Source organism: Rutidosis leptorrhynchoides, chromosome 1 (assembly GCF_046630445.1).
Source record: "Rutidosis leptorrhynchoides isolate AG116_Rl617_1_P2 chromosome 1, CSIRO_AGI_Rlap_v1, whole genome shotgun sequence".
NCBI classification, from domain to species: domain Eukaryota; kingdom Viridiplantae; phylum Streptophyta; class Magnoliopsida; order Asterales; family Asteraceae; genus Rutidosis; species Rutidosis leptorrhynchoides.
The window spans coordinates 112,593,200-112,665,288 of NC_092333.1; the positions used below are offsets into that span (position 1 = coordinate 112,593,200).

General features: G+C 36.2%; 1 protein-coding gene across 1 annotated transcript; it reads left to right on the forward strand.

The window, feature by feature from the left end:
* Positions 1–4,026: 4,026 nt before the first annotated feature.
* Positions 4,027–43,936, forward strand: LOC139888286 (uncharacterized). The gene is made up of 15 exons (XM_071871305.1): positions 4,027–4,044; positions 4,124–4,229; positions 4,837–4,954; positions 23,638–23,719; positions 25,691–25,744; positions 25,841–25,912; positions 26,010–26,102; positions 26,800–26,905; positions 41,331–41,479; positions 41,975–42,156; positions 42,244–42,528; positions 42,628–42,686; positions 42,854–42,890; positions 42,972–43,043; positions 43,240–43,936. Exons 1-15 carry the CDS (start codon positions 4,027–4,029, stop codon positions 43,934–43,936), a joined length of 2,130 nt encoding a protein of 709 aa, XP_071727406.1.
* Positions 43,937–72,089: the final 28,153 nt, after the last annotated feature.

Below are 72,089 nucleotides of genomic sequence, written 5' to 3' on the forward strand. Positions count from 1 at the left end.
CTAAGTATACGAAAAGATATGCACTTAATTGAATAACCTGAAACTCAGTGAATGATTTCTCAATGATAACTTATCATGTGGATAACATTTTGACTTTTCATATCGACCCTATTGATCACTATTACTTGACATGCTTCAACTAGTATGCTCATTATGTTAAATAGATGTGCCTCATGCATGTTTTAAGCTTATTTATAATTTAGATCGTTATGCATGATTACGTATATTAGCTTCAGCATGCTACTCTTACTTGTGTCCTTACATGCTTGTTTGAAACTACTATGATGGTATCTATAGTGTTGTAGAATATGATTACGTGAGCTACTCTTACTTGTTTGCCATGCTATGTTATGCTTTAACATGCTTGTTTGAACCTACTTTCTTTCATACATGCTCTAGCATCTAAGCTTATAAATATGATTTTTATGCATGAATATTTGATTGAAAAATGATCTCATGTGTATTAGCTTTTGCATGCTACTCTCACTTATGTTTCCCCATTGTGCTATGTGCAATATGTATACCATGCTATGCTATATGGCTCTACATGCTTGTTTAAACCTACTTGCTTCTATACATGCCTGAAATTTGTAGAACTAGTAGAGTAATGTTGGTGCTTAATGATAATGTTGTATGATATACCAAGACTTTTGCTCACTACATGTTATATCGCACATTCATGCTATACTATTCATTAACTCTTATATGTGGTGGTTTATACGCACTTTTGATCTTACAGGCTCTCTAACGATCACATATATTGGTCAAAGTGCTCGCTCCACTATGTTAGTTATGTATGACACACAATAATTTTTATGTTTGCTATATATTATTATGTGTGTGCACTAACCCTTGATTGAAGGTTTATCCATCCTGTTGAGTTCATTTCACTCCTTACTTTATATTATGACTTATGTGTAGACTAATCCTCTTTTCTATGAGTCTTATATTGCACATTTCAAGGGGGAGCTATATCATCTACTGTCACGACCCTACTTTTTCCGTTATCTTTTACCGTTTGTATTTAACGTCCGTTAGTTGATATTCATGCCACGTCATTTCTATGACTTATATTATTATTTTAGTAGTAATATATTCCTTATTATGTGTTATATGAATATTTGTATTCGTATTTAAAATTGTACGTTTCTACGTGTAGTGGATTTCTATCCGGCGAATCATTTCGGTTTTCAAACCAACGGTCAGACTTTTGAGATTTTTGAATCCAAATTAATTTTATTATGATATATTTATATCATATGATTATATATAGTATTTCTATATTTTATTTGTCGCGTGTGCGTGTTCTTCCGAATTTTCAATCGCGTAGCCGTGTTTTCACGAATCGGGATCCGTTCGGGCTTTCGGGCCACAAGTAATTTTACTACTCTTCATGATGGAATAAGAGGTACCCATTCTCCTATTTTCGGCCGAAACCCACAAGGGGTGAGGGGAGGGTTGATTTTGTCACTTTTGCAAACTTGTATTCCATTTGATCAAAAAGCTCATTTCACCTCATTTTAACCTAAAATTAAATTTTTCCACTCCTCCTCCTCCTCCTCTTGGACGTTCACCTTCACTCTCATATCATCATCATCATCTCTTTATTTTTACATTGAAGATTTAGGGCTTTTATCGTTTCCGGATTCACCATTTCAAGATCTACGCAACCATACTACTTGTTCTTTGATTAGGGTATATTCATGAACCCTAATTTTTCATTTCTTAATCATATTTACTGATTTTGTATGTTTATTGATGCTATAGTACTTGTGTATGATTGTATTGTTGATATTACGCGTATAATTGCTCGATTTCATGTGTTTTCGTATGATCAAAAAGTGAACAGCCTATATAATGTTAAAATCAGTATACTTAACAGATGTTTTTGGTTAAATAAAGTGTATAGATGATTTTCTCTCATCAAGACAATAATTTTAGGCTTTGAATTCATGTTGTTTCGAATTTCGGATCACAAGTTATGATTGTTTTAAGGTTTTGTTGAAATTGAAATGTAAAAGCATGTATGAACAGATGGGGTCCGACTTTGTGACCATTTTTTGAGCCCTTAGGGTGTACCATTGGGTTAGGATTGATGATTGGATGAACATTCATGTTCAGGTCATCGAAATCCGAGCCACAGATCACCCGGAATGGCTAAAACAAGTTTTAAAACGGATTAATGATTTAGGTTGGTTCATGGCTGTTCTTCACGACTTATGAACTGACCCTAGGGTGTTCTTAAGTGCACTAATGTGTCGGGTTTGTTGGTTAGATGAAGATATATATAAAATTCGTCGAAAACCGACACCCGAGGCTCAAGTTATGACCCTGCGAACTTTTAATTAAACTTATGGTTATAAAATTTGAACTTATGGTTATAAAATTTGAACTTATGTTATAAATAATGATTTTCATTATTATTAAATTACTTATGATATAAAAGTAATTATTTTTAATTCAGACTTATGATATATATATATATTTATTATATCACTTAATAATTACATTATGATTTAATTATTCTTATAATTAAAACTTATGATTAATAATACTTTTATTATTAATGAAAATTACTTATGATAAGTATTAAACTTATGACATGAGATTATTATATCAAGACTTATAATAAAGATTAATTAATTATTTAATTATTATAATGCTTAGTTATTATTTAATTATAATTTAATTTACTTATGGTTTAATAATTATAATTAAAACTTATGATATGATTAATAATTCATTATTAATTAATAATACTTATGATATGATTAAAAATTTATTATTAATTAATTATACTTATGTTATGATTAATATTTAATTAATTAATTAAATCTCTATCTATCTATCTATCTATCTATCTATCTATCTATCTATCTATCTATCTATCTATCTATCTATCTATCTATCTATCTATCTATCTATCTATCTATCTATCTATCTATCTATCTATCTATCTATCTATCTATCTCTATACTATACATTAAAAGAAAATAAAAATTGAGATATACTTTATTAGCAACTTTGAATCTGAACCTTTAAATCAAAAAAATGACCTCAAATGCCCTTCCTTATCAACCATTGGATCTAACCATAACCTTATACGTAGTAATTATTACTGAAACCACAAAACTCCCCATAATACCCTTTAAAGAAAAAAAATACGGGGGTGGAGAGATCTGAATAGGGTTCTGACTCGCAGAACACACACAGACTAGGGAAAATTTTCTCAGCTATCTTCCTTCTACTTGCCATCTTCTTCAAACATCTATCCCAAAAATCAGTATCTAAACAAGGATAGCGGGTAGATTTCGTTGATCAACCCTAGCTATATCATCATCGAGTAGGGCTACCTCTCCAACTCTCTAACGCCGATATCTATTGTATCCCCAAAACAAAATCGAGCCTGCGAACCCTCCATTCCATTCACCTCACTAAAAATGATTCGTTATCGTCGTGGATGGATGAATAGGGATTTTTGTTGTTACAATCAAATTGAAATCTACTGACTGAAGACCAATGTATAAATATTTCAAGCGATTTATGAAGATACCATTTACATGATTCAAAACCCTAAATTTGGTTTTCGTTCGTTACTTTATCAGATTTAGTATCAAAACCCTAATTTTGTTTCTTTAAAGACTTCATTTTTGTAGGGTTGATTCATAGTTGGGTCATCGAATTGATTTCGGATTTTAAAAACGGTGATGTGTTGATTTCATTTCGATTACTGTTTAAGATTTGCATTTGTGATTTCTGTTCGTGAACAGGTATTTTTTCATATTCTTTTGTTAATTTTTTTTGGTAAGTTTCTGAATCGTTGTTGGATGCTTATTTTTTGTCCTAATGTGGTTGTATTAGGTGAATTTGTTGGTGCTAAGATATTTTGTCTCATTAATTTATCTTACGACCACTGTTCATGGGTTATTTTGCTGTTATTATTTATTTGATTGAGATGGTTGATACATTATGTTGTGTATTGTTAGCTTTATATGCCAGTGATTCATCTGATATGTTTTTTGGGTAATGGTTGCAGCATCAAAGGTATACCGATATTTTTTTATGTTCACAAAATACTTTTCTTTACGTAAACAGAGTCGATGTTTATTTTGGTCAATTGCAGGAGTTTATTGCTAATGAAGGTGGTGGGGAGGCCTCTCTTGAAAGGGAGAACTCTTTAACGATAGTGAAATGTGCTGGAGAACTCTTTAAATTGATGTGGACAAAAGGTACTTAAAAGTTGTCTACTTGATAGTAAATATTCATCTAGATAGTGAAATGTGCTCGAGACTCTTTAAAGATCAAGCCTAAAAATATGTCATTGTGAATTATTTTGACAACATCTTTATAATTCATAAAGAACATTACGAGCGTATTAATTTTTTCTTTTAAATTTTAATATAGATATATAGATATAGAAGATCACAGTGTGAATAATCGAGAGTTACATGCAGTAAGGAGCAAATGCTAATTTATGTTTACTTTTCCACTGAGTGATTTGCTGAATGATAGTAATCTAAGCCATTTTTAATAATAAGCCATTTAAATGATTACTTCTCTTGCTGAGTTATTTGCAACATGCATTTATATAATTTTTTGTAAAATTGTTATTAAGATGTCATTTAAGTATGTGTAAGTGCTATTATCCATTGAAGTATGTGTTTGGTGAGTAGATGGGTAGTTCGACTACAATATCTCCAAGTTTTCAATGATTTAAAGATCTAAAAATGTTAGATTAGAGTGCTTGATCATATGAAAATTGAAATTTCTAGATTTCATCATGTCATTCAATTAGTATTGGTTAAGGATCTAATGTTAATAAATGTAGTCGATTAGTCATGCAGTTATCAGAGTGGTTGGAGTCACGAAAGCTGTTAGATTTTGTTGAAAAAGATTATTCTGATCGTGTCGATTTGTTAAGTAAAGTACATTGCCTGCAAACTGCGGAAAAGAGGTAATTAAAAGTCATTAATTCATTTGAGAACACAATGTTATTCTAGCAATCGTTAACGAGAATCCATCAAGATATCGCTTTGTTTTTTTAATGTGGTTTTATTTATTTTTTATCGATAAATATCAATTGATTGTGCCTTTAATGTACACATGTGGTCCTGATTTTGCAGAACATCATTCTTGGAAATGGGCGATATATATGTAACGACCCGGATTTTTCCGATCATTTTATACTTATGAGATTAATATTTACATAAAATAAACCTTACCAACATGATAAGCAATCCAAACTGTTGAGACTTATGTTTTTGAAAAGAGTTTCACACAACGTTTGACCGTCCAATTTGACCGATGATATCACGAACTATATAACACACGATAATTATACGATTATGTATATGTACATATCTATACATATTTAACATGATTTAAGGATGGTTTAACATTTCATTGTGAACTAACAACAATGAGTTATAAGTATACTTTGAGACCACTAACTTAAGTTTTCAAAACGATAATTATATGTAACGTTCTTTGACATATATACTTACAATCTATAATGTGTTGGTGATCTATGTCACCAATATGATTTAAGTGTAATGGGATTAATTTGTAACCAAAATAATCTTGATAAATATCGAACAAGTTTGGGAAAGTGTGGAGTGCACACTTGTTTGAACTTATCTTGATTATGACGGGGGTTCGGGGGCAGCGCCCCCGATAAACGGGGTCCAAGGGGTGGCAATCCCTGGCGGGGTGCAAGGGGCAGAGCCCCTGGCGGGGTCCAAGGGGCAGAGCCCCTGGCTGGGCTAACATTGCTTTATTAAAAATGTCTTAAAATTTTATTTTGGCCCGGTTTGACCCAAAAATAAAAGCCCAGTTTTGAGCCTCTTTTACAGTTATAAACCCGTCCATATTTGAATTCTCGTTCCGATTCCTCAAAATTTCTACAAGTATATCTAGGGTATATGTAACCGTATCATACCCAGCTTCTATACGTATTTACTATTGGTATATACCAACAATAAACTTCAATGATCAGCCACTAGACATGATGTTACATGTGGGAACCAGCCATTTAACCTCATGTGTGACTTTTGTGCAAGAAAACAAACTAAATCTCCTATATATCCATCCCATAATCATGCTATTTTGCACACACACACATACAATTTCATTTCCAATTTTCTTTCAAGTTAATTCACTCCCTAATCTCTCTTCATTTACCTACTCAAGAACGTATCAATATAGTCATCCGATTTCAAGGAGATTACTTCCAATCTTTCAATCCCACTCCACCACTCTTTTGATTCCAAGATTTTTCTTACCTTTTCCAGTAGCTTTGTCCAAGTAACTTGAGGTAGTAACCTTATTCATAACCTTATTCGATTCATATTTATATAGCTATCTTATTTTGTGTTGTAAAATTTTAACAACAAGAACATAGTTTGAGTGATTTCAAACTTGTTCGCAAACTAAATAGATCCTTCTAATTTGATTTTTTAAAAACACTTCAAGACCTGTAATATATCATATTATGACAAAATCGGATTGATCATATCTTGGCTAATTAACATAATATTTAATATATATTTACTTATGATTTGATTTTATATATTTCAGGACCACCCGTAAACAACACGAGAAGATTAATCATAAGACCTCATGATTGTACGCAACACGTCATTTGACAACACGGTACTTTATGTACGCAACACGTCACTTGACAACCTGGTACCATGGGTCGAGATTAATTCTGATCAATACTAATACGATGGGGTCTTTATTTATTTTATTTAAGCAACTAATTGTGGACCACTAACATCGGACTGCTAACTACAGACTAAGAAAATATTAAAAGTATTAAAAGTATATATATATATATATATATATATATATATATATATATATATATATATATATATATATATATATATATATATATATATATATATATATATATAACGATTACTTAAAAAGAAAATATGTTGATATATTATATATATGGTTAGGTTCGTGATATCTATCGGAGACCAAGTCGAGTTAAATACCTTCAAGACAAAAGTGAGTATATAGTCCCACTTTTAAACTCTAAATATTTCGGGATGAGAATACATGCATTTTATGATTTACGTTATGGACACAAGTGATTAAAAATATATATTCTACGTTGAGTTGTACCACTGGCATACTTCCCTGTAACTTGGTAACTACTATTTACATGAGGTATTGTAAACGCGAATCCTGTTGATATATCTATCGGGCCTGACAACCCCAACCAGACTGGACGACCAGTATTCAACGGTTGCACAGTACTTCGTTTCGGTGACTACACTTGGTACGGTGTAGTAAGATTTCATAATAAAGGGAATATGCGACGTTGATTAAATGTTAAGTATGGTTATCAAGTGCTCAACAACTTAGAATATTTTTATTAGAATGTTTATATATGAAATCTTGTGGTCTATATTTATAACGCTGCCGGAATTAAACCTATATCTCACCAACTTTATGTTGACGTTTTAACTAATGCACCAGCTGTGTTCATGCCGTTTGGTTTAACTAATGCACCAGCTGTGTTCATGGACCTTATGAACCGAGTGTGTGGACCATACCTTGACAAGTTTGTCATTGTTTTCATTGATGACATACTTATTTACTCAAAGAATGACCAAGAACACGGTGAACATTTGAGAAAGGTGTTAGAACTATTGAGGAAGGAAGAATTGTACGCTAAGTTTTCAAAGTGTGCATTTTGGTTGGAAGAAGTTCAATTCCTCAGTCACATAGTGAACAAAGAAGGTATTAAGGTGGATCCGGCAAAGATAGAAACTGTTGAAAAGTGGGAAACCCCGAAAACTCCAAAACACATACGCCAGTTTTTAGGACTAGCTGGTTACTACAGAAGGTTCATCCAAGACTTTTCCAAAATAGCAAAACCCTTGACTGCATTAACGCATAAAGGGAAGAAATTTGAATGGAATGATGAACAAGAGAAAGCGTTTCAGTTATTGAAGAAAAAGCTAACTACGGCACCTATATTGTCATTGCCTGAAGGGAATGATGATTTTGTGATTTATTGTGATGCATCAAAGCAAGGTCTCGGTTGTGTATTAATGCAACGAACGAAGGTGATTGCTTATGCGTCTAGACAATTGAAGATTCACGAACAAAATTATACGACGCATGATTTGGAATTAGGCGCGGTTGTTTTTGCATTAAAGACTTGGAGGCACTACTTATATGGGGTCAAAAGTATTATATATACCGACCACAAAAGTCTTCAACACATATTTAATCAGAAACAACTGAATATGAGGCAGCGTAGGTGGATTGAATTATTGAATGATTACGACTTTGAGATTCGTTACCACCCGGGGAAGGCAAATGTGGTAGCCGATGCCTTGAGCAGGAAGGACAGAGAACCCATTCGAGTAAAATCTATGAATATAATGATTCATAATAACATTACTACTCAAATAAAGGAGGCGCAACAAGGAGTTTTAAAAGAGGGAAATTTAAAGGATGAAATACCCAAAGGATCGGAGAAGCATCTTAATATTCGGGAAGACGGAACCCGGTATAGGGCTGAAAGGATTTGGGTACCAAAATTTGGAGATATGAGAGAAATGGTACTTAGAGAAGCTCATAAAACCAGATACTCAATACATCCTGGAACGGGGAAGATGTACAAGGATCTCAAGAAACATTTTTGGTGGCCGGGTATGAAAGCCGATGTTGCTAAATACGTAGGAGAATGTTTGACGTGTTCTAAGGTCAAAGCTGAGCATCAGAAACCATCAGGTCTACTTCAACAACCCGAAATCCCGGAATGGAAATGGGAAAACATTACCATGGATTTCATCACTAAATTGCCAAGGACTGCAAGTGGTTTTGATACTATTTGGGTAATAGTTGATCGTCTCACCAAATCAGCACACTTCCTACCAATAAGAGAAGATGACAAGATGGAGAAGTTAGCACGACTGTATTTGAAGGAAGTCGTCTCCAGACATGGAATACCAATCTCTATTATCTCTGATAGGGATGGCAGATTTATTTCAAGATTCTGGCAGACATTACAGCAAGCATTAGGAACTCGTCTAGACATGAGTACTGCCTATCATCCACAAACTGATGGGCAGAGCGAAAGGATGATACAAACGCTTGAAGATATGCTACGAGCATGTGTTATTGATTTCGGAAACAGTTGGGATCGACATCTACCGTTAGCAGAATTTTCCTACAACAACAGCTACCATTCAAGCATTGAGATGGCGCCATTTGAAGCACTTTATGGTAGAAAGTGCAGGTCTCCGATTTGTTGGAGTGAAGTGGGGGATAGACAGATTACGGGTCCGGAGATTATACAAGAAACTACCGAGAAGATCATCCAAATTCAACAACGGTTGAAAACCGCCCAAAGTCGACAAAAGAGCTACGCTGACATTAAAAGAAAAGATATAGAATTTGAAATTGGAGAGATGGTCATGCTTAAAGTTGCACCTTGGAAAGGCGTTGTTCGATTTGGTAAACGAGGGAAATTAAATCCAAGGTTTATTGGACCATTCAAGATTATTGATCGTGTCGGACCAGTAGCTTACCGACTTGAGTTACCTCAACAACTCGCGGCTGTACATAACACTTTCCACGTCTCGAATTTGAAGAAATGTTTTGTTAAAGAAGATTTCACTATTCCGTTAGATGAAATCCAAATCAACGAAAAACTTCAATTCATCGAAGAATCCGTCGAAATAATGGATCGTGAGGTTAAAAGACTTAAGCAAAACAAGATACCAATTGTTAAGGTTCGATGGAATGCTCGTAGAGGACCCGAGTTCACCTAGGAGAGTGAAGATCAGATGAAGAAGAAATACCCGCATCTATTTCCAGAAGATTCGTCAACACCTTCAACAGCTTAAAATTTCGGGACGAAATTTATTTAACGGGTAGGTACTGTAGTGACCCGAACTTTTCCATGTTTATATATATTAATTGAGATTGATATTTACATGATTAAATGTTTCCAACATGTTAAGCAATCAAACTTGTTAAGACTTGATTAATTGAAATATGTTTCATATAGACAATTGACCACCCAAGTTGACCGGTGATTCACGAACGTTAAAACTTGTAAAAACTATACGATGACATATATATGGTTATATATATAGTTAACATGTTTTTATTATAAGTATGTATCTCATTAGGTATTTTAACAATGAGTTATATATATAAAAATGAGACTATTAATTTAAGAAACTCGAAAACGATATATATAACGATTATCGTTATAACAACGTCTTACTAGGTACATATGAATCATATTAAGATATTGATACACTTGGTTAATTATGTTAAATGATAAGTAAATATATTATTAAGTGTATTAACAATGAAATACATATGTAAAAATAAGACTACTAACTTAATGATTTCGAAACGAGACATATATGTAACGATTATCGTTGTAACGACATTTAACTGTATATACATCATACTAAGATATATTATATATCATAATATCATGATAATATAATAATTTAACATCTCATTTGTTATAATAAACAATGGGTTAACAACATTCAACAAGATCGTTAACCTAAAGGTTTCAAAACAACATTTACATGTAACGACTAACGATGACTTAACGACTCAGTTAAAATGTATATACATGTAGTGTTTTAATATGTATTCATACACTTTTGAAAGACTTCAAGACACTTATCAAAATACTTCTACTTAACAAAAATGCTTACAATTACATCCTCGTTCAGTTTCATCAACAATTCTACTCGTATGCACCCGTATTCGTACTCGTACAATACACAGCTTTTAGATGTATGTACTATTGGTATATACACTCCAATGATCAGCTATTAGCAGCCCATGTGAGTCACCTAACACATGTGGGAACCATCATTTGGCAACTAGCATGAAATATCTCATAAAATTACAAAAATATGAGTAATCATTCATGACTTATTTACATGAAAACAAAATTACATATCCTTTATATCTAATCCATACACCAACGACCAAAAACACCTACAAACACTTTCATTCTTCAATTTTCTTCATCTAATTGATCTCTCTCAAGTTCTATCTTCAAGTTCTAAGTGTTCTTCATATATTTTACAAGTTCTAGTTACAAAAAATCAAGAATACTTTCAAGTTTGCTAGCTCACTTCCAATCTTGTAAGGTGATCATCCAACCTCAAGAAATCTTTGTTTCTTACAGTAGGTTATCATTCTAATACAAGGTAATAATCATATTCAAACTTTGGTTCAATTTCTATAACTATAACAATCTTATTTCAAGTGATGATCTTACTTGAACTTGTTTTCGTGTCATGATTCTGCTTCAAGAACTTCGAGCCATCCAAGGATCCGTTGAAGCTAGATCCATTTTTCTCTTTTCCAGTAGGTTTATCCAAGGAACTTAAGGTATTAATGATGTTCATAACATCATTCGATTCATACATATAAAGCTATCTTATTCGAAGGTTTAAACTTGTAATCACTAGAACATAGTTTAGTTAATTCTAAACTTGTTCGCAAACAAAAGTTAATTCTTCTAACTTGACTTTTAAAATCAACTAAACATATGTTCTATATCTATATGATATGCTAACTTAATGATTTAAAACCTGGAAACACGAAAAACACCGTAAAACCGGATTTACGCCGTCGTAGTAACACCGCGGGCTGTTTTGGGTTAGTTAATTAAAAACTATGATAAACTTTGATTTAAAAGTTGTTATTCTGAGAAAATTATTTTTATTATGAACATGAAACTATATCCAAAAAATTATGGTTAAACTCAAAGTGGAAGTATGTTTTCTAAAATGGTCATCTAGACGTCGTTCTTTCGACTGAAATGACTACCTTTACAAAAATGACTTGTAACTTATTTTTCCGACTATAAACCTATACTTTTTCTGTTTAGATTCATAAAATAGAGTTCAATATGAAACCATAGCAATTTGATTCACTCAAAACGGATTTAAAATGAAGAAGTTATGGGTAAAACAAGATTGGATAATTTTTCTCATTTTAGCTACGTGAAAATTGGTAACAAATCTATTCCAACCATAACTTAATCAACTTGTATTGTATATTATGTAATCTTGAGATGCCATAGACACGTATATAATGTTTCGACCTATCATGTCGACACATCTATATATATTTCGGAACAACCATAGACACTCTATATGTGAATGTTGGAGTTAGCTATACAGGGTTGAGGTTGATTCCAAAATATATATAGTTTGAGTTGTGATCAATACTGAGATACGTATACACTGGGTCGTGGATTGATTCAAGATAATATTTATCGATTTATTTCTGTACATCTAACTGTGGACAACTAGTTGTAGGTTACTAACGAGGACAGCTGACTTAATAAACTTAAAATATCAAAATGTATTAAAAGTGTTGTAAATATATTTTGAACATACTTTGATATATATGTACATATTTGTTATAGGTTCGTGAATCGACCAGTGGCCAAGTCTTACTTCCCGACGAAGTAAAAATCTGTGAAAGTGAGTTATAGTCCCACTTTTAAAATCTAATATTTTTGGGATGAGAATACATGCAGGTTTTATAAATGATTTACAAAATAGACACAAGTACGTGAAACTACATTCTATGGTTGAATTATCGAAATCGAATATGCCCCTTTTTATTAAGTCTGGTAATCTAAGAATTAGGGAACAGACACCCTAATTGACGCGAATCCTAAAGATAGATCTATCGGGCCCAACAGGCCCCATCCAAAGTACCGGATGCTTTAGTACTTCGAAATTTATATCATATCCGAAGGGTGTCCCGGAATGATGGGGATATTCTTATATATGCATCTTGTTAATGTCGGTTACCAGGTGTTCACCATATGAATGACTTTTATCTCTATGTATGGGATGTGTATTGAAATATGAAATCTTGTGGTCTATTATTATGATTTGATATATATAGGTTAAACCTATAACTCACCAACATTTTTGTTGACGTTTTAAGCATGTTTATTCTCAGGTGATTATTAAGAGCTTCCGCTGTCGCATACTTAAATAAGGACGAGATTTGGAGTCCATGCTTGTATGATATTGTGTAAAAACTGCATTCAAGAAACTTATTTTGTTGTAACATATTTGTATTGTAAACCATTATGTAATGGTCGTGTGTAAACAGGATATTTTAGATTATCATTATTTGATAATCTACGTAAAGCTTTTTAAAACCTTTATCTATGAAATAAAGGTTATGGTTTGTTTTAAAAATGAATGCAGTCTTTGAAAAATGTCTCATATAGAGGTCAAAACCTCGCAACGAAATCAATTAATATGGAACATTTTTAATCAATAAGAACGGGACATTTCAGTTGGTATCAGAGCGTTGGTCTTAGAGAACCAGAAAATTTGCATTAGTGTGTCTTATCGAGTTTGTTAGGATGCATTAGTGAGTCTGGACTTCGACCGTGTTTTCTTTAAAAATGATTGCTTAACATTTTTGTTGGAAACTATATATTTTTAACATATGAATATTATGTGATATATTAATCTCTTATCGTGTTTGATATTATGTGATAGATGTCTACCTCTAGAACAAGTCCCATTGACTCACCTAATAATAATGAAGAGTCAAATGTAAATTGGAATGATTCGTGGACTGATTCACAAGTTCCCGAAGAGGAACCGGAAGAAGAGTCGGAACCGGAAGAAGAATCGGAACCGGAAAAGAATCGGAACCGGTTGAAGAAATAGAACCGGTGGGGGAAATAATAAAACGGTTAAGTAAAAGAAAATCCTCAACCAACCGACCAAGGTTAATTATGGTCAATGGTGTTTCCGCCAAGGAAGCTAAATATTGGGAGGATTACCAATTCTCCGATGAATCGGATTCCGACGAGAATTCCGATGATGTTATAGAAATTACCCCAACTGAATTTAAAAAGGCAAAAGAAAATAATAAGGGAAAGGGCATAAAAATAGAGAAATCTAATTCTAACCCCGATGAACTTTATATGTATCATCAACCCCCGAAGTCCTTAAGTTGTAACAATGACCCGGGAACCTCTAAACCACCAGGTTTTTCTAAACCAATGTGAAAAACGACGGCTCGTATTAGGGGAACATCATATATCCCTAGAAACTTGGCAAAACGAACCAAAACTGAAGAAGAAGAAACAAGCGAGTCGGAATAAGATAGTTGTATTCGTGTGGTGTAATATATGTAATATAGTGTGCTTATGCTTTATGATATATGTAATAATTGCTTGTATTAATAAGTATTTTTTTTATGAATCTAACTCTTGTCTATTTTACAGTATAAAAACACAAAATGGATAGACAACCTAATATTTTAAGAGACCTACCCGGAGACATGATTGATGAAATCTTGTCTAGAGTCGGTCAGAATTCCTCGGCACAACTATTTAAGGCGAGATCAGTTTGTAAGACATTCGAAGAACGTTCCAAGAATGCCTTGGTTTATAAAAGACTTTCGTTCGGAAGATGGGGAATATCACATTGGGAAATCCATAAGTTACGATGTGTTTACTTTGACGCATATATTGCGGGGAACCCAAATGCTATTTTACGCAACGGGTTAAGAAATTATTTTGACTCAGTATATCCGAATATAGGACTTCGTGATTTAGAAAAAGCGGCTAACATGCAACATAAAGAAGCATGTTATGCTTACGGGTTAGTAATGTTCGCTTCTCACCAAAGTGAGAACAAGAACATCGGGCTACAACTATTAAACAAAACGTTCCCACAAGTGACGGAGTCGGTAATTGGGGTAAGAAATGAGGTTTTTAGGTTATTACGAGACTGTTGGTCATTACGTAACCCTCGTCCCTTTGATGACGTTACAACACGCTGTCTTATCAATGGCCATAACGGTTATGTTCTACAAGACCAAGGATGGGAAGTAGTCCTAGTAAAACCAGAATGCATGACTTGTTTCTGGACGTATGAATTACGTGTCTTTATTGCCTTTGCTGAACGACTTGTGTACTAGCTAGAATTATCTTCACAACTATCTTGTATCAAAGTTATTGTGTGCTATATTTCATGCTTTATGTAAAATAAGCGGTATTGTAAGTTTGTAAAATATTGTATAAAAGTTTGAACGCGAAATATTATTATAATCAGTTTTTCATATAGAATTGTAGTAGTTGAATTGTATATTAGCTACTAAGTATGAACTTAACGGGTAGGTACTACCCGAATTTAAACTTATAAAACGCTAATATGAAGAAAAAGCTTTTATAAATGAGTTCATATTATGCTACGAAATACTATTAACTACTCTTAATATTCTGTATGATTAACTTGTTCCATTTAACTATTTTGAAGGAAATGGCACCGACTACTCGACACACCGTGAATATGAATGAAGAGGAATTACGTACTTTTCTAGCTTCAAACATAGCCGCAGTACAGGCTGCGCTACATACCAACAATAACCTTGGATCTAGCAGTACAGGAAATCGTGTAGGATGCACCTACAAAGAATTCACTGCCTGCAAACCTTTGGAATTTGATGGAACCGAAGGACCGATCGGATTGAAACGGTAGACCGAGAAGGTTGAATCGGTGTTTGCCATAAGTAAGTGTACTGAAGAGGACAAAGTGAAGTACGCTACGCATACCTTCACAGGTTCTGCGTTAACATGGTGGAATACCTATCTAGAGCAAGTGGGACAAGACGATGCGTACGCACTACCGTAGTCAGCATTCAAGCACTTGATGAACGAGAAGTACCGTCCCAGAACCGAGGTCAATAAGCTCAAGACAGAACTTAGAGGGTTACGAACCTAAGGATTTGATATTACCACGTACGAAAGACGATTCACAGAATTGTGCCTATTGTGTCCGGGAGCATTCGAAGATGAGGAAGAGAAGATCGACGCGTTTGTGAAAGGATTACCGAAAAGAATCCAAGAAGATATAAGTTCACACGAGCCCGCCTCCATACAACAGGCATGTAGAATGGCTCACAAACTAGTGAACCAGATTGAAGAAAGAATTAAAGAACAGACTGCTGAAGAGGCCAATGTGAAGCAAGTCAAAAGAAAGTGGGAGGAAAACGGTGATAAGAATCACCAATACAACAACAACAGCAATTACAACAATAATCGCAACAATTATCCCAACAATCGCAACATCAATCGCAACTACAACAAACGGCCCAACAACAACAACAACAACAACAACAACAGCAACAGCAACTACAACAATCATCCCAACAATAATAATAACCGCAACAACAACAACAATCAGAAGCAGCTATGCCAAAGGTGTGAAAAGTATCACTCGGGATTCTGCACCAAATTTTGCAACAAGTGTAAAAGAAATGGTCATAGCGCGGCGAAGTGTGAGGTCTACGGACCAGGGGTTAATAGAACGAAAGGAACAAATGGTGTCGGAACGAGTAATGGCGGAGCAAGTAGTGTCGGAGCAAGTTATGCCAATGTAGTTTGTTATAAATGTGGAAAACCGGGCCACATTATTAGAAATTGCCCGAACTAGGAGAACACGAATGGACAAGGCCGCGGAAGAGTTTTCAATATTAATGCGGCAGAGGCACAGGAAGACCCGGAGCTTGTTACGGGTACGTTTCTTATTGACAATAAACCTGCTTACGTTTTATTTGATTCGGGTGCGGATAGAAGCTATATGAGTAGAGATTTTTGTGCTAAATTAAGTTGTCCATTGACGCCTTTGGATAGTAAATTTTTACTCGAATTAGCAAATGGTAAATTAATTTCAGCAGATAATATATGTCGGAATCGAGAAATTAAACTGGTTAGCGAAACATTTAAGATTGATTTGATACCAGTAGAGTTAGGGAGTTTTGATGTGATAATCGGTATGGACTGGTTGAAAGAAGTGAAAGCAGAGATCGTTTGTTACAAAAATGCAATTCGCATTATACGAGAAAAAGGAAAACCCTTAATGGTGTACGGAGAAAAGGGCAACACGAAGCTACATCTTATTAGTAATTTGAAGGCACAAAAACTAATAAGAAAAGGTTGCTATGCTGTTCTAGCACACGTCGAGAAAGTACAAACTGAAGAAAAGAGCATCAATGATGTTCCCATTGCAAAAGAATTTCCCGATGTATTTCCGAAATAATTACCGGGATTACCCCCACATCGATCTGTTGAATTTCAAATAGATCTTGTACCAGGAGCTGCACCAATAGCTCGTGCTCCTTACAGACTCGCACCCAGCGAGATGAAAGAACTGCAAAGCCAATTACAAGAACTTTTAGAGCGTGGTTTCATTCGACCAAGCACATCACCGTGGGGAGCTCCTGTTTTGTTTGTCAAGAAGAAAGATGGTACATTCAGGTTGTGTATCGACTACCGAGAGTTGAACAAACTTACCATCAAGAACCGCTACCCACTACCGAGAATCGATGACTTATTTGATCAACTACAAGGCTCGTCTGTTTATTCAAAGATTGACTTACATTCCGGGTATCATCAAATGCGGGTGAAAGAAGATGATATTCCAAAGACTGCTTTCAGAACACGTTACGGTCATTACGAGTTTATGGTCATGCCGTTTGGTTTAACTAATGCACCAGCTGTGTTCATGGACCTTATGAACCGAGTGTGTGGACCATACCTTGACAAGTTTGTCATTGTTTTCATTGATGACATACTTATTTACTCAAAGAATGACCAAGAACACGGTGAACATTTGAGAAAGGTGTTAGAACTATTGAGGAAGGAAGAATTGTACGCTAAGTTTTCAAAGTGTGCATTTTGGTTGGAAGAAGTTCAATTCCTCAGTCACATAGTGAACAAAGAAGGTATTAAGGTGGATCCGGCAAAGATAGAAACTGTTGAAAAGTGGGAAACCCCGAAAACTCCAAAACACATACGCCAGTTTTTAGGACTAGCTGGTTACTACAGAAGGTTCATCCAAGACTTTTCCAGAATAGCAAAACCCTTGACTGCATTAACGCATAAAGGGAAGAAATTTGAATGGAATGATGAACAAGAGAAAGCGTTTCAGTTATTGAAGAAAAAGCTAACTACGGCACCTATATTGTCATTGCCTGAAGGGAATGATGATTTTGTGATTTATTGTGATGCATCAAAGCAAGGTCTCGGTTGTGTATTAATGCAACGAACGAAGGTGATTGCTTATGCGTCTAGACAATTGAAGATTCACGAACAAAATTATACGACGCATGATTTGGAATTAGGCGCGGTTGTTTTTGCATTAAAGACTTGGAGGCACTACTTATATGGGGTCAAAAGTATTATATATACCGACCACAAAAGTCTTCAACACATATTTAATCAGAAACAACTGAATATGAGGCAGCGTAGATGGATTGAATTATTGAATGATTACGACTTTGAGATTCGTTACCACCCGGGGAAGGCAAATGTGGTAGCCGATGCCTTGAGCAGGAAGGACAGAGAACCCATTCGAGTAAAATCTATGAATATAATGATTCATAATAACCTTACTACTCAAATAAAGGAGGCGCAACAAGGAGTTTTAAAAGAGGGAAATTTAAAGGATGAAATACCCAAAGGATCGGAGAAGCATCTTAATATTCGGGAAGACGGAACCCGGTATAGGGCTGAAAGGATTTGGGTACCAAAATTTGGAGATATGAAAGAAATGGTACTTAGAGAAGCTCATAAAACCAGATACTCAATACATCCTGGAACGGGGAAGATGTACAAGGATCTCAAGAAACATTTTTGGTGGCCGGGTATGAAAGCCGATGTTGCTAAATACGTAGGAGAATGTTTGACGTGTTCTAAGGTCAAAGCTGAGCATCAGAAACCATCAGGTCTACTTCAACAACCCGAAATCCCGGAATGGAAATGGGAAAACATTACCATGGATTTCATCACTAAATTGCCAAGGACTGCAAGTGGTTTTGATACTATTTGGGTAATAGTTGATCGTCTCACTAAATCAGCACACTTCCTGCCAATAAGAGAAGATGACAAGATGGAGAAATTAGCACGACTGTATTTGAAGGAAGTCGTCTCCAGACATGGAATACCAATCTCTATTATCTCTGATAGGGATGGCAGATTTATTTCAAGATTCTGGCAGACATTACAGCAAGCATTAGGAACTCGTCTAGACATGAGTACTGCCTATCATCCACAAACTGATGGGCAGAGCGAAAGGATGATACAAACGCTTGAAGATATGCTACGAGCATGTGTTATTGATTTCGGAAACAGTTGGGATCGACATCTACCGTTAGCAGAATTTTCCTACAACAACAGCTACCATTCAAGCATTGAGATGGCGCCATTTGAAGCACTTTATGGTAGAAAGTGCAGGTCTCCGATTTGTTGGAGTGAAGTGGGGGATAGACAGATTACGGGTCCGGAGATTATACAAGAAACTACCGAGAAGATCATCCAAATTCAACAACGGTTGAAAACCGCCCAAAGTCGACAAAAGAGCTACGCTGACATTAAAAGAAAAGATATAGAATTTGAAATTGGAGAGATGGTCATGCTTAAAGTTGCACCTTGGAAAGGCGTTGTTCGATTTGGTAAACGAGGGAAATTAAATCCAAGGTTTATTGGACCATTCAAGATTATTGATCGTGTCGGACCAGTAGCTTACCGACTTGAGTTACCTCAACAACTCGCGGCTGTACATAACACTTTCCACGTCTCGAATTTGAAGAAATGTTTTGTTAAAGAAGATTTCACTATTCCGTTAGATGAAATCCAAATCAACGAAAAACTTCAATTCATCGAAGAATCCGTCGAAATAATGGATCGTGAGGTTAAAAGACTTAAGCAAAACAAGATACCAATTGTTAAGGTTCGATGGAATGCTCGTAGAGGACCCGAGTTCACCTGGGAGAGTGAAGATCAGATGAAGAAGAAATACCCGCATCTATTTCCAGAAGATTCGTCAACACCTTCAACAGCTTAAAATTTCGGGACGAAATTTATTTAACGGGTAGGTACTGTAGTGACCCGAACTTTTCCATGTTTATATATATTAATTGAGATTGATATTTACATGATTAAATGTTTCCAACATGTTAAGCAATCAAACTTGTTAAGACTTGATTAATTGAAATATGTTTCATATAGACAATTGACCACCCAAGTTGACCGGTGATTCACGAACGTTAAAACTTGTAAAAACTATACGATGACATATATATGGTTATATATATAGTTAACATGTTTTTATTATAAGTATGTATCTCATTAGGTATTTTAACAATGAGTTATATATATAAAAATGAGACTATTAATTTAAGAAACTCGAAAACGATATATATAACGATTATCGTTATAACAACGTCTTACTAGGTACATATGAATCATATTAAGATATTGATACACTTGGTTAATTATGTTAAATGATAAGTAAATATATTATTAAGTGTATTAACAATGAAATACATATGTAAAAATAAGACTACTAACTTAATGATTTCGAAACGAGACATATATGTAACGATTATCGTTGTAACGACATTTAACTGTATATACATCATACTAAGATATATTATATATCATAATATCATGATAATATAATAATTTAACATCTCATTTGTTATAATAAACAATGGGTTAACAACATTCAACAAGATCGTTAACCTAAAGGTTTCAAAACAACATTTACATGTAACGACTAACGATGACTTAACGACTCAGTTAAAATGTATATACATGTAGTGTTTTAATATGTATTCATACACTTTTGAAAGACTTCAAGACACTTATCAAAATACTTCTACTTAACAAAAATGCTTACAATTACATCCTCGTTCAGTTTCATCAACAATTCTACTCGTATGCACCCGTATTCGTACTCGTACAATACACAGCTTTTAGATGTATGTACTATTGGTATATACACTCCAATGATCAGCTATTAGCAGCCCATGTGAGTCACCTAACACATGTGGGAACCATCATTTGGCAACTAGCATGAAATATCTCATAAAATTACAAAAATATGAGTAATCATTCATGACTTATTTACATGAAAACAAAATTACATATCCTTTATATCTAATCCATACACCAACGACCAAAAACACCTACAAACACTTTCATTCTTCAATTTTCTTCATCTAATTGATCTCTCTCAAGTTCTATCTTCAAGTTCTAAGTGTTCTTCATATATTTTACAAGTTCTAGTTACAAAAAATCAAGAATACTTTCAAGTTTGCTAGCTCACTTCCAATCTTGTAAGGTGATCATCCAACCTCAAGAAATCTTTGTTTCTTACAGTAGGTTATCATTCTAATACAAGGTAATAATCATATTCAAACTTTGGTTCAATTTCTATAACTATAACAATCTTATTTCAAGTGATGATCTTACTTGAACTTGTTTTCGTGTCATGATTCTGCTTCAAGAACTTCGAGCCATCCAAGGATCCGTTGAAGCTAGATCCATTTTTCTCTTTTCCAGTAGGTTTATCCAAGGAACTTAAGGTATTAATGATGTTCATAACATCATTCGATTCATACATATAAAGCTATCTTATTCGAAGGTTTAAACTTGTAATCACTAGAACATAGTTTAGTTAATTCTAAACTTGTTCGCAAACAAAAGTTAATCCTTCTAACTTGACTTTTAAAATCAACTAAACATATGTTCTATATCTATATGATATGCTAACTTAATGATTTAAAACCTGGAAACACGAAAAACACCGTAAAACCGGATTTACGCCGTCGTAGTAACACCGCGGGCTGTTTTGGGTTAGTTAATTAAAAACTATGATAAACTTTGATTTAAAAGTTGTTATTCTGAGAAAATTATTTTTATTATGAACATGAAACTATATCCAAAAATTATGGTTAAACTCAAAGTGGAAGTATGTTTTCTAAAATGGTCATCTAGACGTCGTTCTTTCGACTGAAATGACTACCTTTACAAAAATGACTTGTAACTTATTTTTCTGACTATAAACCTATACTTTTTCTGTTTAGATTCATAAAATAGAGTTCAATATGAAACCATAGCAATTTGATTCACTCAAAACGGATTTAAAATGAAGAAGTTATGGGTAAAACAAGATTGGATAATTTTTCTCATTTTAGCTACGTGAAAATTGGTAACAAATCTATTCCAACCATAACTTAATCAACTTGTATTGTATATTATGTAATCTTGAGATGCCATAGACACGTATATAATGTTTCGACCTATCATGTCGACACATCTATATATATTTCGGAACAACCATAGACACTCTATATGTGAATGTTGGAGTTAGCTATACAGGGTTGAGGTTGATTCCAAAATATATATAGTTTGAGTTGTGATCAATACTGAGATACGTATACACTGGGTCGTGGATTGATTCAAGATAATATTTATCGATTTATTTCTGTACATCTAACTGTGGACAACTAGTTGTAGGTTACTAACGAGGACAGCTGACTTAATAAACTTAAAATATCAAAATGTATTAAAAGTGTTGTAAATATATTTTGAACATACTTTGATATATATGTACATATTTGTTATAGGTTCGTGAATCGACCAGTGGCCAAGTCTTACTTCCCGACGAAGTAAAAATCTGTGAAAGTGAGTTATAGTCCCACTTTTAAAATCTAATATTTTTGGGATGAGAATACATGCAGGTTTTATAAATGATTTACAAAATAGACACAAGTACGTGAAACTACATTCTATGGTTGAATTATCGAAATCGAATATGCCCCTTTTTATTAAGTCTGGTAATCTAAGAATTAGGGAACAGACACCCTAATTGACGCGAATCCTAAAGATAGATCTATCGGGCCCAACAGGCCCCATCCAAAGTACCGGATGCTTTAGTACTTCGAAATTTATATCATATCCGAAGGGTGTCCCGGAATGATGGGGATATTCTTATATATGCATCTTGTTAATGTCGGTTACCAGGTGTTCACCATATGAATGACTTTTATCTCTATGTATGGGATGTGTATTGAAATATGAAATCTTGTGGTCTATTATTATGATTTGATATATATAGGTTAAACCTATAACTCACCAACATTTTTGTTGACGTTTTAAGCATGTTTATTCTCAGGTGATTATTAAGAGCTTCCGCTGTCGCATACTTAAATAAGGACGAGATTTGGAGTCCATGCTTGTATGATATTGTGTAAAAACTGCATTCAAGAAACTTATTTTGTTGTAACATATTTGTATTGTAAACCATTATGTAATGGTCGTGTGTAAACAGGATATTTTAGATTATCATTATTTGATAATCTACGTAAAGCTTTTTAAAACCTTTATCTATGAAATAAAGGTTATGGTTTGTTTTAAAAATGAATGCAGTCTTTGAAAAATGTCTCATATAGAGGTCAAAACCTCACAACGAAATCAATTAATATGGAACGTTTTTAATCAATAAGAACGGGACATTTCAAAAATGAATGCAGTTTTTGAAAAACGTCGCATATAGAGGTCAATACCTCGCGATGAAATCATATGTTATTGTATTCGTCCTTATGATTAAGGTCGGGTTATGACAATATATGCGTTCACATTACAACATTTCAGAAGTTGTTGATTTTGATTTTATATTTTTCTTGCTTTGTGGTTAGTACATACCATTTGATAAGTTTCGTTTTAAAAGTTTTATTATTTATAGCACGATTTTTGTTCATTGTGTTTTTAGTTTTTTTTATCTCCAGGTTGTCGATGTCAACTTATGTTGCATTCAAGTTGAGACCTTTTATTCATAGTTTATATCTGCATTTGCAGCTTCCTGCACGGGTATGTTTTATTTATTATTCAAATTGGCAAACTTTTCTAGGATTAGATTTGTTATGCTGTTCTATGGTAAGTTTCAGTCGATTTAGTTGAGATTATATTGATGTACCAGTAAACGTAAATAACAATAGAATGGACAAATTGATACCCAATAGTTATCATCGCTGTTATCATCGCTAGAAGAACTTCGCTGTTATCATCGTTAGATATCGTGGGTGAGTATTTTTGATTTAAGCCTTCTATCATTATGTTTTTCACATATCATCTTTGATTTTGTACTTCGATCATTAGGTTTTGCAGTACTTTTGAATACGAAAGGCGCACATTATTAGCGGGTGAGTAATTTTGATTTAAGCCTTCGCACATTAGTGATCTGATTCTCAATTGTTTTGATTGTTAGTGTTTTGATTCTCAATTTTGTTCTGTGGTGATCGGATTCTCGATTGTTAGTCGTCTTGCGTGTTACAATTTTATAAGTTGAACCGATTCTTTAAATATCAGCTTTTGTTGTGGAAATATTATCTTAAAAACAACATACACTTTGAGTGTTGGAAATTTGTCCTGTTGAATAGCCTTTTCTTATAAACTTATGTTATGCTATAAATATTGCTTAACTTTATGGCAATGTCATACATTAGTTGTGAGATGAAGAACCATTAGTGTTATTAATTTGTCTTATTTAGTCTTATTAATTTGTATAACCATTAGTGGTTTATATATTTGTAGGAAATTTTGTGTTAAACACTTAAACTACTTGGTTGTATGTGTTTTTATGTTGTTTCGAATTTTTTAAGCTGCTGTGGTGAATGTATTATGCTTATAGGTATTACGCTTCAGAATAGTGACCGGATTTGAAAGCCTATCTCTAGAAAATTTCTTATTTTGTATTAGTAAGATTATGATTATTAACCTAATTTTAGTTATTGTGGTTTATATAAAATTAATTGAAGATACAAATTGTTGAAATAGTAATCATACATCCAGTCCGATTGAATCACCAAAACGATCGAAAACGTGATGTGAAGAAACGAAGAAGACTGGTGGTCTTACTATGGTAATTTTCAATCGATTTAGTTGAGATTATACTGATATACCTTTTTTTTTTTTACTTTTTCAATATATTAAAAACTATAAATTTCAGAATTTGATAATCATCCCCAACACTAAAAAGTACAGTAATCGGTCTTCAATAATCGGAATATAACAAACAAGTCTCTTGTCTGTGACATTAACAATGTTTGAGAGCATTGAATCATACCTCTTTATCACATAGACCACATAAAATTTCCAAAATATAAACAATGGATACTTTTATACTTTACTTTCTGTTGATTTTAATTATTGCGTTGACATAATGATTTATAACTGTTTATTTACATGCTTTCAGAAACCATGAGTTTAAACAGATGGTTAAATAAATAGAGGAGAAGACGAAATAAATGAAATGCGGTGAAAGAAGATCTAAAAGTTAGAGTTGATTTGCACCCTAAAAGCTTTTTACTTTCACTTTGGTAGTTGCCTATAGACCGAGACATAGACTTCTATGGAAGGCCCTGAAGCTACAACAAATATGCAAATTAACCAACTAAGCAGCTGTACAGGAATGTGAATGGCGCATCCACAAAAGCTGAAGCTACAACAAATAAGGTTAATTCTTGATACAATTATAAGATTATATTTGTAATAATATTGTTTTTGTAATTGTCGCACCCGTTAAGCCTCTTTTAGTATATGTAACCATATAATATTTTCGATCTTATGCTTGAAATCATGTTAGTTTATCTCTAGGTCGTACTCACTCCAACCCACCTCGCTATTTTCATGGAGTATGCAGCAGGAGGAGAGCTTTTTGATAGGATATACAATGCTGGAAGATTTAGTGAAGATTAGGTCTAAGTTTTTAAAATATATATTTGCGTTCTTTAAATTTAGCCATGCACTCTTCTTTTATGTTGCTATTTGTCGATATTTCAGGAAAAATACTTCTTACAGCAGCTTATTTCAGGAGTTCACTACTGTCATTTGATGGTAAAACATGTTTTTGAGATTAACACTCACATGATAATTTACAAATATGATTTAACTCATGAATAAATCTCTTTCTAAAGTATTGACATTGTGCAGCAAATATGCCATAGAGATTTGAAGCTTCAGAACACGATTGCAGAAGGTACCCTGTACCACGCCTGTAAATACGTGATTTTTTCTATTTAAGGTGTTCTGTAATTTAAAGTACATTTGAATTTTGTAATCTGTTTATAAAATGATGCTAATTGTCTTGATTCATTTGCAGTCATCTTTGTTTCATTCGAGATCGAAATCGACAGTTGGAACCTCTGCATACATTGCCCCTGAGGTTCTTTCTCATCGAGAGTATGATGACAAGGTGAATGTTTTTAGCATTCATTTTTATATGGAAGTGTTTTTTGAAATGATGGGAGTGTTTTTTGTACCAATAACATGAACCCATGAAACAAGTACACTTTCATGTTTTCCCCCAACTAAATTAATGATGTGATTTTTTCAAAGATATATTTATAATTTTTAAAAAGCTTTAAAATATATTATTGTTTTATGATAAGAAAATTGTCTTTTGCTGAATGTATATAACGGGAAATCTTTTGGATATGTATATTTTCAATTATAAAAGAGTGTTTAGTGTTTATTCTACTTAATAGTTTCTTAAATAGAATCATTTAAGCGAGACTGGATGTTGTTGTTGTTGTTAAATAAATCCTCATATATGTGACATCTAAACAACTGATTTTATGATCAGTAACTGAAGCACATTCAAACATTATTTTGTTAATTCGTTTTTGTTGGTCATGACCCATTTTGTCGGAGAATACCAATAATTCAAATATTATAATGCTTGTGACTTTTGGTCATTGTCAAATTATGGTTTTGTGTTCGAGACTCTTTAAAGATCAAGCCTAAAAATATGTCATTGTGAATTATTTTGACAACATCTTTATAATTCATAAATTAGCATTTGCACCTTACTACATGTAACTCTCGATTATTCACACTGTGATCTTCTATATCATTGTCAAATTATGGTTTTGTGTTTGTTCAGTCTGCAGATGTATGGTTTTGTGGAGTTACACTTTAGAGAATATATGAAGTGTCTGAACCTGCAAGCTTTGAATACCCTTGTCTTGCCTGTGATTCAAAAAATTCTACTTTCTGGTTACAAATAGTGTTGTACATTATTGTTTATACACCAACATTTTCTCATGAGAGTAAGAAAATGAGAGGGTAGGGGTGTTGGGTAATCGGTCAAAAAATTGTCGGTTTAACACGGGTAACTTTGGTGGAGGTTGAATGGGTCGGCTACAATTGGGTTGACCAAAATTAATTTTGTCCGAATTCTGTGTCTATAAACATCAAGTGTGTCATATTGGTACATTACAAAAATAACATACTCCATGTATTTGAAGAAAATTGTTTGATTAGGCGGTATTAATGCACTTGGAGCGACTTTGTCCTCTTTGACTTATTTCAAGTGAAACTAAATTTATGTCTTTCCTGTTGTGCCAGTGAAGACGAAACCTATTTACATTTTGCGTTCCTTGACCCAGTGAGAAATTTTGGTCAAATTTAATTTTGGGTAATCATTCATAACTAATTACATTTGCACATTTTATTGCCGAAACCTGCAATTTTTGCGGGTCTTAAGCTAGTACGTATTTTATATTAATTATATCATTTAAACTTATGTTAACTTTATAATTCAATTTAATTTAATTAAACTTTTGATATGACATGATTAATACATATGTGACTTTAAATAACATTATAACTTATATTATTAATATAATTTATACTTTAAAATTTAAAGTTGACTAAGTTTGATCAAGGTTGACTTTCGAGTTGACTTTCGGTTGACTTTGACTTTTAATTAACTTTTGTTGACTTTCTAATTAAGTAAACTTTCCTAAGTTAAAAACTTTCCAAAAATAGCAACTTTCTAAATATGGAAACTTTCTAAAAATAGAAACTTTCATAAAATAGAAACTTTTCAAAAATAAAAACTTTCCAAAAATAGAAACTTTCTTAAAATAGAAACTTTCCAAAAATGGAAACCTGCTAAAAATAGAAACTTTCTAAAAATAGAAAGTACGTGTTATACGCTGTCCTGATCATACCGAAACATATTGAGTGTTGTTCTATGCTTATCTGCAACAAGTGCTATAGCTATCCTACTAAGACTTGACCTAAGTTAGTTATTTATATCGACCTACTTTGTTTATAGGTCGGCGTTGTGATCATTCCTGATCTCTTTATCTTTTGCTGCTCACGTTTCTGTGTTATCACTTCGTTTACGTTAAGGTGAGTTATAGTCCCATTTTTCTATTTTAAATCTTTTGTGATGAGAATACATGCAATTTATTTTACATATTGGACATAAGTGGAATTTGGTTTAAATTATTCATTGTGAGTCGAATGAAAATATTCCCTAATCTGGTAATTTTAATCACTGGTTTCTACTGGTGAACACGAATCCTATGGATAGATCTATCGGGCCTGACAGCCCCATTTCGTGCTAGTCGCGCTAGTAGTTACAGACGGAATGTATTAGTACTTCGTATTTTTGGAAGATACATCTGTTCAGTGTATATTGTTATATTGGTTTTGTTAAGGGTAAGGAGTTGTTAAGTTAATTACCAGGTGGCTCACGGGTTAATGGAATAATGTTTTTATATGTTTTCGAGCATATAATTTTGTGGTCCAAGATGAGTCTTTATGTTTTCAAACATAAATTTTTATGGTTTAAATTAAATAATGTTTGCAATATTAAACCTATAATTCACTCAACATTTTTGTTGACAGTTACTCGCATGTTTTATTCTCAGGTTCATGATTGATTGCTTCTGCTGTGCTTAGAGAGTCTGCATATTTATGATGGCATCTTTTGTTAAACAATAACTTGCATTCTATTTTAATACATTAAATTGTGGGTGTTTGTTGATTTTGTTTTGGTCAACATTTGGTTAAGTATTTATGTATGGTTTTTCTAAACTTACATATTTTGGTAGGTTTCCTTTATAAAAATCATTTTTAAATAAAGAATGCAAGGTTATTTATTAAATTCATTTAGAGTTATGATCAAGCTGTGGGACCAAGATAACGATGGTCGTCAAGTGTACTTTGACGGGTAGTTAAATCTACCGCTATGTAAGATTCAAGGGGGAGCATTACTCTAGGGCGCGCTTAGTTTCAGGGGGAGCTAACCTTTTTGCTTCGAAAAAAGGGGAAGAAAGTGTATGGTAAGTGATGTTAACACTTATGTCGGCTTACATAACTAAACACTTATCCATATGTTTGTCATCATCAAAAAGGGGGAGAATGTTGGTTGAGAATCCAATTATAATATTCAATAGTTAATCACTTTGTTTTGATGATGACACAAAAGAGATAAGTGCTTAATCATATGTAAGACGAGATGAGTTCATAAGCCTACACTATCTCTAGCAAAAGACCAATACATAAATAATTAACTTGATAAAATTGCACCACGGTCGACCGTGAGTCTGACCGTGGATGCCATGTTCCAACGATTGCACGTTTTTCTAAAACTGTCAATCTACGGCTAACCTCACGGCCTACCGCGGTTTTCTCTGTTACCAAATTCATCTACTTTAAGTTAGACCACTTTGAGGATCTATAATTTACAAAACCTTTTTAAACATACTTATAATAGTTGCCTTCTTTGATTTCAAAAGAGTTTTGAACCAAAAGATGTTAATCTTGATTAATCACACCTAATGACACCTTAATGATGATTTAACTTGAAATAAGATGAAACACACAAGTGTTATATCTTTTTATCTTATTACATAGTGTCATTTAAACATATTAATAATGGTCATTAAAGTCCCAATTAAAGAGGTGCTCTCCCATTAGTTTTAAGTACCATTATATGTATGTAAATGTAATTAGTTCAAGCTAGTCAAGGTTGTAACAAGGATAATTAAGTTCCAACTAGATTCAAACTAGTTCATTTGAGATGTAACAATGTTCCAAAGAGAAAGATACTTCCATCAAAGAAAAGACAAGTTGGTGAAGACATGTGTATGAGGTTTGGAATGTAGTGATGTATCTTTGTGATTAGTGCAACTAGTTAAAGTGTTGTAACAACCCAACCCGTAATCCTTACGATAAATTTTTATTTTATACAACACAATTGCCTGCCAAATAAGTATGTAACCCATTTCACGAGTTCTATTTAAAACGCACAACAATTAATTGTTTACAATAGGCACGAGGGCCACGAATAAAGTTTAGTACAAGTTTGACCCATTACAAATGATAGTTTATAAACCAAATGACGTTCCGAGCATGGTTTGGGACTAAACTACCCAAAACTAGGCCAACTTCCAAAAGCTCCAACATAACAACAACAAGAGACACCTAGTGCCCAATGACCCCCTTGCCCTTGTCCGCGCCTGCATCTAAAAAGATAAACAACGAGAGGGGTAAGCAAAGCTTAGTGAGTAGAATAAATATATACATGCATATAAGACTTACCCACACGCATCCACGATATCATATAACGCACACAATCGCATAACATCTCGATAAATAAGCTAGTATCGTCAAACCGTACAACTAGCCACATTAATAACATAAATATCATAATCATAAATCAAATGCTAGCATCACCAACTATAAACCATGGTTAACCAAAATCCTTCGCAAGGGGAATGACTTTGCGAAACAAGTCATCGATGTTCATAACAACCGTTAGCTCCCAAACCCGGCTATGATATACTAACCCCCGAGGTGTTCCAAAAATGGCTATGGCATCACCCCCAAGTGTTCCCAAAAACGGCTATGGCATCACTTGATCAACATGTGAGTAAAACACGGCTATTACTCACAATCTTGTACACAAACACGGCTATGTGCACAAATAACACGGATAACAACGTGGGAGTAAAACACGGCTATTACTCGCCACTATATGCACAAATACGGCTAGGTGCATAAATAACATACGTAGACCAAAATGGCTACGTCTCGCAACTATGGTCACAAAACGGCTATGTGACACCATCAATACGGTACATAAATTATATACATACATATATAGATATTCCACTCACCTCAAGTCCCTTGTGAAAGCTAATCGAGCTCGCAACCCTTCAATGTAACGTACCTATTACATTATGCATTTATTAACATACAATCTAGTTGAATTAAATGCCAACCACTAACCCTTGAGCATTTAATGACCCGTTTGCATTAAATGACTCAACTACACCAAAACCGCCCATTAATGGCCATGCCTCGTCATAAATCACCAAAAGCTTGTGATTAGGGTTTAATAACATCAACTAACATAAACTTGGTGTATTTCATAACCATTTCACCCGATTAGGTCAACTAGTGCTCTTTTGACTCTATGACTCACAAATCAAGTCAAACTTACACAATAACAACTCTTTCATCCTTTTAAAAGTGGATTAATGACTAACAACATCATTTAGCACTTACAACCTCAAATCACAAGACCAAACCCTAGATAATAGCTACTTAGGGTTTCCTTTCAACAATCCAACCCAAAATCCACCCATTTAACCCTCAAATGGGTCACACAAGTTCCATATGAACCAAACCCTAGCTTAACTAAATGAAACTCAAAACTTAGAGTTGAGACTTACCAAAACTATCCTCTTGTAGCTAATAACAAGGAGAGCAACTTTAATTCTTGCTTCTAGGATTGATTCACAAAACTTCACCTTCAAATCTTGAGTTTAATCTAAGTGGGTTTTAGGATTTGAGAGGAAAATGTGAAAGAAAATGGAAAAGAAATAAGAAATGGAGAACAAGTGGTTGATATTAAAAGCTCCAACCAGATCTACATGTAAAAAGACCAAATTGCCCCTAAACCCTAATTAATTTGAGTGGAATTCGGAGTCAGAACTGCAGAATTGCCGCGGCGCGACATAAAGACGGAAAAACGACCCTTCTTAACTCAAGTTCTGATCTGGATTTGCTTTGTTTGCCACGGCGCGGCACTGGCCTGTTCTTGGTCACTTTGACAATCATAAAACGAAGGTTCATACAACTAGCACACCTCGTTCACTATTCCAATGCACATCTAAGCTTCGCCCTTAAGTCTCACACAACTCAATACCATCGCGACACATACATAAACACGTACACGCACGCATTCGCACATATATATATATATATATATATATATATATATATATATATATATATATATATATATATATATATATATATTTACATATCCATACATGTACTTTTAATCGTGCTAATAAATATAAGTTATAAGTGTGCTAATAAATAAGGTTGTACCTTTAAACGCGTACGGAAAACGGGGTGTTACACCTCTCCCCCACTTAAATCGGAGCGCGTCCTCGCGATCCATGCCGCATGACACGGGGGAAGGTAAACCAACATGAATTCTTCGGGCTCCCAAGTAAACTCGGAACCTTTACCACGACGCCATTGGACCATAAAGGTCCTCACCTCTTTGTTACGCAACATTTTTACCTTCTCATCGAGTATAGCAATCGGCTCTTCAACGTATTCTAACTTGTTGTTTAGCTCAATTTCGTCTAAAGGCATCCATGAAGAATCGTCCGCAAGACACTTACGGAGGTGGGAAACATGAAATACGTTATGGATCCCCGCAAGTTCTTTGGGTAATTCCAAACGATACGCGACTTCACCAACACGAGCTAAAACCTTAAACGGCCCAATAAACCGAGGAGCTAACTTTCCTCGTTTCTGAAACCGAATAATACCCTTCCATGGCGAAACCTTGAGCATCACCATATCACCTTCTTGGAATTCGATCAAACGTCTACGCTTATCGGCATAAGACTTTTGCCTATCTTGCGCCTTTTTTAAATGTTCCCGAATCATAACGATTTTATCATTTGTCTCCAATACCAAGTCGGAGCACCCGACTCCCCTTTGACCCACTTCACCCCAACAAATCGGGGTTCGACACCTCCTACCGTATAACATCTCATATGGTGGCATTCCAATACTAGAGTGAAAACTATTATTGTACGAGAATTCCACCAATGGCAAATGTTCGTCCCAACTACCACCGAAGTCAATGATACACCCACGTAACATATCCTCCAATGTTTGGTTCGTACGTTTGGTTTGACCGTCCGTTTGAGGATGATACGCCGTACTCATATTCACCCTCGTACCCATGTCTTCATGAAACTTCTTCCAAAATCGAGAAGTAAAACGCGTGTCCCGATCCGAAACAATAGACGTGGGAACGCCATGTCTCGATATCACCTCTTTAATGAACATCTTCGCGAGTGCCTCCGACGAAATTGCTTCTTTAATAGGAAGAAACAACGCACTCTTCGTCAATCTATCGACAATCACCCAAATAGTGTCAAATTGGGTTCTTGCCGTTTTCGGCAACTTGGTAATAAGATCCATGGTAATATGCTCCCACTTCCACATCGGAATTTCTAGCGGTTGCAACTTACCATACGGCTTTTGGTGTTCGGCTTTAACTTGCAAACACGTGACGCATTGCTCAACATACTTAACAACGTCGCGTTTCATGCCCAGCCACCAATAATCTTTCTTCAAATCATGGTACATCTTTGTCCCACCCGGATGTATGTAATACTTAGACTTGTGCGCCTCATCAAGAAGCACCTTTCGGAAATCACCATCTTAGGCACCCACACTCTTTCTTGAAAAGACAATAAACCATGCGAACCCATCGTAATGAATTCCGATTGCCCCACAATTCATTCCACGTGCTTGTTGTGAACGTAAGCCTCTATTTGAATCACACCAAGTTTTTCAAGAAAATCGTTAGTAATAATCATACGTAACAATCCCAATCGTAACGCCGGGTGGTGACTCTTTCGGCTTAACGCACATTTGCTTTGCCCGGATGATAAAGTATCTCACAATCATAATCCTTCACCACATCCATCCATCTACGTTGACGATAATTCAAATCCCGTTGATCAAAAAGATGTTTCAAAATCTTGTGATCCGAATAAATCGTACACTTTACACCATACAAGTAATGGTGCCAAATTTTCAAAGCATGGACCACCGCCGCTAATTCGAGATCATGAGTCGGGTATCTCTTTTCATGTTCCTTTAATTGGCGAGAGGCGTAAGCGATGACTTTACCTCGTTGCATTAGAACACACCCGAGCCCATTCAAAGAAGCATCACAATAGACCGTCATATCATCTACACCTTCCGACAAAGGAGCTTTGCACAATTTCTCTTTCAACAATTGAAAAGCGATTTCTTGCTCGTTCTCCCAATTGAATCTTGTATTCTTCCTTGTCAACTTCGTTAATGGCGAAGCAATCTTGGAAAAGTCTTGGATAAACCGACGATAGTAACCGGCCAATCCGAGAAAACTTCGTATTTCCGTAGGCGTAGTCGGTCGTCCCCAATCCTTCACCGCCTCTATCTTCCTCGGATTCACTTGAATACCATCCTTATTCACAATATGGCCAAGGAATTGAACCTCCCTTAGCCAAAATTCACATTTTGAGAATTTAGCATACAACTTCTCTTTTCTCAACGTCTTCAATACATCGCGCAAGTGGTGTTCATGTTCCGTCATGCTCTTAGAATAGACAAGAATATCGTCAATGAACACAATTACCGACTTGTCCAACATAGGTTGGCACACTCGGTTCATAAGATCCATGAATGCCGCCGGTGCATTCGTAAGACTAAAAGGCATAACCACAAATTCAAAATGCCCATAACGAGTACGAAAGGCCATTTTCTCGATATATTCCTCACGGACTCGCATTTGATGATAGCCGGACCGTAGGTCAATTTTTGAGAAATACGTCGCACCTTGGAGTTGGTCAAACAAATCGTCAATCCTAGGCAATGGATAACGATTCTTGATCGTCACTTTATTCAACTCCCGATAATCAATGCACATACGCATACTTCCATCCTTCTTTTTCACGAATAAAACCGGAGCACCCCATGGCGAAGCACTCGGTCGAATAAAACCCTTCTCAAGTAACTCTTGAATTTGATTCAACAATTCTTGCATTTCCGTCGGTGCTAAACGATAAGGAGTTTTAGCAATGGGAGTAGCTCCCGGAACCAACTCAATGCGAAATTCGACTTGTCTTTCCGTCGGAACACCCGGTAACTCATCCGAAAAAACATCTTCAAACTCACTTACCACCGAATTTCATGAATGGGTGGTGGCTCATCACGAGTATCAACAACATGAGCAAGGAAAACCATGCCACCGGTAACAACGAGACGACGTGCCCGTGCAAAAGTGCATATCGGCACCGGTCTCCTTCGTTTATCACCATGAATAATTAACTCTCCCCCACTTGGGGTCTTCACACGAATAGATTTTTCATGGCACGCAATATCGGCTCTATTATGATCGAGCCAATCCATACCAACCACGATATCAAAATCACCCAACGTCATCGGAATGAGATCAATATTAAAGTTCTCGAAACCAAACACAACGTTACAATTTTTACACACATCAACCACCAGCATCGTCTTGCCATCCGCCATTTCGACTTCTACTGGACAACTTAACTTAGCTAACGGTTTATTAAGTTTAGGCAAAAATTTTGGAGACACGAACGATAAATTTGCACCGCTATCAAATAGAATCCTTGCCGGATTAGAGTTAACCATGAAAGTACCTGAGACGACTTTGTTGGATTGTTTGGCTTCATCATTCGTCATCAAGTAGTTACGCCCCCTAGCCGACCTCGCCGCCTTCTCTAGCCTCTTAACTTGTTCGTTTGATAATTTGGGACATTCCGCCTTCCGGTGCCCCGTCTTTTGACAATTAAAACACGTGACCGTCTTGATCAAACAATCACGAGCGTAATGACCCGGCTTCCTACAACTATAACAAGTAGGCGTAAAAGTATTCGAACCACCCTTCTTCATACTTCCGAAGCTTTCGAACACACCCTTGCTCTTCTTGTTGGAGTAACTAGGCGCTCCAAATTTTCTTTTGCTCGACCCATAACTAACCGGAACCGGACTCGGAGCTTGTGTTTCAAACCCTTTTGCCACCGCCAAAAGCTTAGCGAAAGTTTCAACATGACCGATACTAATTTTACCCTTTAAATCATCTCTAAGGGTTGCATGAAAGTCTTCCATTAGCATTTGATCATTTCCCGCATACACGGGACAAAAACGTGCCTTGGCGAGAAAGTTGGTTTTTAGAGTGTTTAGGTCCAATGACCCTTGACGCATGTTCCTTAACTCATTTCGCAATTTGGAAATATCCGCTTGCGTACGATATTCAAGGAAAAACTCTTTCTTGAACTCCGCCCATGATAAACCTACAAAAGCCGCATCACCCACCATATCAATTTTACCATCGAGCCAATCTTTAGCATGGCCCCTCAACAAGCTAGTAGCAAGCCTTGTCTTCTTCTCGGGTGGGCACTCGGTCGTGCGAAAACAACCTTCAACATCGGAGATCCAAGCCGCACTCTTCATGGGGTCGGGATCCCCGTGAAAGTGAGGAGGCTTAGTCGTCAAGAAGTTCTTATAGCTAAACTCCAACTCGCCCACATTTTGAGGTCTAGGAAACCTCCTTTCAACTTCTTCTTTAACGGCATTAGTCATCCGTTCTTGAATCATATCGACAATTTGTTCCGAAATCGACTCTTCGAATATTTGTTTAACCCTTCGTGAGAAAACTGAAACATAGTTTTCTAAAGCGGTCTCAATCTTGGTAGTCATCTCATCTTCCTCCACATGAGAGGGACCACCATTGCCATTTGTATTCGTTCTGTTTCTCGTCTTCATTCTAAAGATTAAAAATGGATTAGACATCACCAACAATTTAATACACATATATACCTATGCATATGACCGCACACACACCACATCTAGCTCGATACTTGTCGCACATCCTTGCTCGACTTGGCTTGTAACCGTAATAGTGGTCGCGACTCACTATTACGCTCACATGTCGTGCCATGCTCAAACGTATCACAACCATCTTGTTCGATGTTCAAAACAATAACACACGATCAGTAACATCATAACATAGCATAGTTGTCCACTTATGCATCAAAGAACTAATCAAACCCCGCACTGACCCGTAATCCTACAAGTCCCGCATATAATTCCACAACACAACAGTCTAAGTCTAGGCGCCTATCTCAAGTCACCTAAATCCCTTAGACCATGCTCTGATACCACTTGTAACAACCCAACCCGTAATCCTTACGATAAATTTTTTTTTTATACAACACAATTACCTGCCAAATAAATATGTAACCCATTTCACGAGTTCTATTCAAAATGCACAACAATTAATTGTTTACAATAGGCACGAGGGCCACGAATAAAGTTTAGTACAAGTTTGACCCATTACAAATGATAGTTTATAAACCAAACGACGTTCCGAGCATGATTTGGGACTAAACTACCCAAAACTAGGCCAACTTCTAAAAGCTCCAACATAACAACAACAAGGGACACCTAGTGCCCAACGACCCCCTTGCCCTTGTCCGCGCCTGCATCTAAAAAGATAAACAACGAGAGGGGTAAGCAAAGCTTAGTGAGTAGAATAAATATATACATGCATATAAGACTTACCCACACGCATCCACGATATCATATAACGCACACAATCGCATAACATCTCGATAAATAAGCTAGTATCGTCAAACCGTACAACTAGCCACATTAATAACATAAATATCATAATCATAAATCAAATGCTAGCATCACCAACTATAAACCATAGTTAACCAAAATCCTTCGCAAGGGGAATGACTTTGCGAAACAAGTCATCGATGTTCATAACAACCGTTAGCTCCCAAACCCGGCTATGGTATACTAACCCCCGAGGTGTTCCAAAAACGGCTATGGCATCACCCCCAAGTATTCCCAAAAACGGCTATGGCATCACTTGATCAACATGTGAGTAAAACACGGCTATTACTCACAATCTTGTACACAAACACGGCTATGTGCACAAATAACACGGATAACAACGTGGGAGTAAAACATGGCTATTACTCACCACTATATGCACAAACATGGCTAGGTGCATAAATAACATACGTAGACCAAAACGGCTACGTCTCGCAACTATGGTCACAAAACGGCTATGTGACACCATCAATACGGCACATAAATCATATACATACATATATAGATATTCCACTCACCTCAAGTCCGTTGTGAAAGTTAACCGAGCTCGCAACCCTTCAATGTAACGTACCTATTACATTATGCATTTATTAACATACAATCTAGTTGAATTAAATGCCAACCACTAACCCTTGAGCATTTAATGACCCGTTTGCATTAAATGACTCAACTACACCAAAACCGCCCATTAATGGCCATGCCTCGTCATAAATTACCAAAAGCTAGTGATTAGGGTTTAATAACATCAACTAACATAAACTTAGTATATTTCATAACCATTTCACCCGATTAGGTCAACTAGTGCTCTTTTGACTCTTTGACTCACAAATCAAGTCAAACTTACACAATAACAACTCTTTCATCCTTTTAAAAGTGCATTAATGACTAACAACATCATTTAGCACTTACAACCTCAAATCACAAGACCAAACCCTAGATAATAGCTACTTAGGGTTTCCTTTCAACAATCCAACCCAAAATCCACCCATTTAACCCTCAAATGGGTCACACAAGTTTCATATGAACCAAACCCTAGCTTAACTAAATGAAACTCAAAACTTAGAGTTGAGACTTACCAAAACTATCCTCTTGTAGCTAATAACAAGGAGAGCAACTTTAATTCTTGCTTCTAGGATTGATTCACAAAACTTCACCTTAAAATCTTGCGTTTAATCTAAGTGGGTTTTAGGATTTGAGAGGAAAATGTGAAAGAAAATGGAAAAGAAATAAGAAATGGAGAACAAGTGGTTGATATTAAAAGCTCCAACCAGATCTACACGCAAAAAGACCAAATTGCCCCTAAACCCTAATTAATTTGAGTGGAATTCAGAGTCAGAACTGCAGAATTGCCGCGGCGCGGCACCTTTGTCGCGGCGCGACATAAAGAAGGAAAAACGACCCTTCTTAACTCAAGTTTTGATCCGGATTTGCTTTGTTTGCCGCTTCGTGGCCCCATTCCTCGCGGCGCGGCACTGGCCTGTTCCTGGTCACTTTGACAACAAATCATAAAACGAAGTTTCATACAACTAGCACACCTCGTTCACTATTCCAATGCACGTCTAAGCTTCGCCCTTAAGTCTCACACGACTCAATACCATCGCGACACATACATAAACACGTACACGCACGCATTCGCATAGATATATATATTTACATATCCATACATGTACTTACACAAAACTAACACTTGGCTCACTTAATCACACAAACGAACAAGTTATAAGCGTGCTAATAAATAAGGTTGTACCTTTAAACGCGTACGGAAAATGGGGTGTTACAAGTGTTCTCAAACTAGTTCAATGGAGTTGTAACAAGGTTCCAATGGGCAAGATACTTCCATCAAAGATGAAGACAAGAGTTTAAAGATTTGGGAAATGAAGTTTGGATGCTAGTGGTTTGTCAAGGGACAAAAATCTGCATTTACCTTATTAGAAAATCAATGACATGGTCAAGGACATTGGACTTTCCTCTTTAGCTAGCACATGTCAACCTCCATGCATATGTCCAAGATCAAAGGGGTAATGGAGTTAACTTAGGTGTATTAAGCATATTTTGAAGGCTCTATATTGGGTAAAGAAGCCAAAAATTCAAAGAAAAATGAGCTCTAACGGATATGTTGAAATGCTGACAGAAGTTGTAAGGCTGCCAGCACGGTCGACCGTGCTTCGACCGCAGTTTTGTCTGACAAGTTATTCTTGAAATATAAATACACCTCTTTGCCAAACTAGAAGACCACCTCTTTCCAACATTCTTTCAAAGACATATCTACTGATCTGCCAAGCCTCAAGCACAGAGAAAGAGAATTTCTGCTTACACTAAGTAGAATTGAAATGTAAACTTTGTACTTATCATTTGTATATTTAAGTTTACTTTGTAAGACACTTCCTTAAGGGGCCAAGGAAGTTAGATAGTTCTTATGATAGGAAACACCATCTTGCTTAATGATTCAACTTCCTTAAAGGGATCTAGGAAGTTGATCAATTCCATTGGAAATTAAGTTGGTGTGACATATTGAAGAACTATGAGAGATTGTAAACTTAGCTATAAGTTTACTTGTGAGCTATCTTCTTAAAGGGATCTATAAGGTAGTTGTGATTCACTAGGCTAGAGCATTTGAATCTTGTGGTAAGAGCATTTGGTGTTTGTGAATTCTTCAAAGGGACGTAAGGGTTCATAAGTAGCGGTTTGGGGTATCATAGTGAAGAAAACTCTCAATTCATAGAATTGGGGAGTGGATTAAGGTGGATTAATTAACATCCACCCGAACCACTATAAATCCTTGTGTTTGTGCACTTACATTCTTTACATACTTGCATTAACAAACACAAACGCTTTCACGCTTAAAACTTATGTTTTAATTGTTAAAGATTTTTAAAAGTTTTAAGAAACCACTAAGTAACTATTCACCTCTCCTCTAGTTACTTACAATGATACATACATAGGTATCATCAAATCTGTATCAACATAACAAATGTCCGGCTCAACAAAATACATCTCATTTCAGTATCAAACATATTCTGTATTGTTTCATTCAAGGAAATCATAAGTATCTTATATCAACCGTAAATCTGTATTATTCAACAAATTACAATCAATTAATTCAATAGATAATCGATATAAATATACAATACACATATGGATTAATCGATTGATTATGAAATAATCATTTTCGTACAAAGATTAAGGTATGTGGTCAATCACATGAACACAATAAACTTGTAGATATAAAAGCTTATAAGTGATACGTTTAAGTGTTTTGAATGAGTATATGTAATATTATCCGATATTATCCTGTTTAAGTGGGTAAACATGTTATTTTAAAAGTTAAGATATTATTAGATTTAAGAGGGTATATATATGTTATTTTGAAATTTAAGAAGAGTATATTTGATAAAATCCGTTACCTTTATTTCCATAAAAAATATGTGGAGTATCAAGGGTTCTGTACTGCAATACTTCAAAACTAAAGGGGTCTATTTTGTCACTCACATTTTACAAACCTTCCACACAATTTGAACACTTCTAATTCTACACTGTTTCTTCCCTCTCTTTCATACACACCATGTGTGTGATTGTGTATGTAAGTGAAAGGAAAAACATTCGTCAATCCCTAAAATTAATCATTTCTTTTGGAGCAAATTTCGGTCACAAATTATTTTCTATGGCTCAACTGTTTTCTTGAAAGCACACCATCTTGATCAATCCCCCCAAAACAGAGCTTTTATAATCATAATGCTAAACAAAAATTCATACCCATTTTCTTTTCTTCTTATTATCCTTGCCCTTTTTCTCTTTTCATCCCAAATTACAGTTTCCCAATCAATACCCACTTCAGGTTTTTCATAATGTTCTTGATTATATGTATTATTATTGTGATTTTTATTGGGGTTTTAGAAAAGGTGATAAAGCTTGTGTTTTTTTATTGATTTATTTAATTTTGTAGGGAGAATTGAGAGATCACTTGTTAATGAAGATAAAATTGGGCATGCAAAACTTGTATTGGCTCAAGAAAGAACAACAAGAAAAGACCCTCTTGATAAATTCAAGAAATATAGAGGTGGATGGAACATCAAAGAGCGCCATTATTGGGCTGTAAGTTTCTTCAATTTCTTTATTAAATTACTATAATTTTATATACTCTGTTTCATCAAATGATTTGTTATTTATAAAAATGGAACATGTTCATTAAACCCATTTAATCTTAATTTATACAATATATTTATATTTTTTCTTTAATAAGATGATTTTAAACCCTCAATAGAAAGAATCAATAATTATGATGGAAATAATGTATAATGTCCTAATTTCTTACTTTGATGGTTAAGTGCAATCTCTTGACACACTGATCTTATTATCATCTCCCATTTGCTTAAAAATTGGAAATTTGTCCAAATTTTTGGGTTTATGTAAGATTCTTGATTTCAATAAAATATGCATGTCTGCTTCAAATCTTGAAAGGAATCATCAATGTTATATATCATAATTAAAATATTTTCAGTGAAACTGGATATTTATAAACAATGTTTTTGTATATCATGAACTATCTGTATAATTAGTAGTGACTAATTAACCCTTGAATGAATGCAGTCTGTGGCGTTCACGGCTGCACCCTTTTTCGTGATGGCTGCAGCCTGGTTCATGATCTTCGGTCTGTTCTTGTCTCTAACATTCTTCTGCTATTGTTGTTGCCGAAAAGAACCTTACGGCTATTCAAAAACAGCTTACTCTCTGTCGCTCGTTCTTCTAATTCTTTTCACAATTATGGCAATGTAATAACTAGTAAAATCCCCTTTTCCCGATATACTAACAGTAATTAGTAACGTATATAAATTATCTTAAATTGTTTTTTATTTCAGAGTCGGATGCATAGTTTTATACACGGGTCAAGGAAAATTTCACCAAACTACAAAAAAGACATTGAAATATATTGTGCATCAAGCTGAAATAACTGCAAATACGCTTCTTAACGTATCTGATGATCTAGCTGCCGCAAAGAAAATAGCTGTTGCACAAATTTTCTTGCCTGTTGATGTTCAAACTGACATTGATGAGATACAAACAAAGCTTAACGCTTCGGCTATTCAACTTTCTGAAAGAACCAAAGAGAACAGAGAAGATATACATGATCTACTTGAAAGTGTGTAAGTTATACCTGTTTTTATCACTCTTTTGAATCAGTTATAAGGTTACATTGGTAATTTTATGTTGTTATGATGTTTTATCTGCAAGTGTTCTTGTAGGAGAATCGCGTTGATTGTTGTATCCGCAGTGATGCTTCTATGGACATTTCTTGGATTCTGTAAGTTCATCTGATTCATATTGTAAATTTGTAATATATCGAGTTCATTTGGTTTATTAGTGTTAGGCTAATCATATGAGCATATAAATACTTGCATACAGCTTCTGTTTAATTACATTTTTTAGCTTGCAAAATTTGATTTTTTACTTTTTTATGTCTCTTTGCAGTGTTTTCGCTCCTTGGCTTGCAATGTATGGTTTACACGTGAGTAAAAACGCATCTTTTAGTGTGTTTAAAAGATGTTTTCTTATCATAAACAGTATACTGAATACTGAATTGTTGCAGATTGGTGTTGTTTGGATGGGCTTTTGTGACCGTAACTTTCATTTTATGCGGTGTGTTCCTTTGCCTCCACAAGTAAGTTCAACTCTGTTTGCAATTTTAACCCATTTACTCATAACATTTGGGTTGTGTTAATCTCAAACGGGTCAAACGGATCATTCAGTAAATTTTCACTAATTCACTAAAAAAATAGTTACAGATTAACCCAACCCAACCGAATCTGGCTCATTAACTTGTCATGATATAATAACTCGTATATCGTTATTAAAAGTGTGACTGCAGACAGTTGTGAAGCAATGAACCAATGGGTCGAAAACCCAACGGCTCGTACAACTCTCGACGATATCCTTCCTTGTGTAGACAACTCCACGGCCCACGAGACCTCAAAACGGGCCAAAGAAGTCACCATACAACTCATAAACGTCATCAACCAAGTCGTTAAAAACGTCACTAACGGAAACTTCCCCCCAAGCTTCGCACCACTCTACTTCAACCAATCGGGCCCCATGATGCCAACCCTTTGCAACCCATTCAACCCTGACTTCACTAACCGAACGTGCGAACACAACGAGGTGCCATTAAGTGAGGCCACAAGGGTGTATAAGCAATATGTGTGTCAAGTTTCATCAGACCAAATGTGTACCACAACGGGCCGGTTGACACCCGACTCGTTTACCCAAATGTCGGCTGGAATAGAGTTAAGCTACTCGTTGTACCTTCACGGGCCGTTTTTGGTGGATCTTCAAGATTGTAGTTTCGTTCGACGGACTTTCATTGACATCTCGAGATATCATTGTCCGGGTTTAAGACGATATTTGAATTGGATCTATATCGGGCTGTTAATAGTGTCGTTGGCGGTTATGTTTTCGCTTGTTTTTTGGGTGATTTACGGCAGGGAAAGGAGACATCGAGTGTACTCGAAGTCGATAACTAGTAGAAGTGGACGAGAAGGGGTGAAGTATATGTGATTGATTGTAAACATTTTTGGTTTGTAAATATTATTAGTGTTGATGAATATATATGAAAACTAAAAATGCATAAAGCTAATGGTACTTGTGTAATAGTATATCAGCGTAACACAGCCTAATTCAATGAACCCATGACCATTTGTGGCTCTATCTCTTGTTAACTAAGATAGGCTGCTAATGAGATTTAAACCTAAGATCCATTATGCGTAATTTAGCACGTATTCGTTAGAAAAATAGAATAATACATAATGGACTACATATACAATGGGCCATAAGGCCATATTTTTCAGATATATAATACTTCTTGAGTCACAATTTGATTGTCTCTATATAGAAGAAATTACACTAAACAAATACATTGTTTAAGAAAAATGATTATTACTGTTAGTTTATATATGATGACAATTATATTTTTAAACATTTAATTTAGGATTTCTTTTACTTTTGAAATTTAAATATTATAGTTGGGGATAATATGTTAAACTCTATTTGCTTGTCATGTGTTTTTGTGAACAACTAATTTGAATGAGTTCAAAAAAAAAATTGTGAACTATTAAATTAAGATAGGAGTAAAATTTTATATGCACTTAACTGCTTATAAAAGTTATAATACTATATAGACATACACATAGTTATATATATACACTATATTTATAATTATCTACAAAGACATGTCTAATTAATTTATCAGTTGCACTCTACAAAGACATGCCTATCTATCTAATTAAAATATCAATTTAAGAACATAACAACCAAACTATACTTGTTCCTTCGTTGTATGCAAAGGCCGATACGACCAAGTCCTCAACCACTTGTTGCAAATAAACGACTCCCATAACTAATAAAAGTTATTACTAGGATTTGGTTAAGAATGAGTATTTAACAAAAATGATACCTACAATATACATGAATTTATGGAAATTGTCCATAATCTGCTATTCAACCATTCTAAAATGGTCTAGTGACTCTGAACTTCTTGCGAAATGTCGTATGTTCAAATCTTGGAGTAGCCAGGGAAGGTTAGGAAAAAGATCCACGTAAATTAAAGTTAAATATACTCGTACTTTCGAATAATCCGAACATAAAAAACCTCATAACACTATCCATAATCTGCTATATATTGAAATAAACAAGAAAAGGAAGAAAAAAAAAGTTGTTTGTGACTCGAACGGCAACAGTATTAGAATATATTAGGACAACTCAACCAATAATATAGATGAACTCGGTCCATTAGGTTTTAGCTAGGATTTATGTATCATTGTGATCAATATAATATAGTGGATGAATAATATTTCATTCGTCCCATATTAATAGTCTAGTATTCCATTTTGAGATATCTAAAACTAATAGTCCACTTCTATAAATAAAAAATAATAAGTTTAAGTTCTATTATGCTCTTAATGTATGTGGATATGACTAAAGAAGAAAGAAAATGTAAGGTTAAAAGTGGAAAGTAAACAGAAAGTAAAGTACTTTTATGATATTTTCTTAAGTGTTTTTTGACTGTAGACTATTAATATGGGACGGATGGAATATCATAATACCTATAATACCTACGGGTTTCTATTACTTTACATGTTATCAAACCAGAGAGTTCATACCACTCTTCTTTTCTTTCTACCGCCGCCGCCAACAACTGGTTTGTCGCCGCCACCGAGTATGATCTGCCGCCGCCTCTCTTACACTCTCTTTCTTCGCGTTCTCCGTCCACGAATATGCAACTCTATCACTTAATCTTCGTGGAATATACGGGGCCTCAATCGTGTCCCCAAACAAAACGAGGTAATGGAGGTTGTTCATGGTAATAGATTAGGTATGTGTGCTATTCTTGAATCGCATGTTCTTATTCATAAATTGAGTCATATATGTAACAAAGTGTTTCCTCATTGGCAATGGTCCTCGAATAGTAGTCGTTGTCAAGGGGGTACACCCGTATTATTGTGGGTTGGGATCCTTCTATTGTTGATGTTATGGTTCTCTCCACTTCTGATCAGGTTATTCATTGTCAACTCAAATATTTGCATGATAACAAAAGCTTTTTTGCTTCATTCATCTATGCTCATAATGATTATCAGAGAAGACGTCAGTTGTGGTCTGAGCTTACTATGCATTCGGTTTTTGTGGGTGCTCACCCATGGGTGTTGTTAGGCGACTTTAATGTCTCGTTGGACCTAGATGACTCTTCGAGTGCCTCATCCAAGATTTCGTTGGCTATGCGTGAATTTAAGGATTGTGTGGAGAGTATTCGCATTATAGATGTAAACCGTACTGGGCTGCAGTTCACATGGAATCAACGGCCAAATTCGTCTAATGGCATATTGAAGAAAATTGATCGGGTAATGGCTAATGACATATTTTTGAGTGAGTATGTTGATGCGTTTGCATTGTTTCAACCATACCGTATCTCAGATCATAGTCCAGCAATTTTAAATATTCCAAGTAAGGTTGCGTTGAAGGCAAGGCCGTTCAAGTTTTGCAATTTTGTTACGAAGCATGAAGGTTATAAAGAGACAATTAGTAGTCACTGGAATATGGAGGTTAAAGGTTGTTCCATGTTTAGAGTTGTCAAAAAGCTTCGGGCTCTAAAGAAGCCTTTGCGCAAGCTAGCATGGCAAAGGGGTAATATTCATAAAAGGGTTGTAGACCTACGTCAGCAACTTGACTCAGCCCAAATCGTGCTGGACAAAAACCCCCATTCTAATGATTTACGAGCAACGGCAGCTAAATGTTTGCAAGATTTTAATTCGGCTATCATTGAAGAGGAGATGTTTCTCAAACAAAAAGCTAAAATAGATTGGTTACGTGTTGGCGATTGTAACTTCAAATACTTCCATAGTGTGGTGAAAGCTCGCACTCATAGAACTCGTATTCAATCAGTGGTTGATGCAGGTGGCGTGCGTGTTGAGGGTAGTCAGGTTGCTGATTGTTTTGTAACACATTATCAAGCTTTTTTGGGTATGTCGCAGCCTGTTTCCATGGTTGCGCAGGAGGATGAGGTTTTTTCAAAAACTATTTCAAATCAAGCTGCGCAAGATATGATCAGAGGGGTTACACCTCTAGAGGTAAAAGAAGCTATATTTAATATTGGTTCTGATAAATCGCCAGGGCCTGATGGTTATAATGCTGAGTTTTTTAAATCGGCTTGGGATATTATTGGCGAGGACGTGACAAAGGCAGTGATTGATTTCTTCCATAATGGAAAGCTTCTCAAAGAGATAAATCATACAGTCATTACTCTTCTGCCAAAGGTGAAGACTCCTAGCCATGTTACGGATTATCGTTCTATTTCGTGTTGCAACGTGGTCTACAAATGTATTAGTAAGATCATCACGAACCGCATCAAATTTAGTCTGGATGAGGTTGTTAGTAGTAATCAATCAGCGTTTATACCAGGACGGAGGATTTCAGACAATATCCTTCTCACGCAAGAATTGATGAAAGATTATCATACGAATAGAGGGGTTGCTCGGTGTGCTTTTAAGGTGGATATCCAAAAAGCCTATGACACGGTTGATTGGAGTTTCCTTAAATATATTCTTATTCGGTTCGGTTATCCTATAGATATGGTCGACAGGATAATGAGTTGTTTGTCGTTCACATCTTTCTCTATTGCCGTGAATGGTAATCTGCATGGTTTTTTCCCGGGTAAAAGGGGTCTTCATCAGGGGGATCCTATGTCGCCTTATTTATTTACTCTGGTGATGGAGGTGTTGTCCTTACTTCTCAATAAGCATATGAGGGATGCTGCTACGTTTCGCTTCCATCCGAAATGCGAGAAGTTGAATATTATTAACCTATGTTTCGCTGATGACTTATTCCTCTTCTCACATGCTAGTGCGGAGTCCGTTCGAGTTATAGCAGATGCATTGAAGGAATTTCAACAATGTTCTGGTCTTACGCCTAGTATGGCTAAAAGTACCGTGTTTTTTGCTAATGTATCTCCTCGTATGAAAGAGATCATTAGGTGCATTTTACCGTTTGAAGAAGGGAAACTTCCTGTTAAATATTTAGGAGTTCCCCTTGTTTCTTCAAGTCTGTTGTATCGAGATTGCAAGGTGCTGGTGGATCTCGTTAGAAGTAAGATTAAGGATTGGAAAAATAAATTTCTTTCATTTGCGGGGAGAGTTCAACTAATCATTTCAGTTCTTACTTCCATGCAATTGTATTGGCAATCAATATTTATTATTCCCGATGCTATTATAAAAGAAATCGAGGCTCTAATGCGGGGTTTCTTATGGTGCCAAGGGGATCTTAAGAAAGGTAAAGCGAAGGTGAAATGGTCGAACGTTTGCCTTCCCAAAGAGGAAGGTGGTCTCGGTGTTAAGCGTTTGAAAGATTGGAATGTTGCTTTAATGGTCACTCATATCTGGCGTATTATGTCAAATAAGCAATCCCTTTGGGTTAAATGGATTCACGAATACCGTCTTAAAGGGAGTTGTTTTTGGGATGCCCCAACAGTTGCGGGGGCGAGCGTTGGATGGCGTAAGTTACTTGCGATTAGAGACCGAGTCAGGTACAACTTTATTACGCAAATTGGTGATAGGAATAGTGCCTTTCTTTGGCATGATATTTGGAATGATTATAGTCCACTAGCCTACTTTATATCTAATAGAGACATACATCAAGTGGGGTTCTCTACTCAGTCTAAAGTGCGTGATTTATTTAGCCGTGAAGGATGGTTATGGCCGATTGAATGGATGGACAAATACCCCATGTTGCAAAACATGGGTGCTCCTGATTTCAGTGCTACTTCTGATATCATTAAATGGAGAGATTTTCATGGTGATTTGATGAACTTTTCGGTGGGAGTCGTTTGGGATACCATTCGGGTTCGACATGTCAAAGTCGATTGGTATCATATAGTTTGGTTTGCCTACTGCATCCCGCGTCACGCCTTTCTGGTCTGGCTTCTTATAGGTGAAAAACTCAAGACACAAGATAAGCTTCAAGCATGGGAGACTCGGTATAATTCGGGTATTTCAATGGTTTGTTCTTTGTGTTCCCAGGTTTAGGATTCTCATGCACATCTTTTTTTCAATTGTCCTTTTGCTGTGCAAATATGGAATTATAGTCTCAGCTTGTCAAAAGTTGCAATGGGAGGGAGTTCATGGAAAGTAGTTGTAGACAACTTGTCGCCTCTGGCAGGTAGGAATTCTTGTGATATTATTATTTCCAAATTATTGTTTGGAGCGTCCGTGTATTACATTTGGCAAGAGCGTAATAGAAGATTATTCAACAATAAATCGATGGCTTGTGGAAAGGTGAAAGAGCAAATTTATTCAACGGTTCGTATGAAGCTAATGGCTATCAAGTGGAAGAACACCAAGCATGTTCAAACGATGAAAGCGGATTGGAAAATTCCTTGATTGTTCTTGAAGAGTTGTGCTTTTGGTTGTTTTTGTGGCTAGTTTTTTTGGTTCACTGGCTTTGAGGCATGTCTCTTAGCCGTTCTTTATTCTTCGTTGTAAATACTTTTATTATTTATATATTTACCGGGTGAATTCCATTTCCCCAACAAAAAAAAACAAAAAACAAAAAAATTCTTAATTTTTTTTTTCTTCTTTTCTTGATCTTCCCGCACACATGACTGTTTCCTTCAAAAATAATGGTACTGGCCACAGCTTGTTCCGTCAACAACCAACTCGACTATTTCTTTTTTAAATATAAACATTTTTTTTTATTATTTCTTACCTATCTTCAAACCTTCTTTGATATCTTTCCTTCTATCTCTCTATCTTTCTCTTCTGTCTTTATTTATTTTTCTGCCTTTATTATTTCTTTGATCTCTTTTCCCTTAAAAAAATGCAAAAATAAAAAAATAAACATCGTATCCTTCATTTTCTTCGTAATTCATTCTCAAGATTCTATCTCATATCTTTCATTTTTATTTCAAGATTTTATTTACTTTTTAGATAAAAAAAATCCTTCCATATATCTACTGATGGTTTCCAGCCGTATCTTCTAGATGCCGTCATCTAGATGTTTCCATTCTAGCCGTAATCTAGATTTTTCTAGATGTTCAAAGAAGCCGATTGAAGAAGCAAAGTTGGAAACAACTCATATTGAAGTATTCAATTTGGAAACGATTACGGCTAGCCACCTTTTTTCTGCGTTCACACTTCCACCTCCTCAAATTTTCTTTATAAATAGAGGTGTAAGCCTCATTTGTAAATCATTCAGAAAAGTGTAATCACACCTAGTTAGTGTGTGTGAGTTAAAGTGTAATCCTAACCAAGAATGAATACATCCCTAGAGAGTGGTGAGAATTCCTAGTGTGTTAGTTTGAGAGTTTTTTATTTTAGAGTTTTGTAATACTCTGTAATCTATTCTTGTGAGTAATAGAGTTATTTTCTCTCAAATTTCTGTCTACCAACGTCCAGGCGATTCTCATAAATCACAACAAGTGGTATCAGAGCTAGGTTAGAGGCGTTGGTCGAGTTTTTTTGAGTTTTCTGAAGTTTTCAACCCCGTTTGTGTTGAAAAATTATTTGTAAGGTGATAATGTCCACGGAAGAGTCAGGATCATCTTTCGGAGCCATGATTATGCTCACTGCCACCAACTACACGCTGTGGAAACCTCGGATGGAAGATCTCCTCAGCTGTAAGGATTTGTTTGACCCTATTGAATTAAAGGGTACAAATCCTGATTCCGCCAAAGAGAACGAGTGGAAGAAGTTAAACCGAAAAACTATTGGTCAGATCCGTCAATGGATTGATCATAGTGTCTTCCACCATGTTGCACAAGAGACAGTGTGACGCCCCGTACTAAATCATCATGTACGGACCATCAACAACAGGATCATTACAAGGTTAAGTACTATATGCGTTTTCAAAATAGAGTTTACATTCATAAATAAAAGTGATGTCATAACATACATCAATTGTTTTACAAATCAAAAGTATGCTTCGCTAAATAGAAGCATTAAATAAGTGTACGTGACCATAATGGTCGTTACATAACATAAGTTCATAAGTAAAAAGTTTGAATGCAACATAAGTAGTCATGCGATAACAACTCTAGGCAGCGGGTTCTACAGCACGACTAGTAAGATAGCGGAAGCGACTTCAAGCACCTGAGAAAATACATGCTTAAAAAGGTCAACACAAAGGTTGGTGAGCTATAGTTTAAGTATAACAGTAATGTAAGTAGGCCACGAGATTTCAGTGCTACAACGAGCGTTTCAAAAGTATGTAAAGGTATATGCTTAACCGTGGGCACCCGGTAACTAACTTAACGTTTAATGTACCCCCTTAAAGTGCACTTGGCAAGTGCGTATAACCTCGAAGTATTAAACACTCGTTAAATGCTAGCGCTACTAGCCCGAGTGGGGATGTCAAACCCTATGGATCCATATCTAAGATTCGCGTTCATGGTTCAAAAACCAATGATTAAACGTTACCGAGCTAAAGGGAATGTTTATGCCGTTGTATAACCCACACATATATAAGTTTAAGTACTCGTGCCTAGTATGTAAAACATAAAATCCGCATGTATTCTCAGTTCCCAAAATAAGTTAAAGTAAAAAGGGAATGCTATAACTCACAATGATTAGTAGTAATGGTAAGGTAGTAGTCGGAAAGTGGTGTGCAAGTAACGGTCCAATCGTCCTCAACCTAAGTCAAATAGCACTAAGTCAATAAGTCGTCTCAAAAGGTTTACAAGTACGTAATTAAGGTCATAAGGGTCATCATCAATCATCATTAAATAAAAAGTAACAAGTAAGACTCGTTTATGAAAGTCGTTTTAAACAAAGGCTGACTTCGGTCAGTCACCACGGCCTCTACCCTTACTGAATTAAGGTGAGACCAGTGGTCATGGCTCCGTCTATGAGTCCCTTAAGTGTGGTAAAATTTACAGAAGCAAACTCGTCTTGGTTTGACCGTGGCGACGGTCTAAGTGCGAGTAGGTCAGAAATTTCTGCACAACGTTAAAGGACATGGTAACGATCGGAGGGCCGTAAATCCTAAACCGTAACTCGGATTAAGACGAGTCCTATATGAAAAGTTATCTACTCGAAAAGTTCTATCTAAAAATCAAGGTTAGAACAGCCCAGGTCTACTGGTCTGTTCCAGAAGCAGTAGGTCAGAAACATTTGGACAGAAACAGTAAGTTTTGAAGAGTTCCGGTTGTCTCGGTGCTTGATGTTCATCACGGTTCTCATCCTTGATGCGTATAGCTTCAAGTGTACAACTCGTTGATGTGTTAACATCATCTTGACCAAGGTTTGTCCATCATAACTCAAGTGCAAGTGTTGTAAGTGTTTGATGAACCAAGGTTACATGTAAGTTTATGAACAAGTTCATGAACACTAAGAAAGATCACAACCAAGTGTTGGATCCATGATACTTGCACCAAAGTGTAAGCTCTTGTTGGGTTCATGTCCTTGTTCAAATGTTTAGTAAGCAACTTAATAATAAGAAATAAAGAAAATGAAAGATAAGCCTAAACCAACCATGAAGGTGGTATTCTAGTAACATACATCAAACAAGAACACAAGTAACAAAAATTAAAGATTATAAACTTTGAATCTTTTGAAACAAAATATGTAGAACATAACTAGATAGATTATGTTCTTGGATGTTCTTGATAAATACAAGATATTATGAAGAATCAAAACTAAGAAGTTTGATCTTGTAACATGAAAGTAAGTAAGTAAACAACTTAGTAACCTACAAGTAATTAACTTTAAACAAGAACAAGTAACAAAAGTTTTAACAACAAAGATTGATGATGATTATGTTCATGTAGAAATCAGTTTTTACCAACAAAGAAAAGAAGAAAAGAAGTTGTTACTTACAAGAAAGAAAGAAGAACTTGAGAGGAAAAGAGAGAAGAAAATTGCAAGTAAAGTGTGTGTGTGTTTGAATGAGAGATACAAGGAATGAGGTATTGAATAAATGAAAGCAAAAGACCTCTCTAAAGGCCTTCAAATTTTCGGCCAGCTGCATAGGCAAGGGGGAATGGTTAAGTTCATTGGTTACTAGGGTGTTAAAGCTTCAAAAGTTGGTTAAAGAGTGGTTATACATGGGGATTATGGCATGACTAGATTCCAAATGTTCAAACCAACTAGTTACAAGTCCTAAGTAATACTTACACTTTGAAAGAGTGGGCTAAAGGTCCATTAATAAATGTAGGGTGGGCTTGTGAGTCTTATTCAAGAGTCCATTACACTAATTAAAGCCCAAGTTGCAAATAATCCAAATAAGTTCAACTTAAGCCCAAGTAATTAACCTATCACATTAGTTAATTAAAATGATTAATAAAATTAATCATGAATGTAAATAATATCTTAAAATATTATTCGTGCAAGTTCCGGGTGTCACAAAGACGTTTCGGGCATTTAAAGTTCAAGTACGGGCAATTAAAGCAACATGTAAATGTAATAACATACATTCGTTAAATCAAGCGTATTAATAATAATAATTATTAATAAATAACGTTGGTAAAACCAGGGTCGTTACATTACCCACCTGTTAAAGAAAATTTCGTCCCGAAATTTAAGCTGAGGTAGATGGAGGAGTCGGGAAAAGGTGAGGATACTTTCGCATCATTTGATCCTCTCGCTCCCAAGTAAACTCAGGTCCTCGTTTGGCATTCCATCGTACTCGTACAATCGGAATCTTGTTGCGTTTCAAAGTTTTGATCTCACGATCCATAATCTCAACAGGTTCCTCCACAAAGTGGAGTTTGTCATCAATAGTAAGTTCTTCCAAAGGTATGATGAGTTCGGGTGCAGCAAGACACTTCTTCAAGTTTGACACATGGAAGGTAGGATGAACTGAGCTCAATTGTGCTGGTAGATCCAAACGGTATGCAACTGGTCCAACACGTTCCAAGATCTCGAATGGACCAATGTATCGTGGGTTCAACTTTCCACGTTTTCCAAAACGGATCACACCTTTCCAAGGTGCAACCTTCAACATTACACGATCACCAACATTAAATTCAAAGTCTTTCCGTTTAAGATCGGCATAGCTCTTTTGGCGATCACGGGCAGTCTTAAGTCTAGCTTGGATCTGAGCAATCTTCTCCGTGGTTTCGTGAACTATCTCGGGTCCGGTGATTTGCTTTTCGCCTACTTCGGCCCAACAAATAGGAGATCGGCACTTACGACCATACAATGCTTCAAAAGGTGCAGCATTAATGCTTGAGTGATAACTGTTATTGTACGAGAATTCGGCGAGTGGCAAATGCCTTTCCCAGGCCTTTCCAAAATCAATGACACATGCACGCAACATGTCCTCCAAGGTCTGAATCGTTCGTTCACTTTGCCCGTCAGTCTGAGGATGATAAGCAGTACTCATGTCAAGACGAGTTCCCATGGCTTCTTGCAAAGAACGCCAAAATCTGGAAGCAAAACGGGGATCGCGATCGGAGATGATTGATAAAGGTACACCATGACGAGATACAACCTCTTTGATGTACAGCTGAGCAAGTCTTTCCATTGTATCAGTTTCCTTCATCGCTAGGAAGTGTGCAGATTTGGTGAGGCGGTCAACAATAACCCAAATAGTATCGCATCCGCCCACCGTCTTCGGCAGCTTAGTAATGAAATCCATTGTGATCCTTTCCCACTTCCATTGTGGGATTTCCGGCTGTTGAAGTAACCCAGAAGGTCTCTGATGTTCGGCTTTAACCTTCGAGCAAGTCAAACACTTACCAACATAAGTCGCAACGTCCTTCTTAAGATTCGGCCACCAATACTGTTCTTTAAGGTCGTGGTACATCTTACCTGCACCGGGGTGAATCGAATATCTCGATTTGTGTGCTTCATCAAGTATCAGGCTTCGTAGATCTCCATAGTAAGGTACCCAAATTCTTCCGGCATAACATCGGAGTCCAGACTCTCTAACCTCGAATCGAGAGACAAGTATGTTCAAATGCTCGTGAGATATGTTCTCCTCCTTGAGAGCCTCAACTTGGGCTACTCTGATCTGGTTGTTGAGGTTCGAATGGATGGTGATGTTCAGAGCCCTAACACGGAGAGGTGCCGTCCTCTCCTTTCGGCTTAAAGCGTCAGCTACAACATTGGCCTTGCCAGGGTGATAACGGAGTTCACAATCGTAGTCGTTGAGCGTCTCGATCCATCGACGCTGTCTCATATTCAATTGCTTCTGATCGAAGATGTGCTGGAGACTCTTGTGATCGGTGAAGATAGTGCTCTTAGTTCCATACAAATAATGTCTCCACAATTTGAGTGCAAAGACAACGGCTCCAAGTTCAAGATCATGTGTAGTGTAGTTCCGCTCGTGAATCTTCAATTGGCGGGAGGCATAGGCAATAACCTTTGATCGTTGCATCAGTACACAACCAAAACCACTCTTCGATGCATCGCAATAAACAACAAAGTCGTCACTGCCTTCAGGAAGTGATAGGATAGGTGCGGAGGTTAACTTCTTCTTCAAAGTTTGGAATGCTGATTCGTGTGTGGGTTCCCAAATGAACTTCTTGCCCTTGTGAGTCAGTGCGGTCAAAGGACGCGCAATCAGAGAAAATCCTTCGATAAACCTTCGATAATAACCGGCGAGACCTAGAAATTGGCGAATATGCGTTGGAGTAGTGGGGGTCTCCCACTTGCTGATGGCTTCAATCTTGGCGGGATCCACTTTGATACCCTGGTCGCTCACAACATGACCCAAAAACTGTACTTCCTTCAACCAAAATTCGCACTTGGAGAATTTGGCGTAAAGTTGCTCTTGTCTTAAGAGTTCAAGCACTAGCCGAAGGTGTTGCTCATGTTCTTCTTCGCTCTTAGAGTAGATGAGGATATCATCTATGAAGACGATAACAAACTTATCCAAGTAAGGCTTGCAGACACGATTCATGAGATCCATGAACACGGCAGGTGCATTTGTCAAACCGAATGGCATCACGAGGAACTCATAATGACCATAACGGGTCCTGAATGCAGTTTTCATCACGTCACTTTCCTTCACCCTCAGCTGGTGATATCCGGATCGCAAATCGATCTTTGAATAAACGCTCGATCCTTGTAGTTGATCAAAAAGATCATCAATTCGTGGAAGAGGATATCGATTCTTGATAGTCAATTTGTTGAGTTCACGGTAGTCGATACACATACGGAAGGATCCATCCTTCTTCTTTACAAACAACACAGGTGCGCCCCAAGGCGAAAAGCTTGGTTGGATAAACCCTCGATCTAATAGCTCTTGTAGTTGACTCTGTAATTCTTGCATCTCGGAAGGTGCGAGTCTATAAGGTGCTCGAGCTACAGGTGCAGCTCCTGGCACTAAATCAATCTGAAATTCTACGGCTCTCGGCGGTGGTAATCCAGGCAATTCCTCTGGGAAGACATCGGAAAATTCGTTCACAATTCGAACGTCGTTCACGCTCTTCACCTCAGTTTCTACCGCTTTCACATGTGCTAGGACAGCAAAGCGTCCCTTCTTCATAATCTTTTGCGCTTTCACGCAACTAATGAGGTTCAACTTCGAGGTACATCTCTCTCCATAGATAACCAGTGGTTCGCCATCTCCTTGTGGTATGCGAAGTGCTTTATCTCCACAGATAACATCGGCCTTTATCTTGCTCAACCAATCCATACCGACGATCGCGTCAAAACTTCCCAGTTTGATAGGTATCAAATCAATTTCGAAATCTGCACCAGCTATGTTGATAATAGCTCCACGACTAATATGGTCAACCTTTTCAAGTTTTCCATTGGCTACCTCGACAAGCATACTTTCCTTCAAAGGAACTAACGACCAATCTAACTTATCACAGAAATGTCTACACACATAGCTCCTATCGGCACCAGTATCAAATAGGACAGAAGCTAAAAGATTGTTGATCTTGAATATACCTGTCACCAAGTCGGGGTTGTCGCGAGCGTCCCTTGCATTAACATTGAAGGCTCTAGCACGTGGTGGTCCGCCATCCTTACGCTTGTTAGGACACTCGTTTCTGAAATGGCCCGTCTTCCCACATTCATAACACTTCTTAGGCCCATTGTTGTTGTGGTTTGGCTTCACATTCAAAGTGGTAACCTTGCAATCCTTGCCAACATGTCCAGATCGTTGGCACTTCTCACAGATAACATTGCAATACCCAGTGTGGTGCTTGTAGCACCTATTGCATTGTGGTAAGGTTCCCTTGTAGTTCGGATTGGTACGGTTGTTGTTGTTGGGGTTGGTGTTGTTGTTGTGCATGTTGTTGTTTTGCCTAAACCCTTCATGTCGCTTTGCCGGGTTTTGATCATAGTTCCTACCCCTGTTGTTGTTGTGGTTGTTGTCCCATTTCCTCTTTTCACCACTAACAGTTTCAAACTTAGCCTTCTCCGGCTCGTCAAGGATGATTTGATTTAAGAGAGTATGCGCCATGCGCATTGCTTCGGGAACACTTGGTGGCTTGGATGAGGTAACATTACCCTTGATGGACTTAGGAAGTCCCGAGAAGTATTTCTCCAAACGCTTAAATTCGGGGGTGACCATGGTTGGACACATAAGAGCCAATTCCAAAAACCTACGGTTGTAGCTGTTAAGGTCGTTCCCTACGGTCTTCAATTGCATAAATTCGATTTCCATCTTTTGAATCTCGGTTCTCGGACAGTATTCCTCGATCATAGCACATTTAAATTCTTCCCAAGGCGTAGCATACGCCTCATCAATTCCTTTCGCTTGGGCCATGGTATTCCACCATGTGAGCGCGCCATCAGACAGCGTGCAAGATGCAAATTTCGTTTTGTTAGCCTCAGAACAATTGCTAACCCTGAATACCGATTCCAACTTTTCGAACCATCTGGTGAGACCGACGGGTCCCTCAGTGCCACTGAAGTAGTGTGGCTTGCAGTTTTGGAATTCCTTGTAAGTACACCCATCTCGGACGACAGGTGGATTGACAGGCGGTGGTGGTGGAACTTGGGGTTGTCTTTCAGCTAGTGCAGCAGCGACTCGCTCGTTAATCATTTCCTCAATTTGTGCCGCGGTGGGGATAGATCTCCCGTTGGCCATGATGTTCTATACAAACATTTTGACTCAAGTCAAAATCCATTATGCAAATAATAATAATATAGTATATAACAACCAACATGAAAACAGCACAACACATGTTGATTAAGTAATGCAAGCATATATAAGTACCACAAAACCATGATATGATAACGTAAATAGAACACTTGCGCACAAAGTAACAACACAAATTCCATTCATTAATGATAATAAGTTCATACATTACAATAAGTTCGTACATTACATAAGTGAAATATGAAATTACAAAAGAGATTACAATACAGAATCTAGTACAAAGTCCTACGGCGATGGTGGGTACAAGATGTCCAAAACATGAGCCAACTGCTCCTCGAGCTCAGTAACTCGAGTCTGGAGAATCTCAATCTCCCGCCTCATTTCCTCATTAGAGGAAGATGGTGGGGCAGGTGGTGCTGGCGGTGCAGGTGGAGCCGGTGGTGCTGAAGTGGATGGTCCGGCTCTGGGTGGAGACGGTAATATCAGTGGGTCGGCGGGGTACGGCACCAGCCGTTTACGAGCAGTGATCCTACGACGCCGACCATAAGCGTCAGTGACAGTACGACCAGGAATTATGCCAGCGAAGCGATACCGCTTCTTCGGCGGGGTAGAAGGTGCCTGAATCGGTCGGTCAGCGGGATCCTCCTCATCACTGGAGTCGTCAGATGAGGTGTCGTCTGAAGAAGCATCGGTGGAAGAACCGTCGTCTGAATCATGCGGTGGTGGCGCGGGTGGCTCAACATATCCGAAAGCGGCCAACATCTGTCGGTGTCGGCCTGGCGTAATAACGGCTAAGCGGCCGTCGGCAGTGCGTCGGCAAGGTGTGCGAAAGTGATTACGGAAGGGTCCTTCCCCGAACTCCGCGGGGATCTCCATGCCACCAATGCGAGCCAGTTGCCTCAGGGGTCTGGAAGAAGACGCCGGGATAGGCACACTAGAGCTAGCTCCAGAACTAGAGGCGCCGGGGTCGCCAGTGGGTGTCGGGGCCGGAATGTCGGCAGCAGCAGCAGCAGCAATAGGTGCAGTAGTGGGTGGAACAACGGGGCCTGAGCCGCTCGGGATGTCAGTAGGTGGAACGTCCGACATCTGAACAAGGAAAAATAAATTTTCCATGTCAGTATGTCATAAAGCAAGCAAATAATAGGCCAACAGTTTAATTCATGTATAACAATAAGTAGCATGGCAATATCAGTAATCGTACGAAACTAGCATGCAATCGAAAGCAAGTAATAGCATGCAGTAGTGAAATCATGTAGTAGCATACGGCATATAGCAGTAACAGTAAGCAGCAGCATGCAGTAAGTTCAGCGGAAACAAGTAAACTAACAAGTTGTAGATTAGCCCTATTAGTGAATCCTACTCGGGTCGGTCTTAGACTCACTAATGCATCCTAATTCCCTACAACCAATGCTCTGATACCAAATGTGACGCCCCGTACTAAATCATCATGTACGGACCATCAACAACAGGATCATTACAAGGTTAAGTACTATATGCGTTTTCAAAATAGAGTTTACATTCATAAATAAAAGTGATGTCATAACATACATCAATTGTTTTACAAATCAAAAGTATGCTTCGCTAAATAGAAGCATTAAATAAGTGTACGTGACCATAATGGTCGTTACATAACATAAGTTCATAAGTAAAAAGTTTGAATGCAACATAAGTAGTCATGCGATAACAACTCTAGGCAGCGGGTTCTACAGCACGACTAGTAAGATAGCGGAAGCGACTTCAAGCACCTGAGAAAATACATGCTTAAAAAGGTCAACACAAAGGTTGGTGAGCTATAGTTTAAGTATAACAGTAATGTAAGTAGGCCACGAGATTTCAGTGCTACAACGAGCGTTTCAAAAGTATGTAAAGGTATATGCTTAACCGTGGGCACCCGGTAACTAACTTAACGTTTAATGTACCCCCTTAAAGTGCACTTGGCAAGTGCGTATAACCTCGAAGTATTAAACACTCGTTAAATGCTAGCGCTACTAGCCCGAGTGGGGATGTCAAACCCTATGGATCCATATCTAAGATTCGCGTTCATGGTTCAAAAACCAATGATTAAACGTTACCGAGCTAAAGGGAATGTTTATGCCGTTGTATAACCCACACATATATAAGTTTAAGTACTCGTGCCTAGTATGTAAAACATAAAATCCGCATGTATTCTCAGTTCCCAAAATAAGTTAAAGTAAAAAGGGAATGCTATAACTCACAATGATTAGTAGTAATGGTAAGGTAGTAGTCGGAAAGTGGTGTGCAAGTAACGGTCCAATCGTCCTCAACCTAAGTCAAATAGCACTAAGTCAATAAGTCGTCTCAAAAGGTTTACAAGTACGTAATTAAGGTCATAAGGGTCATCATCAATCATCATTAAATAAAAAGTAACAAGTAAGACTCGTTTATGAAAGTCGTTTTAAACAAAGGCTGACTTCGGTCAGTCACCACGGCCTCTACCCTTACTGAATTAAGGTGAGACCAGTGGTCATGGCTCCGTCTATGAGTCCCTTAAGTGTGGTAAAATTTACAGAAGCAAACTCGTCTTGGTTTGACCGTGGCGACGGTCTAAGTGCGAGTAGGTCAGAAATTTCTGCACAACGTTAAAGGACATGGTAACGATCGGAGGGCCGTAAATCCTAAACCGTAACTCGGATTAAGACGAGTCCTATATGAAAAGTTATCTACTCGAAAAGTTCTATCTAAAAATCAAGGTTAGAACAGCCCAGGTCTACTGGTCTGTTCCAGAAGCAGTAGGTCAGAAACATTTGGACAGAAACAGTAAGTTTTGAAGAGTTCCGGTTGTCTCGGTGCTTGATGTTCATCACGGTTCTCATCCTTGATGCGTATAGCTTCAAGTGTACAACTCGTTGATGTGTTAACATCATCTTGACCAAGGTTTGTCCATCATAACTCAAGTGCAAGTGTTGTAAGTGTTTGATGAACCAAGGTTACATGTAAGTTTATGAACAAGTTCATGAACACTAAGAAAGATCACAACCAAGTGTTGGATCCATGATACTTGCACCAAAGTGTAAGCTCTTGTTGGGTTCATGTCCTTGTTCAAATGTTTAGTAAGCAACTTAATAATAAGAAATAAAGAAAATGAAAGATAAGCCTAAACCAACCATGAAGGTGGTATTCTAGTAACATACATCAAACAAGAACACAAGTAACAAAAATTAAAGATTATAAACTTTGAATCTTTTGAAACAAAATATGTAGAACATAACTAGATAGATTATGTTCTTGGATGTTCTTGATAAATACAAGATATTATGAAGAATCAAAACTAAGAAGTTTGATCTTGTAACATGAAAGTAAGTAAGTAAACAACTTAGTAACCTACAAGTAATTAACTTTAAACAAGAACAAGTAACAAAAGTTTTAACAACAAAGATTGATGATGATTATGTTCATGTAGAAATCAGTTTTTACCAACAAAGAAAAGAAGAAAAGAAGTTGTTACTTACAAGAAAGAAAGAAGAACTTGAGAGGAAAAGAGAGAAGAAAATTGCAAGTAAAGTGTGTGTGTGTTTGAATGAGAGATACAAGGAATGAGGTATTGAATAAATGAAAGCAAAAGACCTCTCTAAAGGCCTTCAAATTTTCGGCCAGCTGCATAGGCAAGGGGGAATGGTTAAGTTCATTGGTTACTAGGGTGTTAAAGCTTCAAAAGTTGGTTAAAGAGTGGTTATACATGGGGATTATGGCATGACTAGATTCCAAATGTTCAAACCAACTAGTTACAAGTCCTAAGTAATACTTACACTTTGAAAGAGTGGGCTAAAGGTCCATTAATAAATGTAGGGTGGGCTTGTGAGTCTTATTCAAGAGTCCATTACACTAATTAAAGCCCAAGTTGCAAATAATCCAAATAAGTTCAACTTAAGCCCAAGTAATTAACCTATCACATTAGTTAATTAAAATGATTAATAAAATTAATCATGAATGTAAATAATATCTTAAAATATTATTCGTGCAAGTTCCGGGTGTCACAAAGACGTTTCGGGCATTTAAAGTTCAAGTACGGGCAATTAAAGCAACATGTAAATGTAATAACATACATTCGTTAAATCAAGCGTATTAATAATAATAATTATTAATAAATAACGTTGGTAAAACCAGGGTCGTTACAGACAGACGCATATGTCCTCTAAAAAAAGTTGAAGGACATGTACCAGGCCAAGACTGCTCGGAATAAAGCCCTGTTGATGAGGCGTTTAGTCAACATGAAGCTTAAAAGTGGAACTTCAGTTGCCGAGCATACCAGTGAGTTCCAGAGCTTGGTCAACCAGTTATCATCTGTAGAGATGCCTCTTGGCGATGAAGTTCAGGCGTTACTGCTACTTAGTTTTCTTCCCGATAGTTGGGAGATGCTGGTAGTAACACTCAGCAACTCAGCCCCGAATGGCAAACTTACCATGTCAATGGTCAAGGATGCCCTATTCAGTGAAGAGGCAAGGAGAAAGGACATGGGCACAGATCAGACCCATGCCGTTGTCACAGAGAATCGGGGGAGACAACAAATAAGTAGCAAAAATAAATGGAGAGGCAGAAGTAAGAGCAGGGGCAGATCCTCTGATAGCAGAAAATCAATATATAAATGCTATCATTGTGGATTAGAGGGACATATGAAGAAGAACTGCTACCGATTGAAAGAAGAACAAGGTCAGAGCAGTTCACAACCGAAGAATAAGGGTGGAGAAACATTAGTTACTATCACTGGTGATGTAGCTTATTGTTCAACCCATGATGAGACATGCCTTCACGTCTCACGAGAAGACACAGAATGGGTGGTAGATACTGCAGCATCCTACCACGTGACTCCATACAAGGAATACTACACAACATACAAAGCTGGTGACTTTGGAGCTGTGAAAATGGGAAATTCCAGTTCCACTGAGATTGTCGGAATTGGAGATGTCACAATAAAGACAAGTTCCAGGAGCACAATCACTCTGAAGGATGTCCGCTGATATTGCTTTAAACATACATATTATTCGACGCAATATCATTTATATTTCATAGGTTTTAACTGTTTACTAAGACATTCAAATGTATAAATCACGAGAAAAACGACAAAAGATAATACGAGCTCGAAGTTTGAAGAAAAGACGATAAACGATGGATTTAAACCAAATATATGTCGAGATAACATTACCCGAATACAAGTTCAAGATGAGCAAAGAAAAAGAGTTCAAATGAAAAGGTCCAAATCGATAAACGTCAACGCGGGATCAAAAGAGAACAAAACATAAAATAAAAACAAGAAAACTGTCGGCTGTTCTTACGCGAATCGTGTAGCTACCTACGCGAAACGCGTAGTAATTTTACCTTACGCGGATCGTGTGGACTACTACGCGAAACGCGTAATATCTAGTCCAGATCCAGATTCAACAGCAAATGGGACGGTTGCTTTTATATTTTATATGGATTCTTTTTTTTAGTGGTACAGCAAGAAAGCAAGGACTACACTTTTGACCTACTACACAATTCACAAGACATATAATATGGAGTACTTATACACAAAAAAAGGGGAGAAGGCAGAACACATATATTTTGCAAGAAGACTACATCACAAAAAAAATCATTAGTTACTGTCATTTATTTTTAGTACTCCGTATCATTCAATTTTCAGTTTCAAGGTTCAATATTTAGGATAGTTTCAAATATTAAGGGTGTATTGTTCGTGATTAAGGGTATTATTGTACGCGCTAAAGGGGTGTTATTATTGTAATTTTCTACCATTGAAGTTAATGAAAGTGAAGAATTTTTAGTAAGTATATTCTGTTAAAAATTATTGTTATCAATTTTTATAGTTATTGTTATATTTGCATATTTATATTTTTATGTTTACCCTAGTATAATGAGTAGCTAATTTCCCTAGTGTTTGCTTAGATGTAGAGCCCCTAGTGAAATGGATTGTTATCATTTGTAAAAATTAAAATGTAACTTTAGTATTTTTAATATTGAGCCTAATTAAAAGAACCATTATTATATATTTGGATATTTAACCCTTGTCACTTAATTTGTTAGATTAAAATAACGAAAGTTATTTTTATTTATATAAATTAAGCTTCAACATTAAAAGTGATCTAGATGAACTTATAACTAATTTACTAACACTAAATTAAAAAGTAAGGTTCGGTGGTTTGGGTAATATCACTAGTCATATAATAGTGAAATTGTAAAAAAGGGAAACCGTTATGATTTGGGTTTTGGCGAAGGTCAAAACTGGGTTGGGTCTCAATTTAAATACTTAAGGACTAGTAACTATCTAAATATAATCCAATGAAAATTAGATTTAATTTAGTTAGTCAAAACTTATTATTTTTTTCGAAAGGAAAATATAAGTTTTATACTAAACATTTTAATACGAGCTTAAACTTAAAACAATCCATGGACCTAGAGGTGACACATTTAAGTAAACACTCCCTTTTATTTTATAAATCATTATTATTATTATTTACGTTCATTTATTCAGTAAAGTTAAAAGTAAAATTAAAAAAAATATTACACAGCATTATATTCCAGTTTATTCGTCACTGTTTTGTCACCTGAATTATAACATACGCGGATCGCGTATATCTCTACACGATACGCGTACATATTAAACCATACGCGAAACGCGTATTATACTACGCGAAACGCGTAAGTATAATACAGGTACTGTACGAACTAGGTTAAAAATCTAGGGTTTTAATTATTTTATTATTATATTTAAGTTGTTAATTTATAATTATTATAATTTATAATTAGTAATTAGTTTATAACTAGTTAAAATATTACAATTCCTATTAATTTAGTTAAAATATGTTATTTAGTTAATTAAAATAAATTTATATTATAATTGCTCAAAACAAAATTCTAAACAATTAGTTTTATTAAAAAGTTATCATTTTATTAATTATCATTTAGTAATAAACTTATTAGTATGATTTCAATTAATTCACTTTTAAATTAATAATTATAAATAATGTATTCGTATAAATTAATAAGTAGTTTAATTAAATTAGGATTAAGTTATATTTTATTATTATTATGTAGTATTATCATTTCCTAATCCAAAACCCCCTTAAAATAAGTTTAACTTCAAAGACTATTAAAAACCATTGAACACTGTCTCCCTGTGGAACGAACCGGATTTACCGACAAACTAAACTACGCGGATAGGACTAGTTGCCTATATGTGTGAAATCAACCTAAAATCATTAAAATACCACATATACAATAAATCAATTCGTGTAACAAAATAACTCAAATCCGTTCATAAATAAAGGTACTGTTTCAGCACATCAACTTTTTGGCGCCGCTGCCGGGGACTCAGTTACGTTTAAAAGATTTTAATAAACTTTAGGTTATTCGATCCTTTTATAGGAATTCATTCCTAGAAAAGCTTTTAATGTTATGATAGAAATTAATGCATGAATTTACGTTCCTCCAACACTGAATTAACTTCTCCATATCCTGAACCCGAAAGAGAATTTCACGAACGCTTAAGAGCTCAAGAAGTAGAATCTCTCGCCGAGGATTTAGAATCACTTTCATTAGACTCTAACTCTGAACCAGATATTCAACAAATCATAGAACCAGATATGGCTGTTACAAATCAAACGATGGAAGCATTAATGAAGGCGACAAGAACAGGTCAAGGCCACGCAATCATCCAACCTACGATGACTGACGGCTTCGAAATAAAAGGTCAATTCCTTCACATGGTGACTAATACATGCCAATTCGGTGGAGCTCCAAATGAGGATGCTAACGAGCATCTTCGTAAGTTTGTAAGCATTTGCAAACTATTCAAAATTAAGGATGTCTCCGATGAAGTCGCATGTTTAAAAATCTTTCCATGGTCCTTAAAGGACGATACAAGAGATTGGCTAGACTCATTACCAGAAGGTTATATCGAAAACTGGAATGACATGATGGACAAATTTTTGTCAGAATTCTTCCCTGCTTCAAAAGCAGCGAAATTGCAATGTGATATAAATCATTTCAAACAAAAGCTTAATGAGACCCTTTATGAAGCTTGGACCCGATTCAACAAAATGCTTAGGGTATGTCCTCAACACGGGTTGAATACATTCCAAAAAGTCCAAATATTTTATAAAGGAGTAAATGTTTCTACTAGAAAAGATATCGATGTTGCAGCCGGTGATTCGATAATGAAGAAAATACCAGAAGACGCTCACACAATCATTGCCGATATAGCAGCACATTCCCATAATTGGCATCAAGAGATAGAATTCTCTAGATCATCAACCGTTGCTAATATCAAAAGCGATGATGAAATTGCGTCCTTAAAAGTTCAAATGGCAAATCAAGCAAGACAAATTGAGAAAGTAACCAAGGAAATGCATGCTATCAGGGTAGGATGTGAAATGTGCCAAGGCCCCCATCTTACTAGAGATTGTGATAAAACAACGATGGAAGAGCAAGCAAATTTCCTAGGTTACTTACGAAAAGGTGAGATGAATTTCAACGATTTTCCAGCGATAGAATCAAATAACCGAAAATATCCTCCAATTAACAACTATCAAACTGGAGGACCTTCAGGTTTAAATAATAATAACTATCAAGGAGGAAATCCGGTTTACCAAAACAACCGAAATTTCCAAAATCAAAATCAAAATCAAAGAAATCCACCACCAGGTTACAATAACCTAAACAACCGAAATCAACCTCAACGAATTTATCAAAATAATTTCCAACACAATCAACCACAACCACAACCACAAGCACTTATACAACCGCAACCCGAGAAGAAATCCGGTTTAGAAGATCTCTTAAGAGATTTTATGGTTAAGCACGAGCAAACTGCAGAAATTCAAACTCAACAAATTCGAAATCAACAAGCTACGATTTAGAATTTAGAAAGAGATGTTGGAAGGATCTCACAGTTACTATCAGAGAGGCCACCTGGCGCTCTCCCCTCAAATACTCAAGTGAATCCCAACAACAATCAAACAAGGAATGAGCATGTAAATGCTATAACTACTAGAAGTGGTTTAACTGTTAACCCAGAAACTAGTAAAACCTCAGAAGTTCCTTTATCTTCTTCTAGTTTACAAGAACCTGTTGATATAGATGAACATGTTGAGAAAGAACAAGAAAAAGATGATCCACCTGAGATCATATCGAAGAAAATTGAAGAACCACCATTGAAGGTGCACAAAGCACCTATTCCATACCCGAAAGCATTAAAGAAAGACAAACTCGCTAGCCAATATCAAAAATTTGCAGATATGATCAAGCAAATTAGCATTAACATGCCACTCGCGGAAGTTCTTAGGGGTATGCCAAATTATGGAAGGTTTATTAAGGATCTCATAGCCGATAAAGGTAAATATGAAGAAGTTTCAACCACATTCCTCAATGAGGAATGCTCAGCGATTTTGCAAAAGCAAAAGATGCCACCGAAACTTGGAGATCCTGGTAGTTTCATTATTCCGTGTCTGATGGGAGATTCAGTAATGTACGATGCATTAGCTGACTTAGGCGTAAGTATCAATCTTATGCCACACTCCTTATACTTAAAACTAAACCTAGGTGATCTAAAACCAACTAGGATGTGTATACGCCTAGCAGATAGAACTTTTAACTATCCTATTGGTATTGCCGAAAACCTACCAGTTAAAGTCAATCATTTAATCTTTCCTGCCGACTTCGTTGTTCTCGAAATGGAAGAAGATAGTAAGGTTCCTCTAATTCTAGGGAGTCCATTTCTAAATACCGCTGACGCAATTGTGCGTGTTAAAGACAAAAAGCTTAGTCTAGGTGTAGGGGAAGATAGAGTTACCCTAAACATAGATAAAGCTATGAAACAACCTATCTCTTCCGATGACGAATGTTATAAGGTAGATATTGTTGATTGTTGTGTCGAAAAAGAATTGCAAGAATTACTAAATGTCGACACCTCGAACTTCACCTCAATGAGTGAAGGTGATGAATTCGATGTAGAACTTGAACTTGACGAATTATTGAAAGTAGTAATCGATGAAGATTATTGTGAGGAAGAAACTCCCAAAGAAGATGAACCCTTTGAAGAAATTACCGATGGTAACAGGTTCCGAATAAAATCTTCCTTGGAAGAACCGCCAACCTTGGAGCTTAAAGAACTCCCAGAACATTTGGAGTATGCTTATCTCCAAGGTACATCACAATTACCTGTTATAATTTCATCAAAACTTTCCGATAACGAAAAGAGTAGGTTAATGTCCTTTCTAAAAACTCATAAGAAAGCAATTGCTTGGAAAACAACTGATATTCCAGGGATTAATCCAGCTTATTGTACTCATAAGATTCTAATGGAAGAAGATTTTAAACCCGTAGTACAAAGACAACGAAGGTTAAACCCTAACATGAAAGAAGTTGTCAAGAAGGAGGTTATCAAATTACTTGATGCCGGGTTAATATACCCTATATCCGATAGCCCATGGGTTAGTCCTGTACAAGTAGTACCCAAGAAAGGAGGTACAACTGTCGTTCTTAATGATGATAATGAACCTGTTACTACAAGAACAGTCACTGGCTGGAGAGTCTGTATAGACTACCGTCGTTTAAACGACGCCACAAGGAAAGATCATTTCCCACTTCCTTATATTGATCAAATGCTAGAACGTTTAGCGGGAAAAGAATATTATTGTTTCCTTGATGGATTCTCCGGTTATTTTCAAATTCCCATTGATCCAAAAGACCAAGACAAGACAACATTTACTTGTCCATTTGGTACATTCGCATACCGACGAATGTCGTTCGGATTATGCAACGCGCCAGGCACCTTTCAAAGGTGTATGATGGCAATATTTCATGACATGATAGAAGGAAGTATGGAAGTCTTTATGGACGATTTCTCTGTTTTTGAAGACTCCTTCGATTCATGCCTTTCCAACCTCGAGCGAATGTTAATTCGTTGTGAGGAATCAAATCTTGTTTTAAATTGGGAAAAATGTCACTTCATGGTGAAGGAAGGCATTGTTTTAGGACACAAGATTTCTCGAGATGGAATGGAAGTAGACAAAGCTAAGATCGATGTAATCTCAAAGCTTCCTCCTCCAACTAACGTTAAAGGAATTCGTAGTTTCTTAGGTCATGCGGGATTCTATCGACGATTCATAAAGGATTTTTCCAAAATCGCTCGACCCATGACTAAACTTCTCGAGAAAGACAGTACATTCGACTTTAATGACGAATGCTTACAAGCTTTCTCCATTCTAAAAAATAAACTTACGAATGCACCCATTATGGTATCACCCGACTGGTCCAAACCTTTCGAACTAATGTGTGATGCGAGTGATTTCGCGATGGGAGCTGTTTTAGGTCAACGTCAAGATAACAAATTTCAACCAATCTATTACGCAAGTAAAACACTTACAGGAGCTCAGTTGAATTACACGACTACTGAGAAGGAGCTTCTTGCAGTCGTTTTTGCTTTCGATAAGTTTCGATCCTACTTAGTGTTATCTAAAACAATTGTTTATACCGATCATTCAGCCCTAAAGTACTTATTCAAAAAGCAAGATGCTAAACCTAGACTAATTCGTTGGATTCTTCTCCTACAAGAATTCGACATTGAAATTAAAGATAAAAAAGGAGCTGAAAATCTCGCTGCAGATCATTTATCCCGTCTTGAAAATCCTAACTTAGAAACACTCGACGAATCTGTTATTCACGATACTTTTCCGGACGAGTTCCTTATGAGAATTGAAATAGAATAAGAAATTCCATGGTTTGCGGGCTATGCTAATTATCTAGCCGCAGGAATTCTTGTTAAAAATCAAACTTATCAGCAAAAGAAGAAATTCTTTGCTGATCTGAAGTTTTACTTTTGGGAAAACCCTAACCTCTTTCGTATAGGGGCTGACCAAGTTATTCGTCGATGTGTATACGGCAAGGAAGCGCAAAAAATTCTAGAGCACTGTCATGAAGGACCGGCTGGTGGATATTTCGGACCAAGCTATACAGCCAAAAAGGTTTTTGACTCAGGTTTTTACTGGCCTACAATTTTTAAAGATGCATACAATATGGTAAAAACTTGTGATTCTTGTCAAAGATCTGGAAATATATCCAAGAGAGACGAAATGCCACAACAAGGCATCTTAGTATGCGAAGTATTCGACATATGGGGTATTGACTTCATGGGTCCATTCCCCGCTTCTAACAAATGCAAATACATTCTCGTGGCAGTCGATTACGTTTCTAAATGGGCTGAAGCAAAAGCCCTACCCACTAACGATGCTCGAGTTGTTGTCAGCTTTCTTAAATATCTTTTCTCACGTTTTGGGATTCCAAAAGCATTAATCAGTGATCGTGGTACTCACTTTACAAATCAACTACTAGAGAAAGTGCTAAAAAAGTACGGAGTTAATCATCGTTTTTCAACTTCTTACCACCCTCAAACGAGTGATCAAGTTGAAAGCACGAACAGAGGTCTTAAACGAATTTTAGAAAGAACGGTTAAAAATAATCCAAAAATCTGGCATCGAAAGCTAGATGATGCACTTTGGGCATTTAGAACTGCATTCAAAACGCCCATCGGTACTACACCTTTCCGGTTGATTTACGGTAAGGCGTGTCATCTACCTGTCGAAGTTGAACACAAGGCATACTGGGCTCTGAGAGAATGTAATACCGACCTTGTAAAAGCCGGAGAAAATCGATTCTTGCAACTAAATGAATTAGATGAATTAAGACTACAAGCGTATGAAAACTCTAAAACATACAAGGAGAAAACTAAAAGATGGCACGATGCACGGTTAAAAGAAAAGAAAGAATTTGAACAAGGAGATAAAGTATTAGTATTCCAATCACGTTTTAAGTTTTCACCTGGGAAACTTAGATCCCGATGGACTGGACCATATATAATAAAACAAGTTTTTCCATCTGGATATGCAGAATTATATAGCAAATACGGTGGAACTTTCAAAGTGAACGGTCATCGACTCAAATTATACTTTGAAGGGATCAATACTACGGAAAGAGACGAGATCACATTCTACCCTAAGGACAAGTAAATTCTGGGTAACTTTAAAGCTTGTTAACTCCATTCTCAAACTTTATTTTCATCTTTAAGAGTGGGGTTCGTTTGGTCTTTCCCTAGCAGACACTAAAGAACTAGTCTTCTCCCTCCATTCTACCTTTTTATTTTCTTCGTTTCATTTTTATTTATTGTTTATTTTCAAGATGCGAAATCAATATGTCTACAACCACTTCTTTTTAATGTGCGATAAAATTTTACCAAGAGATGTGGTGTTAGATATAAAGAGAAGATGCGATCAGGCGAGCAAAGAAATAAGGCAAGAACTTAACGAGAAAAATTATGCCAAAGGAAAATCAAAATCAGCTAAGAAATGTCGAGCGCGTCATTTGGGCAAATGTGTAAAATGTGGAAAACCAGCTCATTATGGAAATTGTCCAAAGAACCAGACAGACTCTAATTTCGAGTACGTAACCTTATGCCGAGAAGGGCCTTTTAAATGTTCAAAGGAAAACCTCTTAAACCAACGAGGTTACGCCTACGAAGCCATGGGGGGCGAAATGGTACGACTCCACTATGAGGCAAATCGACGCGGTTTCACAATCTAAGTCTTTTTCTCGCCAATTGTGTTTGTGTGCATTTTTTGTATTTTTGCGCATTTTTGTATTTTTGAATTTTTGTGTGTTTATGTTTTGGTGTGTTTTAGTTTGTATTTGTTTGTTGTGCTTATATTTAAAAGGGTCTACCATTTAAAATTGATAAACCTTGAGTTTAACCTGTTTTCATTGAAAACGATAATGCTAAGTGTAATAACTGAATTGTCGTTCTTCAAATTGCACGAAATTTATTGTTGGATTCATAATATATCTTTTAAATGGTAAACCACCAAAAACATAAGAAAAATTAAAACTACTAAAAATATACTTTTTATCAATAACCGTAAAGATATATAACTTGTAAACTTTTGTCGTGGATAATGATAGGTGTAAAACCGAGATTGTCTCTACCTAGTTGATAGGAAACAAAGTTTTAAGTTTGAAAATTAGTTGATTTAAAAGTATATATATAAAAAAAAATATAGTGTGTATTTTAAATTGATTTAATTTTTATTTTTTATGTACTTGTTTTTTAATTTTAAATATTAATTTTCTCCTATAAAATTTTTTTTTTAAAAAAAAAAATTAGAGTGTT

What these genes read in the sequence shown, in the direction of transcription:
- LOC139888286 (XM_071871305.1), top strand. An exon ending in TCAAAAAATTCTACTTTCTG is followed by an intron (nt 26,906 to 41,330) that starts GTTACAAATAGT and finishes TTAATTTTGTAG; the next exon opens with GGAGAATTGAGAGATCACTT. An exon ending in GTGTTCCTTTGCCTCCACAA is followed by an intron (nt 43,044 to 43,239) that starts GTAAGTTCAACT and finishes CGTTATTAAAAG; the next exon opens with TGTGACTGCAGACAGTTGTG.